Genomic DNA, 72,089 nt, shown 5'->3' with positions numbered 1-72,089 from the left:
TAGAAAAAGAAAGGTCATGACATTGGTAATTTGGAAAAAGGACATTTTTTACTTTGGTATAATCAGAAAGTTGAGCTTAACAAACATTTGTGTGTGCCTATGATATTTCAGAACAGTGCTGAGCATCAACAGTACTAATGTGCATATACATAGGCATTGGTATTAAGGACTTTATAACATTGAGAGGGTAGAAAGACAAAGTCTTTGATTTCATTTTGTTGTGCTAACTGTCGAGATGAATTGTAAGCTTCATGAAGGCAGGAGCCATGCCTAATGTTGTTCACTGTTATATTCTGATCACTTAGCACATTGTTTTCCCATGGTAAATACTCAATAAATGTTGAATAAATGAACAGAGTATTTGATGAGAACTGTGGGATCCAGAGAAAAGGGAAGATCACAGCCTATCATTTGGGGAAAGCTTCTTGGAAGGGATGATGGCTAAACTGAATCTTTTTATTTAAATTGAAGTATCATTGATATACACCTTTATATTGGTTTCAAGTATACAACACAGTGGTTCAACAGTTGCCCATATTATTAAACCCATGGAAAATATAGTCAATGATTCTGTAACATTAAATAAGTGAAATCATATGATATTTATCTTTCTTTGCTTGGCTTACTTCACGTAACATAATACCATCTTGGTCCATCCATGTTAATGCAAATGGCAGGTTTTTTTATGGCTGAATAATGTTCCATTGTGTTTATGTACCACATCTTCTTTACCCATTCATCTATTGATGGAAACTTGGGTTACTTCCATAACTTGGCTATTGTAAGTAAACATAGAGGTGCATATGTCTTTTTGAATCAGATATTTTGCTTTCTTTGGGTAAATTTCTAGAGGTGGAATTATTAGGTCATATGGTATTTCTATTTTTAGTTTTTTGAGGAAAGTCCATAGTGTTTTCAACAGTGGCTGTGCCAATTTACCTTCTCACCAACAGTGTAGAAGGGTTCCCTTATCTCTACATTCTCACAAACACTTGTTATTTCTTATCTTTTGGATAGTGGCCATTCTAACTTGTGTGAGGAGATATCTCATTGTGATTATGATTTGCATTTTCCTGATGATTAGCAATGTGGAGCTTTTCATGTGCCTGTTGGCCATTTGTATTTCTTCTTTGGAGAAATGTTTGTTCAGGTCCTCTGCCCATTTTTTAATTGAGTTTTTTACCTTTTTTGGTGTTGAAGTGTATGGGTTCTTTATATATTTTGGATGTTAACCCCTTATTGGATAAATCATTTACAAATACATTATCCCATACTGTAGTTGCTTTTTTCTTCTGCTGATGGTGTCCTTTGATGAACAGAAGCTTTTTAGTTTGTTGTTGTCCCACTTGTTCATTTTTTATTTTGTTTCCTTTGCCCAAAGAGATGTGTCCAGGAAACATTTGGTCATACTTATGTTCAAGAGATTTTTGCCCTAAGATTTTTGCAGTTTCATGTCCTACATTTAGGTCTTTAACTCATTTTGGGTTTACTCTAGTGTATGGAGTTAGACAGTAATCCACATTCATTGTCTTGCATGTAGTTTCCCAGTTTTCCCAACACCATTTATTGAAGAAGCTGTCTTTTCCCCATTGTATATTCATGGCTCCTTTATTGTATATTAATTGACCATATATACATGGGTTTATACCTGGGCTCTCTATTCTGTTTCATTGATCATGTCTCTGTTCTTGTGCCATTACCATATTGTTTTGATTACTGTGGCTTTGTAGTATAGCTTGAGTTAGAGAACACAACACTGCCAGCTTTATTCTTTCTTAGGTTTGCTTTTGCTATGCAGGGTCTCTTATGGTTCCATGGAAATTTTATGATTATTTGGTCTAGTTCATTGAAAAATACCATTGGTGTTTTGATAGGGTTTGAATTGAATCTGTAAATTGCTTTGGGTAGGATGACCATTTTTACAATATCAGTTCTTCCTATCCATGAGCATAGGATAGATTTCCATTTATTTGTGTCTTCTTGAGTTTCTCTCATGAATACCTTAAAATTTTCCTGAATCTTAAACATTAACAATTTAGCTATGTTAAAAAAAAAGTGGGAAGGCTCTAGGCAGAAAGAATAGTGTAAGAATACATAAGGAGGCATGAAATAGAATGTAGAATATGAAAAACTGTAAGAATTCTGGTAATACCAGAGTATAATATACCTATGTATTCTATTGTAAGAATTCTGGTAATACCAGAATATAATATATTATATAGTCATTATTTCGGAGAGTTTTGGGATTTTTTTAATGGAGAAAAAAAGAAGGCAATCTGTGTAATCTGCATGTATTGATCATGGTGAAGTATATCCATCTCTATTTCAAAATGTAAATTTTAGGCAAAATGATAAAATATTGCTTCAAAATTATGTTAAGACTGTATTCATATAAGGTTACATTCTTTCATACAAACTAACAGTTACAAGGCAATGAGAATAGTGTTATGAACAGAGGACTTTTTCTGGAAGCAAGGGTGAATTTACTTTTAGCACTAACTCCAGCTTTCCATCTCTAATGGTCTTAATAGTGATTTCAGAAGTTACATAAGGGAAAATATGCTTTCATAGAACCAGATGGACCCAAACATAGCCCAGAGTTTGGCCACAAAGCCAGAAATTTTATAATTATTTGTGCAATTATATTCTGCTTTCCAAAATTTGAAGGATATTATGCCTATGTAGTGGGTATAGTTTGCTTTCTGCTCAATCAGTTCCTCTTTGAAATGAGTTTCACTAATGGGTCAGATGTATGATAATTGAGATACTTCCTGAGATATGAATTCTGAAGACAGCTGCAGAATTTTTTTAGCATGAACACTTATTTTTGAAGTACCCAGATAACAGATGATCATTTTAGAAAATCAAGAAAAAAAATAAGCATAAAAAATTAAAATCATTCCAAATTCCACTAGTCAGAGTTAACTATTGCTACCATATTGATATGTATCTATCTAGAAATGTGTGTGTGTATGTAAAAGAGAGAGAGAGAATGATTTACTAATAAAAATGGAAACATGCTAGTGTTCAAATAAACTGTTTTTATACTTAACAATATGTTATGGCTATCTTCCACATTCAATAATTATAGGGCTATGTATTCATTTTTTATGGCTTTATAGTACTCCATCGATAGTATGTAATAATTTAGTGATTATTTTTTCCATGAAAATTTAGATTGTTTCCCTTTTTTCAGCAATATGAATAGTACTACCAAGAATACATTTGTGCAAATATCTTTGCATTCTTGTGCTAGAATCATATTAGGATAAAATCCTCAAAGTAATGTCTGTCAATAAGGGTAAAGCATCTGAGATTTTGCCTTATTTGCAAAACAACATGTTAGCCTGCTAAAGTTTCGTGAATGTTGGTAGAAGTCATGAGACTAATGGTTTGGAGATAGAGGACAGTAGCCAGAATATCAGCGACATTTTGGTGAGTATATGCCTATACCCTAAGTCTCAGTTATCATAGAGTGACTCCACAGAGGGCCATAAAACATCTTTACACATCGTGTGATGCATTATAGGAGAGAATTCATGAGTTTAGGGAACCTGAGCCTTTTAATGGGCCATAACTATGCCTGCCCTTTGTTTTGGATTCAGATTCTATCTCTATCTTCCAATGTGGTAAGAAAACTTGCCCCTTTACATTGGAGGGAGACATTGTGTCTATCTTCTACCATACAAACATCCATAGAAATGTAGTCCAGGATAAAGGACAGTCAGTATGTCACTGTCAAGATGTGTAGTAATGCAAGAGACCCAAGGACTGGATAATTCTCTTCCAACAGGATTATTGGGTCAGAGTGCATGTGCATTGTTAAGTATTGTCCAAAATGACTTAAAGTTTGTACTAATTTCCACTTCTAACAATGACTCCTGAGTGTTCTTATTTCTCTACATCCTTAGATACACCAAATTTTGTCAGTATTTTAATTTTTAGCTATTTTGTTTGGTGAAAATGGCATTTCATGTTCTCAAATCTTGAATTTCTTACTAGTGAGATTAACCATATTTTCATGATTATGTTTGCTTTGTAAAATGCCTCCATGTCCTTCATACATTTTTTTCTATTGATTTTTATCTTTTGCTTTTTGATTTGTAGGTGGCCTTAACATACTAAAATATGAACACAAAAATATCATGTGTTGCAAATGCATACTATACATACTCGTCTTCTGCTTCTTAAGTGTATTTTCTTAACTACAGAAGTTTAGCATGATTTTCAGTCATTAAACCTCTGTACTCTCTTCAGAAATTATACGTTTCTTTCTACAAATAATTCTGCATTAATAATATAGTTCAGTACCATTCTACAATTTGAAATGCATACAGTCCTCAAATAGTATGTGCTAAATTCATAGTCATTTTGAGTTCAAATATCTATACTTCCTTGAATGTATCAGCAGTGCTTTTGATTTTTCCGTGAAGGTTCAAGTTTATTGTGGTCAGATGTCTTGTCACATCAAGTAAGTACAATATTATGAACTATGAGGGTCCAAATGTTTGGCTCCTCAGAGCTCTTTTAATTCCAAAATAAACCCATGCTCAGTGAATTTCTTTAGCAAGTTTCATGACATAGCCATCTGACAGCTTTCAACAAAATTAAATATCTTATCTTCTTCAGCTTTTTCCAGATAGATCATAAACTGACCATGGTTAGCATCACAAACACAAAGAAAATTCAGTCTCTAGTACTTCTTTCACATGACTTTACCTTGTGAAGCATAACCTTCCTGATAAAAGATGGGGTGGAAACTGTGTACAGAATCTTTCCTTTTTCACTTGCATGAACTATTGAAATGCTCTCTTTTATGAAAGTGTCTCATCTATGGAAAGCGAATCCAGCTTTTATACATTTAGAACTAAGTTTTCAAATTGTCTACTGGCAGGTGGTTACATATTAGGTAAAGCATTCATAATGAAAACTGGTATTTGTCAGTGATGTTGGGGCTGATCTGTGAGGAAAAGATGAATTATTTAATACATAAAGGTAGAAAAAATAGTTAACCATATGGATAAAATAAAATTGATTCCCTACCTCAAACTATATACAAAAATGTGCTCCATGTGAATTAAGTGCCTTAATGTCAAAAGCAAACTTTAGCACTATTTGTATGTACTTTGTGATTATTAACATAGGGTACGTGAGTAATTTCTTAAAACAAAATGCTAACCATAAAATAAAACATTTATTGATTTGACTATATTAACAACTTATTTTAATTAAAATAAATATAATGAAATGCAGTGAAAAGACAACCCATAAATTGAGAGAAACCATTTGTAACACATATAATTGTCAAAGGGCTAATAACAGCAATTTGAACAAAACTATAAATAAATCAGTAGGGAAAGGACAGAACAAACAGAAAAACAGACAATAAGATATGAAATTATTTCACAGAAGATTAAAAAAATATACATGGCTGATAAACATACAGAAGGGCTTTACCTCATTAATAATATAATACATAATAAAATATAATAATGACAATATAATAACCTCAAAGAGATATCATATTATACTCATCTGAATGGAAAAAAACATTAAGAATTTTGACAATATCAGAAGATAGGCCTTACAAGATCTTTATATGTTGCTGGTGAAAATATGAATTGGTATGACCACTTTGTAAAGTTGAATACCCATGTAACCTCTGGTGTAGAATTCTACTCCAAGGCATATACCCCTCAAAATTTCTTGCATAAATGCAGAATTATTCATAGCAGCATTATTTGTAATAGCAGGGGTGGGAGGAAAGCAAAAAAGGAAAGTGAAACAATCACAGTAAGAAAGACAAAAGCCTAGAAACAACCAACCAAATCTATTATCAGAATAGATACAAGTTCACTGCAAAAAGCAAGACCCAAGAGACTGCATGGGATGATACACTTTTTTGAAATGCAAATACAACTAAAATTAAAGAATAAATATCTTTGGCACACATAACCATGGGATAAATCTTATTTTAAAATGCTAGAAAATGGTAAAGTAGAAATCCATGATACTGGTTATTTTAAGCAGAGGGAGGCAGGCCATGAAGTAGCAGAGAAGCACAAAGGTACATGTAAGTTATTGTTAATATTCTAGTTTCCAGGTGGGGTGCTGGTTCAATGAAGTTTACTATATAATTAGAAAATCAAACCACTTTGATGACATTTCTGTTGTTGCTAAAATTCTCAAGTATACCACACCCTGAGATATGGTGGGCCTCATTTGATGATGATGCAAGTGGCAGAATTCCTTTTGTCTAATTCAACTCACTTGACAGGTGAGAAAGTTGAGGCCTAGAGAAACAAGACAATTGTCTTACATGACAGAAACTACAGCAATAATAGTACCCAGTCCTTCTGGTGATTGGCCACAATGACTAGACAATGGATGAAAATGATTCCAACTGAGCCAATCAACATCTTTCCCAGTTATTTTTCTCAGTGTTGCTGGTGGTATGGCCCCTTTATTTCTCAGACTGAAAATCATGAGTATGGAATATATGAACTACTGTTGTCCATATCCTCCACTACATGGAAGAGCTTGTCTGTGAAAATGGCCAGTTATTTTGACATACTGAAAGAAGTAGAAAGTAGAGCTCAAAAAGAGTCCTAATGTTGTTTGAGTCCCTGATGCAGTCATATTAAATGTGAATTCCACTCCTAGACTTCTCAATTAAATTAGTCAATAAACTCTCCCCTATGTTCAAGTAAGATTCCTGGCACCTGCAATTAAACATTCTTCATCAACACATTCAGGGGATGCTAAAGAATAAGCAGCCAAGGTGTGTTGAAACAACACCCTTCTAACCAAATTTTCAGTCTTTTCTGCTGTGCTCATTGACTAAAAGGAGTTTATATATTATTTCAGACCTCAAATTGCCTACCCTTGGACTCAGTAGATTTCCTGATCAGTTGCATCCCTTGATATCTTATGATTCATAATCCTTTTTTCTCTGTCAGCACTAACTGAACACACAATAAGGACAGGGCCCTGATCTAGGCACTAACACCAAAGGAAGGAGAAGGCAAATCTAATGAATAAAGATGTAGTCATGACCTTACAAACCTGTGGTTTAAAGGGTAAAGAAAATATACAATTAAAGAAGACCTGGACATATGCAAAAATCCCCAAAAGCACTTACTCTTCTAATTTACAGAGCTGCTCATGTGGACTCAATTCAGAATTTTCACTCTGCTTTCTTTTGGATCTTAATGTCTCAGTTTTCAACAATGAATAATTTTCTATACTAATTCTCAAGGGAATGGTTTTTAGAGGTTTTTAAATATGTGCTTTGTTGGCTCTCAAAGTTCACTTTGGATGGAGAGGGCAGAGAATATCAGTGGAAAGAGAACACCAGTGGTTATTTCTCTGATAGTATTTATCCAGAAAGAATTCGTAAAATGATGGGAAGGCCCTCAGACACTGTATTAGTCAGGGTTCTCCAGAGAAATAGAAGCAATAGGCTGTGTGTGTGTGTTTCTCCACTTTCTCATAATGTATGTGGACAGATATATAGATAGACGGATAGATAGGTAGATAGATAGAGAGAGACTTATTAGAAGGAATTGGCTCACATGATTATGGAAGCTGACAAATCCCAAAATCTTCACGCAGTTGGCACACAGGAGAGCAGATGGTGTAGTTCCAGTCGGAGTCCAAAGTCAGGAAACAACTAATGTCCCAGTTCAAAGGCTGTTGGGCAGAGACAATTCTGTCTTACTCATGGAAGGGTCAGTCTCTTTGTTCTATTCAGGCCTTCAACTAATTGGATGTAGGCCATCTACATTAGGGAGAGCAATCTGCTTTACTCCATCTATTGGTTCAAATATTAATCCCATCCAGAACACCCCCACAGAATAATATTTCACCAAATATCTGGGCACCCCATGGCCTGGTCATGTTGCACATAAAATTAACCATCACAGACACTGTCTAGTTCAAACATCTTGATTTGCAATTTTAAAAATGAGATCTACTGAGATTAAATAATTAATTTAAGGTGACAGTGCTAGTTTGCACAAATATCTGGAACAAATATTTGCACAAATAGGTCTGCCCGATTTTAGTTTAGTGCTCTTTCCACTATATAACATTGGCTTCTCCCTTTCTCCACTCCAATGTTGATTAAACACTAATTAATTGTGCCCATGATTATTAAAAAGAAACCCCAAAGTATAATATAAATATCAATTATATATATACATATATACATGGTGAGGAAGGGGAGAAATGCACACACACACATCTTATTGTTTATATTTCTTTTGAGAACCCTAATAGGGTGTCTAAATCCTCTAAAAACGTCTAAATCAGGAAATTCAGTCAGTCCAAAGGTAGGCACTTGGAATAAATGAATGGCATTTGACTAACTTCAACTTTTTAATCTCTTGATTAATGTAGAGAGTCAGGAAAAGATTCTTGTCTTGGCTCTTCCAGTAGCTAATTGAATGACCTGGGAAGATCACTTACCCTGACAACATTTCATTTTCCTCTTCTGCAAAGGAGGGGCTACAATTTAGGTTCTAAAATGTTATTTGCAACTTTCTAATCCTGATGCCATCCAAAGAATCCTTTAAACTTTTTGGTATTTGAATATAACGGTGAGTTGCAGACTTCACAGCCCCCACAAGTCATTCTCCTGTTTCTGGTCCTGAATTTGCTGGTATCACAACTCTTTATTATCAAACTTTTGATTATTTTTAACTCTAATTGCTTTCAGCAGTGACCTTCTGGCCCAATCTCCTCTTACCAGCATCCCTTCTATAAATGATGTTGGCTGCAGTTTAAAAATGCTTATTTAACAAAAGCTTATATAATAGCGGAATAGCTCTTTTTCATATACCACCCCATGACGAGTTCTTCCAATTTTGAAAGGCTAACATGTTTATCAAGTTTCTTAATATTTATGCCATCAGTTCACCTAGTCCTTCCTTACGACACTGAAACTTGGGTTAGTAAGCTTCTCTCATCTTGGTTCTACCATCCTTTATAATATATAGCTAATGTTTTACAGTAACTTCCTCAAGCTAGCATATTTTTTCTATAAATTTTAGGCCTTAAACTTCCTAAAGTAACTACCCACTTCTCCATCCTCCTTCCATTCCGGGCTTTTCAGATATTTTGAACTGAAACTTTAAATACTGTTTTATATAATAGGCCTTTCATACCCTTCCTCTGGGATTTATGTGAAAGAAACAGAAAAATGAAGGCAAAAACTGAACTGAAAGTGACTGAGAAAAAGTTATTGTTGCACTATGCCAAGGCTATATCCAGTAAAAGCACACCTGAAAAAAATAAAGGTATAGAAGTCCACTCAGTGACAATAAAGTACAGTATAATTATATATTTAAATGTGTACTCACTAAAGACCTGGCAGTACCTCTAGGCCTATAGCTGTGAGGGTTACAAATCTCCTCATACCAGTCTCCATTGTTTAAATTATAATTGAAAAATGATTTAGAATGAGGTCAACTATGACTGTGCTGGAGCAAAGTATAAATATGAGCAAAACTTACCTATTTCTCTTTCTAGCTATTTATGTATAGATCATCAACCAGCTAGAATTGAAGGCCAACTAAGACAGTGAGAAAAATGAAGGCTTTTAAGATAAAAGTACACCTTCATGATGGTAAACATTTTTTATTCCACCTCACTAAGGAATGAGGAGGATGTCACAATAGAAAAAAAGTCTACATTTTGAAAAAAACTGTACAGTTTTCCAACTCTTAACTTTTCTCCTCAGAACCTGTTCTGGGTTGGTTCTTTGAGATAGATGGACAAGGCTCTAAATGTAGTCACTGAACTCACTGGATTTGTTAATATGTTTCAGAGAATAACAACTTGTCACTTGAGAAATAAAAAGGAAAAATTAAATGAATTCCAAATACACATTTTATGATCCTTGACAAAGGAATGAGATACATTGAGAATGAGAGTAAGAGTGGAGTAAGACGACAGAATTAACTGATGGAAAGAATTGTTAGTAAGATTATTAAGAGTTAACTAAAATACTGATATTAATGCTTAATGCCATTCATCAATTAATTCAGAATGTATTACAAGCATTAGGCTAAAGTCCAATGAAATCTCCCCTTAAACAGGTGATATCTAGTGACAAACATTTTCTCCAAAACACCTATGGGAAGTGTGGGTAGAAGCAGTGGGTAGGTAAGGTCACAATTTCTTTGTCTATGTCCTGTTTGTCAGTGCGTTGTTGAAATTTCAGTCCATAATTGTTAATTATTCATTTTGCTATGTTTAAGGCAATTAACAAAAGAGTTGTTTACTGTTCTTGATAATTAGATATAGTGACTAGAACATGTTTTATCTTTCACTGGAGTTTTCTTTTTAAATAACTCATGAACAGAGAATGCCAGCTGGATTTGATGATGTGGTTAGCATGGTAGTGTATGAAGGGAAGCAAGAGAGGTGCATTTTTTCTACATTTAAAGGGTCTCCTTGTAATATGCTTTGCAAGCTTAACATTACTTATGGAATTGTACAGCATATGTGTATCAAATAATTGTTATTTGCTGTGCACAATAATGACAGCTGTTTGTCAGCTTCGGTGCCTGACTTTTTCTACTAGACCATGTTAAGTAATCAGCTACCAGGGGCATGCCAGGATTGTGTTTCGTTTTGGGTCTCCAAATATGTGAAACAAGTAACTGTGTTACTTTAAATGTCTGGCTGGTCAAATCAGAAACAACTGAACGTGATGATCAATAATTACATTGAAATAATAATGATAAACTTCAGAAACAGACTAAAAATGAAAGAATCCTGCATGATGCAGATTTAGTAGTTCTTTCTTGATTGGAAATCTATATGGCCTTGATATTTACAGGTGAAAAGAGTTGTTCGCATAACTAAGGAGATGTTTTTGAATTATTCAGATGAAGACCATATTCTCCCACTTTCCCTTATACACACACACAAAAGATAAATAGAGGTTTAATTTTAATTATATTGACTGAATGTTTTACCCCATATCTTGGTGATAGTTCAGTATAAGAGTTGGATAGATTTGGAAATAAAACACCAATGTTTTGTAAAATATTTATGCATATGGTTTGTGAAATGCAAAGTGAAACCTACCAGAATGTATAATTTAGTAAGACACATACCTTGTTTTAGTTGGGAGAAGAAACAGTTTGTTTAAAAAAATGTAATGTCTAGCAAAGAGGCAAATAAGTCAAGATTAACTGACTACTTGAAATTAGATATTAGGCAGTAATAGTAACCAAATCAATATCATCACCTAATATTTATTTAACACTATTCTGGACATTTTGGCAGGTACATTATTCATTGTTTTCAGAACCATGCCACACTTTATCTCAAGAAATCCCCATACAACATTGTGAGGTAGGTGTGACCATTAATAGAATTTTACAGATAAGGAAACTGAGGCACAAAGAATATTGGGCTAAGTGACTTGTCTATGGTTGCAGTTATTAGGTGGTAGAGACATGAAAACAAGCCTGGAAATGGCAGTGTGGTTATTTCAGGAATTATAAATTAGAACAATGACAGAGAGCCAACTGATCTAGTTTCTTCCTAATGTGAGTCAGGCCACAGATGGTTTACCAATCTGTCTTTCTTGCAATTAACCATTGGCTATAATTTGTGATCAACTCCCCTTCCTAATTCCATGGGTGTCTCCAAGCAGCAGATTGGCTCAAACAAAAAGAAAGGTCAATTGTACATGACTTTTGACAATTTTGGGACATCTTATTAATAGCCTTATTTTTTCTAATAAAATAATTGCTAATAATAATAAGATAATTCCTCTGAGGTAGAGCAATTGTTTTGAAAAAATCTGAGCATTTGTCAAAACATAAGGCCAAATATTCAGGTAGTACCTGTTGATCATGGTTAAGGAATTAACGCTGAAAAGTAAATTAGCTTAGGAGAAGAAACAGTTTGAGTTATGAAGAGATTATTTGGGAAGAGAACAGTTTAAAAATTTAAATAACAAAGGATGAAAATGAAAGATCCATACTTGAAGTGTCAGAAGCAGAGCCTTCTACAAATTTCAAGCAATCACATGTTTGAAGGTAAGTTATTCTTTCTTCCTGCTGATTTTCTGTGGCTACCATTCTCATGATTTCTTCAACCTATTCTGTCACTGCTCAGTGGTAGAATAAGCCCTGTCTAATCTTTTTTCTTAAACCAAAATTAGTTTATACAGATATAATAATGAGTTGAAGGCTTATTCTGTTCTTGCATACAAAGTTTAACTCAGGTCATATATTATGTCACCTGGGCTCAAGAAATCTAATCAGGCCCTTGTTGTATTTTAGTAGAATGAGTAATAGAAACAAGAGGTGGCTCTGGTTTCAACTATATGCCAGAGTGGTTTTTATCAACAATTATACTCAATTCAACTTCCTTAATATGGACTATTTCAAATAAAGATTTTTCATCTGAAATCTCTTGATATTAATAACATTACTTCAATTCCTCCTTCTCTATTTCTTCCTCTTAATCTCAAGTAATTCTTTATAATCCACTTACCCTCAGAAGTCATATCAAAAAGGAAAATAAAATGGAGACAAGTTCATTGTGTATACAACATTGTTTCTTATACCAGTTGGATGCACCTTAAAATGTTCCAACATCTTTGTAAAGGTAAAAGAAGTCAGTCTTCTAAGAATTTCTAGATTGACTGTAACTTCCTTTACTCTTTTCAAGGCATCCTAGTGCAATTTCTACAAAGTGGGCTAGGTCAGTTCAATAATAATAAGAAGAATGTCAACAGCAGCAGCAAACTGTTAATAGAACTCACTACATGCCAGATACTCTTCAGAAATAATTCAGAAGACTTTTCCTTTGTAAGTAATTGGTTTTACTCCAACAGATACCACTTTGTAGCTAACTTTCCTTGGCTAAGTCCTTGTGGTTTGTGCCTTATTATGGGTTTAATGAGTACAGAAAACAAAACAAATTGTCCCAGCATTGTTCGTAAATTGTAGTCCAAAGAACTTCTCCAAAGATCATGACTTTTTCTCCATCACGACAGAACTTCTTTGACCCTAATATTGCTAGAACTTAAATTGTACAATCCCAGTTTTTCTCATTTGGAATATTTCCCTGCTCTAAATTTTAGGCATCGAATGAGGAAATGAGAAGGGTGTAGAAGATGACTCATTTCATCAGCATGTCCTTGAAAGGAAACACTTCCCAAGCGATCAATGTGAATCCTCCCCCTCATTCCTCTCCCCATTTGAGACAATATACCAACTAGAACCTATAATATTACTTACAGTGAAATTATGTAGATATAGAAACCATTTGGTGACTTTTAGAGATTAAAACCATTTTGTGTTCAAGAAAAATCACTGTTTGAGGCAAATAAAAAAATGGCACTAGCCTTTTTTTTCTCCATGGAACTCTTTAGTACCCTTGAAAAGATTCTGAGTCTGGAGGAAAGGCACTGGAAAAGACAGCAGAGTAGGAATGCAAGGCAGAAACCTCTTCCCATGTACACACCAAGGCAGCAACTACACCAAATACAACCAATCCTCAAAACACCTGAAGATTACAGAACAGGGTACACATTAAGAAGGGTAAAGTGGCACAACCATGATGGGACACAAACCCTTCTCTTCCTACCCAAAAATCTGGAGGGAGAACAAAGCAGGAAGGGGATAAGCACTAAAGATCCTGCACATCTAGCCCTAGAAATCAGCTCTGGGAACATAAGTCTACATCACATTGGGCTTTCGTAATTAATGGGGCTGGACACCAGGGAGAGTTGGAGCACTCTGGGAGGCTGAGACTCCCCAGTTTGGGGAGGGAAACAGATAACAAGGTCCTGGGATCTCAGAGAGCACCTAATGAAAGGACCCCAGGAAGACAACACTAAGACATATAGTAATTAAAATGCCAAAAAATAAACACAGAGAATGTTAAAAGCAGCAAGAAAGAGTCATAGTTACTTATAAGGGAAACTCCATAAGGCTATCAGCAGATTTCTCAGTGTAAACTTTACAGGCCATAAGGGCATGGTATGCAATATTTAATGTATTGCAAGAGAAGAACATACAACCAAGAATCCTCTACCCAGGAAGGTTATCATTCAGAATTGAAGGAGAGATTAAAAGTTTCCCAGATAAATGAAAGTTGAAAGAATTCACTACCACTAAACCAGCCTAAGGGGATATTTTAAAGGGACTTCTGTAGATAGAAATGCTGAACCTAAATATATTCTTTCAGTGAAAATAACCTTAGAGTAAAGGTAGTAGAACAATTACTAAGGAAATATGAAGTTTAAAAAAAGCAGTAAAGACAACAAACAAAACCAGTCAAGGGACAATAAAAGATGTATGTTGTGACATCTTATACATAAAGAGTGGAGGAGACAGAAGAGTAAAAAAGTAGTACTATAGTTATGTTCAAAATAGGATGACCATCAACTTAATATAATCTTGTATATTTAGGAAACTATGAATGTTATGATAACCACAAACCTAAGGCATATAATAGATACACAAAAAATAAAAACAAAGGAATCCAATCATAACACTAAAGAAAAGAATCAAATGACAAGAGAAGTGTATAAGTGAGGAAGAAAAGAACAGAGAGGAACTACAAAAACATAGAAAACAATCAATAAAATGACAATAAGAACAAACCTATCAATAATTACCTTAAATTAAAATGGAATAACTGCACCAATCAAAAAACATAGGGCAGCAGAATGAATAAACAAGACCCATCTATATGATGCCCATAAGAGACTCATTTCAGACCTAAAGATGTGCATAGACTGAAAATGAAGAGATGGGCAACACAGATTAAAGATGGTGGCATGAGAGGAGTAAAGAGGCTTCCTTCTAAAACTGCATATAATATAAAAATATGATTAATACAACTAATCCTGAAAGAGCAACAGGAAAGAGGACTGCACCAGACTGCCTACACCTGGACAAAAGAGCAGACCTCACAGAAAAGGTTAATGTACCAACACGGCCCAGCAGGACCCTAGCCCTTCTCCCACCCCAGCTCACTGTCTGGATGAAGAGAAATAGAGTGCGGGAAGGGAGGGGGTGGAGGCCTGGGACTGCTGAATACCTAACTCCGGAGATCATCTCTGGGAGCACAAACCTACATCTCATGGTGATTTCATGAGACTCTCATGATTAGGGGATTGGAAAGCTAACACAGGAAGAATTCCTTGAGAGACTAAAATTTCAGCCACTTGTGGAAAGCAGGGATCCACATCCAGCTGCTCTGGGACAAAAGCTTTTACCTGTGTGACTGGCTCACTGGTTCAGGCAGTGGAGGCAGGCATAGCAACTGGGAAGCAGAAAACAGATCTTTCCTCCCCCCAGGCATGAATACCGCTCCCCTGGGATCCCGGACATTGCTTCAGGGGCTGAGCAGCTCCAGAGAGTAGAGCTTCTTGACACTACAGGGCACCATACAAAAATATGAAACACCAAAGGAACCTGGTACAGGGTAAAATTAATATAACTCCTGAGAAAGATGACATTGACCTCATGACTCTTCCTGAAAGGGTGTTCAAAATAAAAATCATTAACATGCTAATGGAGGTATGGAAAGATATTCAAAAACTCAGGAATGAATTCCACTCGGAGATCCGATTGTTGAAGAGCACAATGGAGGGTATTAAAAGCAGACTGTATATGGTGGAGGGGATGATAAATGAAATAGAAACTAGAGAAGAGGAATACAAAGAAGCTGAGGCACAGAGAAAAAAAGGATCTCTAACAATGAAAGAAAATTGAGAGAATGTGTGACCAATCCAAATGGAACAATATTCACATTATAGGGATACCAGAAGAAGAAGAGAAACAGAAAGGGATAGAAAGTGTCTTTGAGGAGGTAATTGCTGAAAACTTCCCCAATCTGGGGAAAGAGATAGTCTCTCAGACCATGGAGATCCACAGATCTCCCACCACAAGGGACCCAAGGAAGACAACACCAAGACATATAGAAATTAAAATGGCAAAGATCAAGGATAAGGACAGACTATTAAAAGCAGTCAGAGAGAGAAATAAGATCACATATAAAGGAAAGCCCATCAGGCTAACATCAGACTTCTCAGCAGAAACCTTGCAGGCCAGAAGGGAGTGGCATGATGTATTTAATGCAATGAAGCAGAAGGGCTTCGAACCAAGATTACTTTATCTGGCAAGATTATCACTTATATTTGAAGGAGGCATTAAACAATTTCCAGATAAGCAAAAGCTGAGAGAATTTACCTCCCACAAACCAACTCTACAGTCTATTTCGGATGGACTTCTATAGATGGAAGTGTTCCTAAGGTTGAATAGCTGTCACCAGAGGAAATAAAACCACAGTAAAGAAAGTAGAACAGCTAATTACTAAGCAAATGCAAAATTAATTTAACTATCCACAAAGTCAATCAAGGGATAGACAAAGAGTACAGCATATGATACCTAATATATAAAAAATGGAGGATGAAGAAAAAGGAAGAGAAAAAGAAAAGAACCTTTAGATTGTGTTTGTAACAGCATATTAAGTGAGTTAAGTTAGACTCTTAGATAGTAAGGAAGTTAACCTTGAACCTTTGGTAACCACGAATCTAAAGTCTGCGATGGCAATAAGTACATACCTATTGATAATCACCCTAAATGTAAATGGACTGAATGCACCAATCAAAAGACATAGAGTCACTGAATGGATAAAAAAGCAAGTCTCATTTATATGCTGCCTACAAGAAACTCACTTTAAACCCAAAGACATACACAGACTAAAAGTGAAGGGATGGAAAAAGATATTTCATGCAACTAATAGAGGGAAAAAATCAGGTGTTGCAGTACTAGTATCAGACAAAATAGACTTCAAAACAAAGAAAGTCACAAGGGACAAAGAAGGACATTATATAATGATAAAGGGGTCAATCCAACAAAGATATAACCATTATAAATATCTATGCTCCCAACGCAGGAACACCCACATATGTGAAACAAATACTAACAGAATTAAAAGGGCAAATAGAATGCAATGCATTCATCCTAGGAGACTTCAACACTCCACTCACTCTGAAGGACAGATCAACCAGAGAGAAAATAAGTAAGGAGACAGAGGCACTGAACAACACATTAGAACAGATGGACCTAACAGACATCTACAGAAACCTGGACTCAAAAACAGAAGAATACACATTCTTCTCAAGTGCAGATGGAACATTTTCAAGAATAGATCATATACTAGGCCACAAAAGAGCCTCAGTAAATTCAAAAAGATTGAAATTGTTCCAACCAGTTTCTCAGACCACAAGGGTATGAAACTATAAATAAATTATGCAAAGGAAATGAAAAATCCTAGAAACACATGGAGGCTTCACAACATGCTCCTAAATAACCAGTGGATCAATGACCAAATAAAAACAGACATCAAGCAATATATGGAGATAAATGACAACAGTAATTCAACACCACAAAATCTGTGGGATGCAGCCAAGACCGTGCTAAGAGGAAAGTATATTGCAATACAGGCCTACCTCAGGAAAGAAGAACAATCCCATATAAGCAGTCTAAACTCACAATTAATGAAACTAGAAAAAGAAGAACAAATGAGGCACAAAGTCAGTAGAAGGATGGACATAATAAAGATTATAGCAGAAATAAATAAAATCGAGAAGAATAAAACAAGAGAAAGATCAAATGAAAACAAGAGGTGGTTCTTTGAGAAAATAAACAAAATAGATAAACCCCTAGCCAGACGTATCAAGAAAAAAAGAGAGTCTACACACATAAACAGAATGAGAAGCGAGATAGGAAAAATCACTACAGATACCACAGAAATACAAAAAATTATTAGAGAATACTATGAAAAATTATATGCTAACAAACTGGATAACCTAGAAGAAATGGACAGCTTTCTAGAAAAATACAACCTTCCAAGACTGACCCAGGGAGAAACAGAAAATGTGAACAGACCAATTACCAGCAACAAAATTGAACTGGTAATAAAAAAACTATCCAAGAACAAAACCCCTGGACCAGATGGCTTCTTGGATGAATTTTATCAAACATTTAGTGAAGACCTAATACCCATCCTCCTTAAAGTTTTCCAAAGAGTAGAAGAAGAGGGAATACTTCCAAACTCATTCTATGAGGCCAGCATCACTCTAATACCAAAACCAGACAAAAACACCACAAAAAATGAAAATTACAGACCAATATCCCTGACGAACATAGATGCAAAAATCCTCAACAAAATATTAGAAAACTGAATTAAAAAATACACCAAAAAGTTCATCCATCGTGATGAAGTAGTATTCATCCAAGGGATGCAAGGATGGTACAACATTCAAAAATCCATCAACATCATCCACCACATCAACAAAAAGAAGGACAAAAACCACATGATCATGTCCATAGATGCTGAAAAAGCATTTTAAAAAATTCAACATCCATTCATGATGAAAACTCTCAACAAATGGATATAGAGGGCAAGTACCTCAACATATTAAAGGCCGTATGTGACAAACCCACAGCCAACATTGTACTTAACAGCGAGAAGCTGTAAGCTTTTCCTTTAAGATCAGGAACAAGACAAGGATGCCCACTCTCCCCACTTCTATTCAAATAGTAATGGAGGTCGTAGCCACAGCAATCAGACAACACAAAGAAATAAAAGGCATCCAGATTGGCAAGGAAGAAGTTAAACTGTCCGTGTTTGCAGATGACATGTTATATATAAAAAACCCTAAAGAATCCACTCCAAAAGTACTAGATCTAATATCTGAAATTTGCAAACTTGCAGGATACAAAATTAATACACAGAAATCTGAGGCTTTCCTATACAGTATCAATAAACTAGCAGATAGAGAAATCAGGAAAACAATTCCATTCACAAGTGCATCAAAAAGAATAAAATACTTAGGAATCAACCTAACAAAGGAAGTGAAAGACTTATGCCCTGAACACTGCAAGGCACTATTAAGATAAATTAAAGAAGATAACAATAAATGGAAACACATCCCATGCTCATGGATAGGAAGAATTAATATTTTGAAAATGGCCATCCTGCCTAAAGCAATCTATAGATTCAATGCAATTCCTATCAAAATCCCAGCAGCATTCTTCAATGAACTAGAGAAAATCATTCTAAAATTCTTATGGAACCACAAAGACCTTGAATAGCCAAAGCAATCCTGAGAAGGAAGAATAAAGCTAGGGGGCATTATGCTCCCCAACTTCAAGCTCTACTATAAAGCCACAGTAATCAAGACAATTTGGTACTGGCACAAGAACAGACCCATAGACCAATGGAAGAGACTAGAGAGCTCTGACATAAACCCAACCATATATGGTCAATTAATACATGATAAAGGAGCCATGGATATACAATGGGGAAATGACAGCCTCTTCAACAGCTGTTGTTGGCAATACTGGACAGCTACATGCAAGAGAATGAAACTGGATTATTGTTTAACCCCATACACAAATGTAAACTCGAAATGGATCAAAGACCTGAATGTAAGTCATGAAACCATAAAACTCTTAGAAGACAACATAGGCAAACATCTCCTGAATGTAAGCACGAGCAACTTCTTCCTGAACGCATCTCCTCAAGAAAGGAAACAAAATCAAAAATGAACTCATGGAACTACATGAAACTAAAAAGTTTCTGTACAGCAAAGGACACCATCAACAGAACAAAAAGGCATCCTACAGTATGGGAGAATATTTTTGTAAATGACATATCCGACAAGGGGTTGACATCCAAAATATATGAAGAACTTACATGCCTCAACACCCAAAATCAAATAACCTGATTAACAAATGGGCAGAGGGTATGAAGAGACAGTTCTCCAAGAAGAAATTCAGATGGCCAACAGACACATGAAATGCTCCTCATCACTAATCATCAGGAAAATGCAAATTAAAACCACAATGAGATATCACCTCACACCAGTAAGGATGGACAGCATCGAAAAGAGTAAGAACAACAAATGCTGGTGAAGATGCAGAGAAAGGGGAACCCTCCTACACTGCTGGAGGGAATGTAAGCTAGTTCAACCATTGTGGAAAGCAATATGGAGGTCGCTCAAAAAACTAAAAATAGAAATACCATTTGACCCAGGAATCCCACTCCTTGGAATTTACCCAAAGAATACAAGTTCTGAGATTCAAAAAGACATATGCACCCCTATGTTTATCGCAGCACTTTTTACAGTAGCCAAGATATGGAAGCAACCTAAGTGTCCATCAGTAGATGAATGGATAAAGAAGATGTGGTATATATATACAATGGAATACTATTCGGCCATAAGAAAGAAACAAATCCTACAATTTGCAACAACATGGGTAGAGCTGTAGGACATTATGCTCAGTGAAATAAGCCAGGCAGAGAAAGACAAGTGCCAAATATTTCCCTCATTTGTTGAGTATAAAAATGAAGCAAAACTGAAGGAACAAAATAGCAGCAGACTCAGAGACTTCAAGAATGAACTAGTGGTTACCAAAGGAGAGAGGTGTGGAAGAGCAGATTGGGAGGGAGGGAGAAGGGGATTGAGGGGTATTATGTTTAGCACAAATGGTGTGTGGGATCACGGGGAGAACAGTGTAGCACAGAGAAGCACATACTGTATCTCTGGCATCTTACTGCACTGATGGTCAGTGACTGCATTGGGGTATGGTTGGGGACTTGGTCATATGGATAAATGTAGTAACCACATTGTTTTCTTATGTGAAACCTTCATAAGAGTGTATATCAATCATAACTTAATAAAAAATTTAAAAAATGCCAAAAAAAATGGCCAATGGCGAGATGGGAAAAGATATTTCATGTAAATAAAAGAAAGGAAAAAAAAACAGAAGCAGCAATACTTATATCACATAAAAGAGACTTCAGAATAAAGTAAGATGAGTAAGAGAAAGACACTGCATAAGGATGATGGGATCAGTAAAAGAAGAGGACATCACATTTGTGAATATCTATGCACTAAACATAGAAGCCCCTAATATACAAAAGAAATACTAATAAACCTAAAGGGAGAAACAGACAGCAACACAATCATACTAGGAGACTTTACCACCACTCTTATATCAATATACAGATCATCCAGGCAGAAAGTACAGAAACAGACATTCAGTAACACATTAGACCAGATGGACTTAACAGATATATACAAGTTTCCACCAAAAAGCAGCAGGACATACATTTCTCCCAAGTGCACATGAAATGTTTTCCAGAACAGATCAAACACTAGGATACAAAAAGTGCTTAAATAAATCCAAAAAGTCTGAAGTTGTATGATTAACAGATATATTCAAGTTTCCACCCAAAAGCAGCAGGACACACATTTCTCCCAAGTGCACATGAAATGTTTTCCAGAACAGATCAAACACTAGGACACAAAAAGTGCTTAAATAAATCCAAAAAGACTGAAATTGTATGAAGCATCTTTTCAGGTCACAATGGTATGAAACTAGAAATCAATTATATGAAGAAAAGAAACAAAAACACCAACACACAGAGGCCAAACAACATGCATCTAAATATTTAATGGATCAATGAACAAACCAAAAGGGAATCATATACATGGAGACAAATGAAATAAAACAAAACAAAAAACCAGTTCAAAATAAGTGGGATGCCGCAAAAGCAATTCTAAGAGAGAAGTATATAACAATTCAGACCTACCTCAAGATACAAGAACAATCCCAAAGAAACAATCTAAACTCACAACTAAAGAAACTAGAAAAAGAATAAATGAAACCCAAAGCTAGTATAAGGAGGGACATAATGAAGATCAGAGCAGAAATAAATAAAATACAGAAGGATAAAATAATAGAAAAAAATCAATGAAACCACGAGCTGGATCTCTCTGAGAAGATAACCAAAATAGACAGCCCCGTATGCAGACTTAACAAGAAAAAAGAGTGCACAAACAAAATTAGAAGTGAAAAATGAGAGATTAAAACTGACACCACAGAAATAAAAAATAATTATTAGAGAATTCTATGAATTATTAGAGAATTATTAGAGAATTATATGCCAGTAAGTTGAATAATGTAGAAAAAATGGACAAATTCCTAGAACAGCACAATCTTCCAAGACTGACCCAAGAAAAAACAGAAAATCTGAACAGACTGATTACTAGTAATAAAATTGAATTGGTAATCAAAAACTCAAAACAAAATTCCAGGAACAGATGGCTTCATGGCTGAATTCTACCAAGCATTTAAAAAAGAGCTTAAAGCCATCCTTCTTAAAGTATTCCAAAAAACAAGAGGAGGGCATATTTCCAAATTCATTCTGTGAGGCCAGCATCATTCTAAAACTAAAAGCAGAAAAAGACACAACAGAAAAGAAAAGTATAGGCCAATAGCCCTGATGAACATAGATACAAAAATCCTCAACAAAATAATAGCAAACTGAATTCAGAAATACATCGAAAGGATCACCCATCATAACCAAGTAGGATTTATTCTAGTGATGCAAGGATGGTACAATATTCATAAGTCAATCAATGTGATACACTACATTAACAAAAGGAAGGATAAAAACCATATTATCATCTCAATAGATGCATAAAAATCATTTGATAAAATTCAACATCAATTCATGATAAAAAACTCAACAAAGTGGGTATGGAGGAAGAACCTCAACATAATACAGTCCGTGTACAGCAAACCCACAGCTAATATCATACTCCATCATGAGAAGCTAAAAACTTTTCCTCTAAGATCAAGAACAAGACAAGGATGCCCACTCTCACCACTTTTATTCAACATAGTACTGGAAGTTCTAGGTATAGGAATCAGGCAAGGTAAAGAAATAAAAGGAATGCAAATAGGTAAGGAAGAGGTAAAACTGTCACTATTTGCAGATGACATATCATATATAGAAATCCCCAAAGATTCCACTAAAAAGCTATTAGAATAAATAACTGCATTCAGCAAAGTTGCAGGATTCAAAATCAACATACAAAAATCTGTTGCATTACTATATACTAACAACAAACTAGCAGAAAGAGAAATCAGGAAAACAATTCCATTTACAATTGCATCCACAATGATAAAGTACCTAGGAATAAACCTAACCAAGGACATAAAAGACCTATGCCATGAAAACTACAAGACACTCAAGAGAGAATTTAATGAAGAAAGCAATCAATGGAAATCTATCCCATGCTCATGGATAGGAAGAATATTGTCAAAATGACCATCCTGCCCAAAGCAATTTACAGATTCAATAAAATTCCTATCGAAATACCAATGACATTTTTCAATGATAAGGAGCAAATAATCCTAAATTCGTATAGAACCATGAAAGTTCCCAAATAGCCAAAGTGATCTTGAGAGAGTAGAAGAAACCTGGGGCATTAGCTCCCTGACTTCAAGTTCTACTACAAAGGTACAGTAATCAAAACAATTTGGTACTGGCACAGGAACAGACCAATAGTTCAATGAAACAGAATAGAGCATCCAGAAATGGATCAATACATATGTGTTCAATTAATATATGATAGAGGAGTCATAAATTTACAGTGCAGAAAAAACAGTCTTTTCAACAAATGGTGTTGGAAAACTGGACAGCTACATGCAAGAAAATTAAACTGGATTATTGTCTAATTCCTTACAAAAAAGTAAACTCGACATGTTTAAAGACCTAAATGTAAGACATGAAACCATACAAGTATTAGAAGAAAACAGGCAGCAATCTCTTGAATGTAAGCATGAGCAGTTTTTTACTGGACATATCTCTCTAGGCAAGGGAAACAAAAGCAATAATGAGCAAGTGGGAGTACATACAACTAAAAAGCTTATGTACAGCAAAATACACCATCAACAAAACAGAAAGACAATGTACAGTATAGGAGAATATATTCATAAATTGTTTATTCTATAGGAGTTAACATACATAATATATAAAGAACTCATGACTCAACACCAAAGAAAGAAAAAAAACAAATAACCTAATTAAAAAATGGATAGAGGACCTGAACAGGCATTTTTGCAAAGATGGCAAACAGGCACATGAAAAGATACTCCACATTGCTAATCATCAGGGAAATGAAAATCAAAGCCGCAATGAGATATTACCTCACACAAGTTAGAATGACCATTATCCAAAGACAAGAAATAACAAGTGCTGGCAAGGATGTGAAGAAAAGGGGAACCTCTTACACTGTTGGTGGAAATGTAAATTGGTGCAACCACTATGGAAATAAGTATGGATGTTTCTCAAAAAAAACTAAAAATAGAAATATCATACAGCCCAGTAACTCCCCAGATAGGAATTTACCTGAAGAAAACAAAATATCCTATTAGAAAAGATCTTGTGCCCCTATGTTTATTGCCATGCTTTTCACAATAGCCAAGATATGGAAGGAACCAACATGTCCATCACTAGATGAATGTATAAATAAGAAGTTACACAGAAGAGGAGAAAGAAAAAGGGATAGAAAAATCTCTTTAAAGAAATTGTTAAAAACTACCCCAATCTAGGGAAGGACATAGACACTCAGGTCATGGAAGCACAAAGATCCCCTAACAAAATGAACTCCAGCAAGACAACACCAATACATATAATTAAAACAGCAAAGATTAAAGATAAGGAGAGAGTGCTGAAAGCAGAGAGAGAGAGAGAAAAGGTTACTTAAAAATGAAGTCCCATCAGGCTATCAGCAGACTTCTCAACAGAACCCCTTCAGACCAGAAGGGAGTGGCACTGTATATTTAATGTACTGAAACAGAAGGACCTCCAACCAAGAATACTCTAACTGGTGAGATTATCATTTAAATTTAAAGGAGGGATTGAACAATTTCCAGATAAACAGAAGTTGAAGGAATGCACCACCACTAAGTCAGTCTTCAGTGATTTGTTAAAGGGATTGCTGTAGATGGAAATGACCCTAAGGCTCAATAGCTTTCACCAGTGAAAATAAACCCACAGGAAAGGTAATAGACCAACTAATTATCAAACAAATACAAAATTAAAATGAAACGAAAGAATTAAAATCAACTATACACAAAATCAGTCAAGGGATACCCAACAAGTGCATATTATGACAGTTATTATGAAAAAATTGAACAGGAAGAAGAAGAGAAAAAAAATTACCTTTAGATTATGTTTGAAATAGAACAACAGCAATTTAAGGTAGACTATTATATAGTAAAAAAATCAGTCTTGAAGCTTTGGTAACCACAAAACTAAAGCCTACAGGAAATACACACACACAAAAATGAATACATTTTAAAAAAGAGAGAGAAATCCAATTACAACACTAAAGAAAGCCATCAATATCAAAAGAAGAATATGAGAGGAAGAAAGGAACAGAGAGGAGGTATAAAAAACACAGAAAACAATAAACTGGGAATAAGTACATATCTATCAATAATCACCTTAAAGGTAAATGGACTGAATGCACCAATCAAAAGATACAGAGTGGCAGAATGGATAAGGAAAAAAAACCCATCTATATGCTGCCTACAAAAGACTCATTTCAGGCCCAAAGACCAAAAGGCTAAAAGTGAAAGGATGGAAAAAGATATTCCATGCCAATGATAGGGAGAAAAAATCAGGAGTAGCAGTACTTATATCAGACAAAACCGATTTCAAAACAAAGAGAGTAACAAGAGACAAAGAAGGACATTACATAACAATTAAGGTAACAGTCCAACAGAATGATATAACTACAATAAATATCTGTGCCCCCAAGATAGGAGCACCTAAACGTGTAAAGCAAACACTAACAGAATTAAATAAAGAGATTACAACGTAAACATTTTAGGGGACTTTAACACACCACTCACATCAATTAGATCACCTAGAAAATAAATAAGGAAATAGAGGCACTGAACAATACATTAGATCACATGGACTTAACATATCTACAAAACACTCTACCCCAAAATAGCAGGATACAGATTTTTCTCAAGTGTACATGGAATGTTCTCCAGAATAGATTACATACTAGGCCACAAGAAGAGCCTCAATAAATTCAAAGAGATTGAAATTGTATCAAGCAGCTTCTTAGACCACAATGGAATGAAACTAGAAAAAAATTATGCAAAGAAAACAAAAAGACTTACAAACATATGGAGGTTAAACAATGTGCTTCTAAATAATCAGTGGATCAAGAAACAAATTAAAACTGAAATCAAGTAATACATGGAGAAAAATGAAAATGAAAACACAACAGCCCAAAACCTGTGAGAGGAGGCAAAGGCAGTTCTAAGAGGAAAGTATATAGCAATGAAGGCTTAAATCAAGAAAAAAGAACAATCCCAAATAAAAAGTCTAAACTCATAATTAAAGAAACTAGAAAAAGAAGAAAAAGTAAAATGCAAAGTCAGTAGAAGAACGGACATAATAAATATCAGAGCAGAAATAAATAAAATAGAGAAGAATAGAAAATAGAAAAAAAATCAGTGAAACTGAGCTGATTTTTTGAGAAAATAAACAAATAGATAAACCCCTACCCAGATTTATCAAGAAAAAGAGAGAGTGTGCACACATAAACAGAATTAGGAAAAAAAAAGGAATAAACACAATGGATACCACAGAAATACAAACAATTATTAGAGAGTACTATGAAAAATTATATACCAAAAAATTGGAGAACTTAGAAGAAATGGTCAATGACCTAGAAAAATATGAAAGACTGACCAAGGAAGAAGCATAAAATGTGAACAGAACAATTACCATGACTGAAATCAAATTGGTAATCAAAAAACTCCCCGAAAACAAAATCTCAGGTATGGAAAGCTTCACAGCTGAATTCTACCAAACATTTAAAGAAGAGCTAGTATCCATCCTTCTTAATGCATTCCAAAAAGTAGAAGAGGAGGCAATACTTCCAAACTCATTCTATGAGGCCAGCATCACTCTAATACCAAAACCAGACAAAAACACCACAAAAAATGAAAATTACAGACCAATATCCCTGATGAACATAGATGCAAAAATCCTCAACAAAATATTAGAAAACTGAATTAAAAAATACACCAAAAATATCATCCACCATTAGCAAATGGGATTTATTCCAGGGAGGGATGCAAGGATGGTACAATATTCATAAATCCATCAATATCATATACTGCATTAAGAAAAAAGATAAAAACCACATGATCATCTCAATAGATGCTGAAAAAACATTTGACAAAATTTAACATCAATTCATGATAAAAATTTTAAACAAAATGGGTATAGAGGGTACACATCTCCACATATTAAAGGCCTATATGAAAAACACACAACCAACATCATATTTAATAGCAAAATGCCTTTCTTCTAAGATCAGGAACAAGACAAGAATGCCCACTCCCACCAATTCCATTCAACATAGTACTGGAAGTCCTAGCCATGACAATCAGGCAACACAAAGAAATAAAAGGCATCATAATAGGTAAGGAAGAAGTTAAACTCCCTTTTCAGATGACATGCTATTATACATAGAAAACCCTAAAGAATCCACCAAAAAACTAATATAACTAATAACTGATTTCAGCAAAGTTGCAGGATACAAAATTAATACACAGAAATCTGTTGCATTCCTATATACTAACAACAAACTAGCAGAAAGAGAATTCAGGAAAACAACTCCATTTATAATTGCATTGTAAATAATAAAATACCTAAGAATAAACCTAACCAAGGAGGTAAAAGACATATATACTCTGACTCTGAAAACTACAAGACACTCATGAGGAAAATTAAAGACACCAAAAAATGGAAATACATTCTATGGTCATGGATAGGAAGAATTATCATTGTCAAGATGGCCATCTTGCCTAAAGCAATCTACGGATTCAATGCAATCCCTATCAAAATGCCAACAGCATTCTTCACCAAACTAGAACTAATAGTTCTAAAATTTATATGGAATCACAAAAGACCCCAAATAGCCAAAGTAATCCTGAGAAAGAAGAACAAAGGTGGAGGGATTACACTTCCTAACTTCAAGCACTACTACAAAGCTACAGTAATCAAAACAGTTTGGTAGTGGCATAAGAACAGACCCATAGATCAATGGAACAGAATAGAGAACCCAGATATAAACCTATGCATCTATGGTCAATTAATATATGATAAAGGAGTCGTGAATATACAATGAGAAAAGACAGCCTCTTCAGCAACTGGTGTTGGGAAAACTGTACAGCTACATGTAAAAGAATTAAACTGGATTATTATCTAACTCCATACACAAAAGTCAACTCAAAATGGATTGAAGTCCTGAATGTAAGTCGTGAAACCATGAAACTCTTAGAAGAAAACATAGGCAAAAATCTCTTGAATATAAACATGAACATCTTTTTCCTGAACACATCTCCTTGGGCAAAGGAAACAAAATAAAAAATGAACAAGTGGGATTACATCAACTAAAAAGCTTCTGGTACAGCAAAAGACACCATAAGCAGAACAAAAAGGCATCCTACAGTATGGGAGAATATATCCATAAATGTTTCATCTAAGGGTTTAACATCCAAAATATATAAAGAACACACATGCCTCAACACACAAAAAACAACCCAACCAAAAAAATGGGTGGAGGACCTGAACAGACACCTCTCCAAAGAAGAAATACAAATTGCCAGAATGCACATGAAAAGATGCACCACATCTTTAATAATCAGGATAATGCAAATTATAACCACAATGAGGTATCACCTCACAGCACTTAGAATGGCCATTATCCAAAAGACAAAAAATAACAAATGCTGGCAAGGGTGTGGAGAAATAGGAACCTTCCTACACTGTTGGTGGTACTGTTAATTGGTGCAACTTCTGTGGAAAGCAGTATGGTGTTTCCTCAAAAAACTAAAAATAGAAATACCATTTGACCCAGTAATTCTACTTTTAGGAATATACTTGAAGAAAACAAAATCCCTGATCCAGAAAGATATATGCACCCCTATGTTTACCACTGCACTGTTTGCAATGACCAAGATATGTAAGCAACCTAAATGTCCATCAGTAAATGGCTGGATAAAGAAGATGTGGTACATATATGCAATGGAATTATTCAGCCATAAAAAGAAAGGAAATCCAGCCATTTGGAACAATATGGGTGGATCTAGTGGGTATTATGCTCAGTGAAATAAGCCAAGTGGAGGAAGACAAATACCATATGATTTCACTTATTTGCAGAATATAAAAACAAAGAAAAACAGAAGGAACAAACAGCATTAGCCTTCCAGACACTGAGAAGAGAATAGGGTTACCATGGGGGAGGTGAGTGGGAAGGAGGGGCTAGGGGGAGGGTGAATGTTAATCCACTGTGATGTATATTGATAAAATTTTAAAAATGTGTTTACAATGGTAAAAAAAAGTGGTACATATACACAATGGAATATTATTCAGTCATAAAAAAGAAAGAATATTGCCATTTGAGACAACATGGATGAACCTAGAGGGTGTTATTAAGTGAAATTAGCCAGGTGGAGTAAGACAAATACCATATGATTTCACTTATATGTGGAATATAAAAACAAAACAAACAAAATGAACAAACCAGCAGTAGACTCACAGACCCTGGAGTGCTGCAGTGGGTGGGTAGGGTGGTTACAGGGAATAAAGAGGCACAAATCTCAATCATAATCTATGTTGTTCACTGGGATGGAAGTGAAACATGGATAATATAGTCAAACGTTCTGTAACATCTTTTTATGTTGATAGATAATAACTGCACTAGTTGAGATGAGGATTTAATAATGTGTGTAACTGTTGAATCACTGTGTAGTATACTGGAAATCAATATAATATTATATATCAACTACAGTTTTAAAAAAGGGTTTTGTGTCTGTAGTCTGTTAAGCTAAGACTACTAGAACATTGTTTGGAATTATCATATCTGATAGCTACTTCTCTCTTAAGGTAGGAAAGAGTCTCTTCTTGCATGACATCTTTGTTCTGTAAGCCCCTTGAGTATGAGCACTGTGAACTACTAGACTCCTTACCCATATAGTATGTGTCAGTATCAGAAGATGCACATATAAAGGTGGGGAGAGAATTGGGCCAAGAGGAAAAGGTGAATTAAGGAGCAAAGAACTAGAATGACTAGGTTTAGCTTTATATGTTTCATGCTCAGAGTGCAGGATGTTGTTTTATGCTTATGAATGTTAACTATGTCTTAAGTGAACTTAAGTCAAGCATACAGATTCTTCGTGGGAAAATTCTTATTTTTCAGAAATTGAACCATTTTCTCAAAAAGAAAAGTTGAAGAATATGAGAGAAATACATATGATATGTTTTGGTAAAGGTGAGTGATCTAAAGCAGAACTTAGTTTTAAATAGATATATGATTGATATGACATATTTTTACTGAGGCAGATTTTAGAAGGAAAAGACTATGAAATATACAATGGATGAAAGAGCCATTACATAAAGTATGCTGATGAAAAGAAACTTGAAAGACAGTGATCCTGAAAACTCACCTTTAATAAGCAATAAAATAATAGTAGGTCATTATTTGTTGTCATTAAGTTCAGGAAATTCATAAACTGATATAGAGCCCCAAAAAAGAAATGAGCAGAAAGCACCATTTCTCTCTGTGGAGAGGAACTGAAGAGCTGTTATTACTGCACCTGAATGTGCAGTGGGGTAAATAATAAATTTAAAAAACGCTGACTCAGGAATGAGATCGCATCTTCCTATCAAGGAAAAGTTAATGGGTGACTGAAGGGAGGGGTGGTGCAATTTTATAAGAGAGCCCTGGGAATATAAAATTGAGGAACTCTATATGAACGGAGGTGACAGACTGCTATGCACAGCAATTAAATTATAACAGCAGCACAGAGCTTAAGGTTATTTTTAGTCAGATGTAGCAAAAGGCTACAGTACACCTGCACCATTTCTGGGAGAAAAATACCTGCCCATAACAAACCCACGTGTGCAAAGGCAGAGTTGGTAACCAGTGCAGCATATTATCATCTTATCTTAACAACTGCCCTTTTGTTTAGGGGACAAGCGAGCATTTTGAAAAGTTCTTTGAAACCTTTGGTCTATATTCCTCATGGGGCAAAACTAACATTCTTAAACTGTCTCAGTACTCTAGTCTGCAGCTTTTGCCGCCCCTCACCCCCTTAAGGGATTTGGATTTTATGCTCAGAGAAAGCCAAGGCAGATGGGAATTATCAGAATTTGAAAAAACAAGGAAGCTTCAATTAATGGGTTGCTGGCAGGCAACCTCTGCAGTGCACATTTTACTCCCACATACATTTTGTTCATGCATACACCCGCATGCATATGATTTCTTTTACCTTTTAAAGAGAGGATCACACTTTAGTGATGACAGAAAGTCTCTGAACAGAATTCAGTATGTATTATGTCTTAGCAGTTTAATTTAGACGTAACAAAGGGATACATATGCAAATCCATTTTCAGAAACAAAGATGTACTACTGATGTATTTGGTAAAGGCAAGTACAATTTGAAAACCAAACAGTCTTTCCCTCAATGTGTGGCAGACCTAATTAAACTTAAGTTTAATATCATGGAGGGCAGGAAAAGTGCTGTCTGTGCTTAATGTGTGTGTGGGGGTGGGTTGGGGCAGGTTGGAAATACATTTGGATCCACTGGGGGAATGGGGATACTGCATAGATTACATCAAAGGGAGTTGAAACTTTTGTTCCATTTCCTCTCCATGGGGGGATGACATTAGTTTTGGGTTCTTAGTCCGATTCAAGGGAACTACTGGATAAAGAATTATAGAATACATAATAATATGTTAGAATTATTAGATCTTTTCTAGAGAATTTTTTTATTGTTCCATTTTCTTATAGGAGCACAATGTGAAGGAGGTACAAATTTCCAGGAAAGAGACTTAGAAAAAAATTTCTGATAAGATAATCTATTTTATGAGGAAATTAATAAATTAACCATTTATGTTGTTAAAAACAATTTGGAAGGTTTGAGAGGTAAAGAGACCTCCTATTCAGTACTATATTGTTGTCTGTAGTGAAGTTGTATCACCTATTGCTCTGCTAGGCATGTCAGTTCTGTACTGGAGCCATCTCTACCATCTCTACATAGACAAAATTTTTCCTTAATTCCAAACAATACATAAAGTCATATTTAGAAGGCAAGATTATATGAATTACTAAGTGCATTTCCAGATATATGAAATTAATACTCCACAGTGTACCAGGTGAGAATGTGTAGGTCATAGCCTTCAAGAAGGCTGTTCTTATAATGATACAGTCTTTAATTTGAATCCTGACAGTAGCTGTATCTTTCAAAGATAAAAATGTTAGTAAATATTGAACAAGAAACTGGAGAAGATGGCAGAAGCAAAGGGCTGTCTTAGCAGGAAACAAAGTGATAAGCAGTAAGAAAATTCAATATTAAAAGAATAGAAAGAAATATTAAACTAGTGAAGCAAAAATCAATGGAAACAATAAGTTCTTTGTTTTGTTTTTGTATCAGTGCTTTTATTAAAAATGAAAAAAAAATACACCAAGAGCTGTCTATAAGCTAAAGAAAGAGATGTGACCTGGAGGAATGAAAATTTCCAAATCAATTAGCAGCACAACAGCAGGGCAAATTAACCCTCCTTTTGAAGACTATGAAACTTCTTGAAATTGAAAATGTCATGGCTTGGCGGCCATGTTCACTGAACAATATTTATTACTCATTTCTGGGCTTCTGACACTTCTTTTTAAGATGCTTCCATACTGAAGTGGCAACTCTGGACACTGATATTTTATTTTACATTAGTTGTTTCAGTCTTTGAAATCACACAGCTTTTTATGAGATAGGGAATGCTCCAAAAGGTAACTTGCAGGTTGATTGCTGTATAAAAGGACTGAGCTTGAAATAATGCCTACTAATGCTACTGATTTAGCAGGAATGTCTACTTTGCTCAGTGCATATTTGATTTTTTAATTCATTCCACTAGGAATTTTGTCTCTGGCTTTGGTGTTATAATCTTCTATTCTCTTATAGTCTGTTACCAGTTTGAGACTGAACATTGCTAACTTTCACAGAAAAGTCTGAAATTCAGGAGAAAGCTTGTCTTTTTGGCTATCTTAAAAGGATTGTGGTCTGCCAGTTAGTGGGAAGAATGATTATATTAGGAGAATGGGTGAATATTTTAACTGATTAAATCAATTATTGAAAGAAAATGAGATTTTACATAAATGAGAAATGTCTGAAGTTGATTGTTATTCTTGTTTAATTTCAGAAAGAACATTCACCATAGTTTCCTCTATTTTCTAATTTATTATAAATTTCTTCTCTCACTATCAGGGGCAAGAGAAGAGACACTAGTAGAAGTAGTTTTGATGATTTATCAACATTTCACATGCAAAAGCAGTCCACCAAATAAATTTCTACAGTTATGGAAAAATAGGCAATTGACTTTTTCTGTGATTAACTATTGAGCAACATTAAAAATTATAAACAGAAAACAGCTCTTTTTTTTCTCTCTGTATTGTCAGAGTTCTACTTACTAGCAATTATTCAAAGACAGAGAGAGTGAAACTCAAAAGCTTTAATAAGAAGAGAAACTGTGCAGGAACTCCATTGCTTTATTTACCAATACACAAAAGCCCACACACTGCCATGTTTCTTCAGGACCAATGTCTTGGAATGCTTCCAGTCATGATTAACTACTATCAAAAGTCAAGGCATCTGCCATCTATGTTCAGATCACAATCATGTTGAGTCCAGCAGAGTATAGAGATGGGAGAAGATAATCAGATGCTCATAAATAACAAGGTTTCTGTGAAAAGCTATAATACAAGAGCATTTCATTTTAGAGAAAAAAATCTCCAACTGAAGGTTTTGCAAATATTGTAAAAACATCACTTAATACTGTGCATAAATATCTAAATTCATTTAACTAGCAGATTGCTGTTTTCCATTAAAATAGCAAATATTTTAATGCATGTGTCAATTGCAATTAGAGCAGTGCTGTTTATTTGCTAGTACTAGGAAAATCATTTCCACTTCTTTTTTAATCTTGGTCTCAATAATGTAATAAAATATTTTTACATGTTTGACCTATTTTATTATTTAATATGTTTCTGAAATTTCAGTTTTGAAAAGATTGGAAATAAAACAGTTTCTCATGGCACTTTTAGGTTCAGGAACTTGTGAAAATTTTAGGAGAAATGTCTGATCTTGATAGGATTCCAGCTTACTTTTGAGAGTCATGAAAGAGCTCTTTAGTTTCAGGAAGTTTTATATTCTTAGTTAGCATCCATTCTCCAGAGTCCCAGACTAAATGGAGCCAACATTAACTCTTCAGAAGTTCTTTTTACCCCTCAACTTTCCTGATCAGTGAATTTGAATCAAAACAATTTAATATTATGCATTTATGCATGTGCAAATGTCAACATATTCCCTTCCTAAGCCCTGCCAAAAACTATTGCCAATAATGATTTCCTCACTTTCTGGACAGATCATATATTCTAATAACACATTGATTTAAATTATTTGTAAGTGTTTTTTTAAGGTAAATTTCAAAATTGCTTAATTGGGGGAATTTTAAAGAATTTAAGACATCTGAAATACATGTTGGAAGTAGAGAATGTTAGGAATTAAGTAACCCATATGTATTCTTGGAGACTAGCTCCCTGGGGCCTGCCCTCATCTTTACACGTGATGCCAGAAAGGCCCCAGGGACCATAAATGCTTTCCCAAGATGTCAGAGTATCAGCCAGGTATAGGCTAGGTAACAAAGATAGTGGCTTTTTCAGGGAAACCTTGAGTGGTGCTATTTTTCCTGTAAACCATCACATGTGTATTCTGATATATTTCACAATTTTGGTCATTTGCTGGCATTAATTTTGGTGAAGAGTCCAACATGCTCTGAATATTATAATTTTGTCTGGTCAGTTTTCTCTAAAATCCTGTGCCAGCTATCATCACACATGTTTAGTTCCTTTGAGGTAAAACTAGAGTTTTAAATACCAAGAACATCTACATGTATAAAGTAGTGCTATAAAGTTCCTTACTTTATCTTAATAAACTCTGTTTTAATGGGAGACACTGATCAGTAGACACTGAGATAACTTCAATGATGCTCTAGTGTCATAAACTACAGCTTTTTTTTAAAAAAAGTGTCCCAGGTCTATCATCATTATCATCTTCAAAATCACCATCATCATGAACTTATATTTTATATTTATTGAGTACCCACTGTGTGACTGATACTATACTAGAAGCTTGGAGAACACGTGTGGTGATATTCAAAATATGCATTTCTTCATATGAATTAGAGCTTCATGTATATTAGGAACTGAATCAGAAACACATGTCCTATGGGGAGGGGTTAGGGTGGGTGGCTGGGGTGGGTAAGAGGGATAAAGAGGCACAAAAATCTCAATCATATGTTTATAGTTCATGATGTGTGATCAAAACCGAAAGTTTCTGTGATATGACTGTCCTTGCACTGTTCACCATGTAAGAACTTATTCACTATGTAAGACCTTGTTCACCATGTAAGAACTTGTTTGTTATGCTTCAGAAGATTGGAGAGTGTTGAGATATAGGCTTGGGGTTGATTAATGACTGTGCATTGAGTCCCCTATACAGAATTTTATTGTTGTTAACAACCATTTGATCAATAAATATGAGAGATGCCCTCTCAAAAAAAAAAAATCTCAATCATAATATAAGTTGGTCATGGGGATGGAAGCCCAGCATGGAAGATATAGTCAGTGGTTTTATAACATATTTCTATGTTGACACATAGTAACTGTACTACAGTTGGGGTGAGGATTTAATAATGTGTGTAACTTGAACCACTGTGTTGTATATTTGAAACCAACATAATATTGTTTATCAACTATGCTTCAATTTAAAATGGAAGCACATATACCAAGCACTATTGAAGAGTGAAATACCAGTATATAATGAGAGAGTGTTGTGGATATATTGCTATAGTTTATATTTTCTCTCAAAACTTCCACCTTTATTTGGAGAGAAGTTTCTAGCAAATGTGCTGGGTCTGAGTAGGCAGATGAGGAAAGGAAAAGGAATACAGAATAAGAAAGTAAGCTATGGGAGAGGTAAAGGAAAAGTCATGTAAGAGAAGGGTAGATCTGCTTTGTGATTCAGGTTCCACCAAGACTTCCTTTTCCTTTTCCTGATAATTTATTGTTGACCCCGTTAGGCATAGACAGTCTCCCAGGTGTGGCTTCTGTGACTACTGCCTCTTATACCTATGCAACCATCAAATACTCTGTGGCATCAAAAGGGAGAACCAGATGGAGCTCGTACCCATGGCAGAATTCTATTTTTACTTGATATCAGATCTGGGTTAGTTCTGAGAAGCATTTCCTTTTCTTAAAATTTTGTAAACAATATTTGAGTCGATATTTTGGAAGCATAGCATAGTGGAAAAACAATAGGCTTTAGAGTGAAACTTTGGTTCAAATTCAGGTTATATAAATATGAATAAATTACATAAACTTGTCTCCATCAGTTTCTTTATTTAAAACAGGTTGATATAATAAAAAATAACACCTGCCTAAGAAAGTGATCATTAGGATTCATCATAATTACAATATACAATGCTAATCCTAGTGCATGGAATAGTGAAAACTAAGTAAATATTAGTTCTACTATGTGAATTTTAATATTTAAGACTATATGTAGTCTATGAATTATTCACTTAAATTTTTATACGTGCAATATGGTAATATCTACATTTTAGTTTCTAGTATGAATGACTATTTTACATTTTTTAAAAAAACAGAATACAAAGAGGATGATAGCTTTTTATTAATTCTGATTATCTTTTTTTTCCTGGGGACAAACCAGAGTGGCTGAGATCAAAAGATCATGAATATTTTGTACCACTAAAAGGATCAAGCAACTGAGAAAAATGAAGAGTACTGTATTAAAAGATCACACCCCATAATAGACTTACAGGCTTGCATTTCTATACTTCATGCTATACTGTAGGAATAAAGAATCTCTCCTCAAAGTGGAATTATGTCAAATCAAACATTACTCTAAATATGGCTTTGGAAATATTTGTGGGATAGACACAAAATGTACACATTTTTTGTACTAGGTCAATAATATGCTTATACTGTGGGTATTGACATATTTAGTTTCAAGTTCACATTGTGTTGCAAACATGATCTGATAAATTGTCCACATTTTTTGTTGCTTTGAACTGAGGAAGGTTGAAATAACTTGTCCAAAACCACATAGAAAATAACTAGTAATTCTGAAACATTTGCAATAAATACAAATAAACATCAACAAACGCTATCATAAGAGAACACAGTTCCAAGTCCAATAGACCAATCATTCTAAATTATATTTAATTCAAAAAAGTTCAGGATTACTCCCTGATAGGATGATGACTGGTTAGCCTGAACTTTTTTGAATTAAATATAATTTAGAATGATTAGTCTATTGGACTTGGAACTGTGTTCTCTTATGATAGCTTTTGTTGATGTTTATTTGTATTTATTGCAAATGTTTCAGAATTACTAGTTATTTTCTATGTGGTGTTGGACAAGTTATTTCAACCTTCCTAGACTTCACTTTCTTCTATGCCAATGAGTGGCAGGCTAAATAATTTTCCTTCTCTGTCATTTCATAATTTGATAACTCTAAGATATAATACTGCAGTTGCCTCAGAATAATACTTGTTCACGATGATAGACCAGACCAAAATAATTTCTTGAAAATAATTCAAATAGCAAAATGTATTTTTGAAAGCCTTTTGAAAATTATAAAAGAATATATAAACATAAAATATTATTAAACTTTAATCAGTTTAATTTGAAAAAGAAAAAAGAAAATAAAGAGATTAAACACAGGATGAAATTAAACGGCACCTTTTGGGCATACCAGCATTTGTTTTCCATACTTCTTACTCTCTACAAAGTATAACAGGCTGTAATAATAATAGTAGTAATATTTATTATAGTAGTAGTAGTACTTACTATTAATTGAACATCCTTGGGTGCCAGTCTGTGTAATATGCATCTATATATCTATATCTGCCTCTTTATATACATATAAGTCATAAATTTCCAGGTAGATATCACTGTCCCTAGCTTACTGATAGCAAGGAAACACAAGGGCATACAGATAGACACCTTGCTTAAATTTTAAGCCTAATCAATGTCAGATCTGAGAAACTGGTCCCAAACTGTATCAAGGCTTGCTTCTAAACACTCTGCCTTGAGGCCATTAAATTTCTCCTTTCCCTTTATTTATTACTTCCCCCCTTTCTCTCTTATTCCTGCAACTTCTTGTTTTTTATCCCTCCTTCAAATTTTTGTGAGTTTTTTCTTTTTTTCAATCCTTGGATTTAGTAACTACTGACTAAAAGCAAAGCTTGAGACTAAAAATCTCTACCAGGTGCTTTGCTCTGGTCAAATACTGAGTCATAAAAATATGGGTTGCAGCATATTCACAGATTATATTTTCTTATATATTTATAACACATGCTTCTCTTATTCTGGTACCCTTATATATTTTTTAAAGACTTAAAAATGCCTAATATACTTAGAAAAAATTGGCAAGTTATTGCTTCAGTAGGCATAATTTAAAAGTAGATATATTTCATTCCAAGTGAGGGTGCATACACACCTTCACATCTTTTCTCTTGCATCTGGGAAGGCCTAGATCAGATTCAATGATTGAAGGTTTATGTTTCCAGTTTATAAAATATTTAGCAAAGGCATAACAGGCTTTTTAGAGAGGCTGTATCAGGCTAGATGAGACATTGGTTCATGGCAGATAGCTACTGTCTATGAGAACTGTGAAAGTGGTCAGTGAGCTCTGTTTTCTGCCGAAAGTTTGAATTCTGATTTCAACTGAAAGAGTTAAATTTGAATTGTGGATTTTTAATCATATTAACATTGAAGTTGGTCTTTAAGACTAAAACATGAGGGAAGATTAGAGATTTTAATGGATTACTTAGAGTAAGTTAAAACAATAGAATTATTATAATTGGATAAAAACTAATATTTTTATAGTGGAATTATAATATTCCTTGAATACTCCAGGAATTGTTTATATACATTAAGATAAGGTAAACTCTCAGCTTTATAGCTTAAAAAGAGTATTATTTGGGAACTGGGGTAGTAAAAATACTGTGATGCTGTCCTAAAAGTATGAAGGTCCAAATGGCAGTTACCTTCTTTTGTGATGGCTTCTCTGTGTGCCAAACTCAACTGGGCTTTAATCTTTGCTTCTCTCCCCCTTTTTCCATCTCTTTGTATCATTGATTTCCTTTCCATTCTTCTCATCCATTCACTCAACAACCCTTTTCTTAGCACCTACTATGACTCAGTTACCAAGTTAATGTTAAGGATTCTGAAATGAAAATAAGATCAAACAAAAAAATCAGCCCTTAAGTAGTCCTCTGCATAATGCCACTACTTGTTTCATTCATTAGCAAATACGCTAATTATAAATGTGTCCACTTTACTAACAAATTCTTAGCCTCAAATGCATGCTAACCTAAGAATTCCAAAAAATGTCATATTGTGCTAAGTCAAAAACAAGCTATTCTTTTTCTATTAAAAATAATTTGTTCAAAATTGTACCAGCTGGTTTCTATACATTCATCTCCCTCTTCCCTTCACTAGTCCCTGGATCTCTGATTCTCGTTCCCTCCCTATCCTTACCTTGATTCACTAAAGCCTCAGAAGCATAGGAGGGCACTGTGATCATGTTACGAGATATAACTGGTGTTAAAAAATATGTATTTGTTTGAGGATAGATTTAATTTTCTTGTATTAGTTTCAGTCCTGACCATCTCTGTCTCTAATCTAAGGAGAGCAGCTGATATATTTCATTTGCTATTACAATAACAAACTTATTCTCATTTAGATGGAAAGCCTTGATTACAGGACTGTTTCCTTTCTAAAATAGTAATGACTCCCATGTTGGGTGTTAATAGATAAATATAGTTAAATCCATTAATTTGAAACAGAGGGGACTATAAAAGATGTAGTCTGAATTAAGTGGAATATCAGTTACTTTACATAAGAATAGTATATGTGGTTAGCTAGGAAATTATTATTGCTCAGATACTACTGACTGAAATTCAATGAGATTTTATTTTGTAATGAACTAACAATGCATAGAATTAAGACACTAAACACCTTTAGAATGTAACTATCAGTTGTGAACTATTTCTACAGAAATAAATAACCCTGGAATAAAGAAAGTTGATGGATATTTAAAAGCAATTCACTTTAAAATCCATGAACAGTGTCTATTCCTCCAGTATACACTTGAGGTAGTAGTAAGAAGGTAATGTGCTGTGCTGAAAAAATTGGGATCACTGCACTAATCCGAATTCACTTAACACAAATATGGGCACTGTATTTAGCAGTTCAGAAATGTAACTCAGGGAAAAGATCTTATGAAAGAATCTGTGGTCAGAAGGTTGCATATGTAGAAATTATGCCTATGGTTTAACAGTCCTCCAAATTCTTTCATTTCGGGTCTACCCTTTCAAGGTCAAGAGAAATGCCATACATGACAATTTTTTACGTGGCCACAGATGGTGCAGGTGAAAGACCTCAGAGGTGTGAGTGTGTTGTCCTGTATGGAAAACAGAGCTTAAAACAATTTTTAAGGGATAGCATATTTCCCTTTCTACTTAATTCAACCCATGAATACCACGATGTGTTATTTATTAGAGTATTTGTTGTTTAGGGGATTCAAACAAAAGCTGTTCATTGAAATTTAAAACATATTGAGTTCAGCTTTTTGAAGAGGCAAGACCTTTCTGTTTAACAGATGGCTCAGCAGTTGTAAGAAAATTATTCACAACCCAAAAGCAGCACAAACAATCACTTTAAAATATTGTTCTCAATTTTCATACTTTTAAAGGAGACAGTGATTTTGTATTCTCTCCCTTTCTTATTGAATGCCTTTGGAAGATGATGCATTTCTTTTTTTTTATTACTTAGGTATCATTGATACACTATCTTATGCTCAGGTATTACATGAGCAACATTGTGGTTACTACATTCCCCCCTATTAAGTCTCTACTACATACCCCATTACAGTCACTGTCCATTAGCATAGTAAGATGCTATTGAGTCACTACTTGACTTCTCTGTGCTACACAGCCTTTCCTGTGCCCCCCACCCCCATATTATGTGTGCTAATTGTAATGCCCCTTAATCACCTTATTTCTCCCTTCCCACTCATCCTCTCCAGTCTCTTTCCCTTTGGTAACTATTAGTCCATTCTTGGGTTCTGTGATTCTGCTGCTGTTTTGTTTCTTCAGTTTTTCCTTTCTTCTTATACTCCACATATGAGTGAAATCATTTAATACTTGTCTTCCTTTGCCTGGCTTATTTCACTGAGCATAATACCCTCTAGCTCCATCCATGTTGTTGCAAATGGTAGGATTTGTTTTCTTCTTATGGCTGAATAATATTCCATTGTGTGAATGTACCACCTCTTCTTTATCCATTCATCTACTGATGGATACTTCTGTTGCTTACATATCTTGGCTATTGTAAATAGTGCTGCGATAAACATAGGGGTACATATGTCTTTTTGATTCTGAGAAATTATATTCTTTGGATTCGTAGGAGTGGAATTCCTGGGTCAATTGGTATTTCTATTTTGAGTTTTTTGAGGATCCTCTATATTGCTTTCCACAATGGTCGAACTAATTTATATTCCTACCAGCAGTGTAGGAGGGTTCCCCTTTCTCCACATTCTCACCAGCATTTGTTGTTGCTTGTCTTTTGGATGTTGGCCATCCTAACTGGTTTAAGGTGATATCTCATTGTAGTTTTCACTTGCATTTCTTTGATGATTAGGGATGTGGATCATCTTTTCATGTGCCTGCTGGCTATCTGAGTTTCTTCTTTGGAGAACTGTCTGTTCGCATCTTCTGTCCATTTTATAATCGGGTTATTTGCTTTTTGTTTGTTGAGGTGGCTGAGCTCTTTTTTGGATGTCAACCCTTTATCAGATCTGTCATTTATGAATATATTCTCCCATACTGTAGGTTGCCTTTTTGTTCTATTGGTGGTGTCCTTTGTTGTACAGAAGCTTTTCAGCTTGATGTAGGCCCACTTGTTCATTTTTGCTTTTGTTTCCTTTGCCCAGGGAGATACGTTCATGAAGAAGTCGCTCATTTTTATGTCCAAGAGATTTTTGCCTATGTTTTTTTCTAAGAGTTTTATGGTTTCATGACTTACATTCAGGTCTTTGATCCATTTCAAATTTACTTTTGTATATGGGGTTCGACAATGATTCAGTTCCATTCTCTTACATGTAACTGTCCAGTTTTGCTGACACTAGCTGTTGAAGAGGCTGTCATTTCCCCATTGCATGTCCATGGCTCCTTTATCCTATATTAATTGACCATATATATTTGGGTTAATATCTGGACTCTCTATTCTGTTCCACGGGTCATGTGGGTCTGTTCTTGTGCCAGTCCCAAATTGTCTTAATTACTGTGGCTTTGTAGTAGAGCTTGAAGTTGGGAAGCAAGATCTCCCCTGCTTTATTCTTCCTTCTCAGGATTGCTTTGGCTATTCAGGGTCTTTTGTGGTTCCATATGACTTTTAGAACTATTTTCTCTATTACATTGAAGAATGCTGTTGGTATTTTGATAGGGATTGCATTGAATCTGTAGATTGCTTTAGGCAGGATGGCCATTTTAACAATATTAATTCTTCCTACCCAAGAGCATGGGATGAATTTCCATTTATTAGTATCCTCTTTAATTTCTTTCAAGAGTGTCTTGTAGTTTTCAGGGTATAGGTATTTCAATTCCTTTGTTAGTTTTATTCCTAGGTATTTTATTCTTTTTGATGCAATTGTGGATAAAATTTTTTTCCTAATTTCTCTTTCTGTTAGCTCATGTTAGTGTATAGGAATGCAACATATTTCTGTGTATTAATTTTATATCCTGCAACTTTGCTGAATTCAGATATTAGTTCTAGTAATTTTGGAGTGGATTCTTTAGGGTTTTTTATGTACAATATCATGTTATCTGCAAACAGGGACAGTTCAACTTCTTCCTTGCCAATCTGGATGCCTTTTATTTCTTTGTGTTGTCTGACTGCAGTGGCTAGGACCTCCAGTATTATGTTGAATAGAAGTGGGGAGAGTGGGCATCCTTGTCTTGTTCCCGATCTTAAAGGAAAAGCTTTCAGCTTCTCACTGTTAAGTATGATGTCAGCTGTGGGTTTGTCATATATGGCCTTTGTTATGTTGAGGTACTTGCCCTCTGTAACCATTTTGTTCAGAGTTTATATTATGAATGGATGTTAAATTTTGTCAAATGCTTTTTTGACAACTATGGATATGATCATGGGATTTTTGTCCTTTTTATTGATATAGTGGATGATGTTGATGGATTTTTGAATGTTGTACCATCCTTGCATCCCTGGGATGAATTCCACTTGATCATGATGTATGATCCTCTTGATGTATTTTGGAATTCAGTTTGCTGATATTTTGTTGAGTACTTTTGCATCTATGTTCATCAGGGATATTGGTCTCTACTTTTCATTTTTTGTGATGTCTTTGCCTGGTTTTTGTATTAGAGTGATGCTGGCTTCATAGAATGAGTTTGGAAGTATTCCCTCCTCTTCCAAGTTTTGGAAAACTTTAAGGAGAATGTGTATTATGTCTTCTCTAAATGTCTGATAAAATTCAGCAGTGAACCCATCTGGTCCGGAGTTTTGTTCTTGGGTAGTGTTTTGATTACTGATTCAATTTTGTTGCTGTTAATTTGTCTGTTCAGGTTTTCTGTTTCTTCATAGGTCAATCTTGGAAGGTTGCATTTTTCTATAAAGTTTTCCATTTCTTCTAGGTTATCCATTTTGTTGCCATATAATTTTTTATAGTGTTTTCTAATAATTCTTTGTATTTCTGTAGTGTCTGTAGTGATTTTTCCATTCTCATTTCTTTTTTTGTTTACATTTGTAGATTCTCTTTTTTTCTTTATAAGTCTTGCTAAGCATTTATCTATTTTGTTTATTTTCTCAAAGAACCAGCTCTTGGTTTCATTAATTTTTTCTATTGTTTTATTTATTTCTTCTCTGATCTTTATTATGTCCCTCCTTCTAGTGAATTTGGGCCTCATTTATTCTTTTTCTAGTTTCAATAATTGTGAATTTAGCCTGTTCATTTGGAATTTTTCTTCCTGCTTAAAATAGACTTGGAGTGCTGTATACTTTCTTCTTAGAACTACTTTTGCTGCATCCCACAGAAGTTGGAGTGTTGCAGTGTTGTTTTTATTAGTGTTCATATATTGCTTGATCTCTGTTTTAATTTGGACATTGATCCATTGATTACTTATGATCATGTTGTTAAGCGTCCATGTGTTTGTAACATTTTTTGTTTTCTTTGTACAATTTATTTCTAGTTTCATACCTTTATGATCTGAGAAGTTGGTTCATACAATTTCAATCTTTTTGAATTTACTGAGGCTCTTTTTGTGGGCTAGTATGTGGTCTATTCTGCAAAATATTCCATGTGCACTTGAGAAGAATGTGTATCCTGCTGCTTTTGGGTGGAGTGTTCTAGAGATGTGTGTTAGGTCCATCTGCTGTAATGTGTTGTTCAGTGCCTCTGTCTCCTTATTTATTTTCTGTCTTGATCTGTCCTTTGGAGTGAGTAGAGTGTTGAAGTCCCCCAAAATGAATGTATTGCATTCTATTTCCCCCTTTAATTCTGTTAATATTTGCTTCACATGTGTAGGTGTTCCTGTGTTGGGTGCATAGATATTTTTAATGGTTATATACTCTTGTTGAACTGACCCCTTTATCATTATGTAATGTCCTTCTTTGTGTCTTGTTACTTTCTTTGTTTTGAAGTCTATTTTGTCTGATACAAGTACTGCAATGCCTGTTTTTTTCATCCCTAGTAGTTGCATGAAATATCTTTTTCTACCCCTTCACTTGTATTCTTTGGGTTTGACGTGAGTCTCTTATTGGCAGCACATAGATGGATCTTACATTTTTATCCATTCTGTAACTAGGTCATTTGATTGGTGGATTCAGTCCATTTACATTTAGGGTGATTATCGATGGATATGTACTTATTGCCATTGCAGGCTTTGGATTCGTGTTTACCAAAGGTTCAAGGGCAGCATCTTTACTATCTCACCCTCTACCTTAACTCACTTATTACACTATTATAAATACAGTTTCTGATGATTCTTTATTTCTCTCCCTTCTTTTTCTTCCTCCTCCACTGTTTATATGTTAGGTGTGTTATTCTGTACTCTGTGTTTCCCTTGACTGACTTGCAATAGCTGATTTTATTTTGCATTTAGTTAGTATTTAGTTGGTCTACTTCCTTTGCTGTGATTTTATTTTCTCTGGTAACAGCTATTTAGCCTTATGCATACTTCCATCTATAGCAGTCCCTTTAAAATACACTGTAGAGATGGTTTTTGGGAAGTAAATCTCTCAACGTTTACTTATCTGGGAATTGTTTAATCCCTCTTTCAAATTTAAATGATAATCTAGCTGGATAGAGTATTCTTGGTTTGAGGCCCTTTTGTTTCAGTGCATTGAATTTATTGTGCCACTTCCTTCAGGCCTGAAAGGTTTTTGCTGAGAAGTCTGATGATAGCCTGATGTGTTTTCCTTTGTAGATGACCTTTTTTCTCTCTCTGGCTGCTTTTAATACTCTGTCATTATCCTTGATCTTTGCTATTTTAATTATTATGTGTCTTGTTGTTGTCCTCCTTGGGTCCTTTGTGTCGGGAGATCTGTGGACTTCCATGGTCTGAGAGACTATTTCCTACCCCCAGATAGCAGAAGTTTTCAGCAATTATTTCTTCAGACACTTTCTATCCCTTTTTCTCTCTCTTCTTCTTCTGGTACCCCTATAATGTGAATATTGTTCTATTTGGATTGGTCACACTGTTCTCTTAATATTCTTTCTTTCCTACACATCCTTTTTTCTCTCTTTGCCTCAGTTTCTCTGTATTCCTGTTCTCTGATTTCTATTCCACTCACTGCCTTCTCTACCTCACCTAATCTGCTTTCACATCCCTCCATTGTTTGTTTCGTTTCAGTTATCTCCCTCCTGAATTCATCTCTTAAATCTTGAATATTTTTCTAAAGCTTCATTAGCATGTTTATGACATTTATTTTGAATTTTTTTCAGGAAGTTTTGTGATTTCAGACTTACTGAGCCCTCTTTCTGGTGTTTGAGGGATTTTGCATTGAACAAAGTTCTTCTGCCTTTTCATAGTCCTGGAGTGATGTGATTGGCCACTGGGTAGTGGGATGGGTGTCAGCTGGGAGGACAATGACCCTTCCTGCTTGTTGGTCACCATGACTGTCTCTGCTGTCTGTGCAGGTTAAATACATACAGGGAGCTGCCTCTGAGTTAATCCCCTAAACTTCTGTGGGTGGGGTGGCTCTAAGGATGGCCTAGGGTGATGGTGGGGTTCACAGGTGAACGGTGCCGGTTCTGCCATAACAACAAAGCCCCTTTGTGGTTACTGGTCTCAGTACCTATCTCTGCTGTCTGTGCCAGTTAAACTGCCTGCAGCAATGAGCCTCTGGGCTTGGGCCAGTTAGCCACACCCATGTAGAAGCCTCTGAGTTAAGCTATGTATTTTCTATAGGTGGGGGTGCCCTCCAGCTTCTCTGCAGCAATGGCAGGTGCCAGTGGGGAGGCTGAAGCAGCAGGCTGCTTATCATGGTGAGGGCTTCAAGGCTGTGTTGTCAAGCAGGGGAATAGAGCACCTAAAACTCCTGTAAGTTCCCAGCCTGCTGGGCTGAGTGTGCCAGGATGATTTTGTCCACCTGTTCCTTCTACTAAACCTTTTCCCCTTTAGCAACCCTCTGACCATTGAGAGGTCCCTTAAAGCACCTGCTTTTCTTTTGTTCCAGGGCAGCCAGTTGTGGGAACATGTTTGCAGTCTTAGTCTCAGACTCTGCCTTTCAGCCCCTCTAATCGCCAGAGCATGATGCAATGTGGGTCTATGCTCCCAGGGTGGATTTCTAGGACTAGGTATTTAGCAGTCCTCTGCTTCCACTCCCTGCCTGTCTGATTCTCTTCCTCCCGCTGATGAGCTAGGTTGGGGGGAGTGCTTGGGTCCTGCTGGGTTACAGCTTTTTACCTTACCCTTTTCCATGAGATGTTGACTTCTCCCAGATGTAGACTGGCTGGTAAAATCTTATTTCTGGTCACTCTTTTAGGAATAATTGTATTTGCTGTATTTTCAAAATGTATGTGGTTTGGGGAGGAGATTTCTGCCACACTACTCATGCCACCATCTTTTTCTCTCTGACATTTACCATTTTAATTATTATATATCTTGGTGTTGTTTTCTTTGGGTCCCTTGTGTTGGGAGACCTGTGGACTTCCATGTCCTGAGAGATTGTTTCCTTCCCCAGATTTGGGAAATTTTCAGCAATTATATCTTCAAAGACACTTTCTATCCCTTTTTCTCTCTCCTCTTCTTCTGGTACCTCTATAATGTGAATATTGTTCCATTTGGATTGGTCACACAGTTCTCTTAATATTCTTTCATTCCTAGAGATCCTTCTTTCTCTCTTTGCCCTAGCGTCTTCGTATTCCTGTTCTCTAATTTCTATTCCATTTACCATCTTCTCTACCTCATCTACTCTGCTTTTAAGTCCCTCCATTGTATTTTTCATTTCAGCTACTGTATTTTTAAGGTGTCTATCTCCTTCCTGAATTCATCCCTTAGCTCTTAAATATACTTCTGTAGCTCCATTAGCATGTTTATGACTTTTATTTTGAATTCTTTTTCAGGTAGATTGGTGATTTTAGTCTCACTGAGCCCTCTTTCTGGTGTTTGAGGGATTTTGGAGGGAACAAGATTCTTCTGCCTTTTCATAAGTCTATTTGATAGTGTAAAATATTAGGTTTGTGTAGGCAGCACCCTCTAGTGCACAGAAGCACTGCTTTTCAGTGCTGTCAAGTACTTGGAGCAATGGCAGTGGTCACAGGTGAGCAGTGCTGGTGCCTACCCTAAAAGCGAGCCCCTTTTTGCTTTCCGGCCACAGTGCCTGTTTCCACTGTCAGTGCCCATGAGCTGCATGCAAGGAGTACCCTCTGCATTTAGGCCCTAAGATGCCATAGGCAGGGCTGCCCTCCAGCTAGTCTAGAGCTATGGCGGGGGTCACATGTGAGCAGTGCTGGTGCCTGCCAGGAGTACAAAACCCTTTCCTGCTTCCCAGTCACAATGCCTGCCTTTGCTGTCAGGGCCAGTGTGCCCCATGAAGGCAGTAGCCTCTGCATTAAACTGTGTAATTTTTGTTCATGGGGCAGCCCTTAGGTTGGTCTGGAGCAATGGAGGGGGCAGCAGGTTTGCACGCAGGTGCTGGTGGAGAGGAAGATACAGCAGGCTGCTTATTGTGGTAGAGGGCTTCTGGGCTGCCTTGCCAGCCAGGGGGTGGAGCACTTGTAGCTCCTGAAAGTTCCCAACCTGCTGGGCTGAGTGTTCCTGGACAATTTTGTCCACCTGTTCCTTCTCCTCAACCCTTCACCCTTTAGCAGCCCTCTCACTGTTGGGAAGTCTTTCGAAGCACCTTCCTTTCTTTTGTCCCAGGGCAGCTGATTGTGGGAACCTGTTCACAGTCTCAGTCTCTGAATTTTCTTTTCACACCCTCTAATCTCCAGAGCACCATGTTTTGTGGTTTTGTGCTTCTGGAGTACATTGCTAGTGCTGGGTATTTAGCAGTCCTGGGCTTCTACTCTCTCCCTGTATTGATTCCCTTCCTCCTGCTGGTGAGCTGGGGTGGGAGGAGTCCTTGGGTCCTGCTGGGTCACAGCTTTATTGCTTTACCCTTTTCCATGAGATGTTCTCTTCTCCCAGATGTAGACTGGCTGGTAAAATCTTATTTCTGGTCACTCTTTTGGGAATAATCGTATTTGCTGTATTTTCAAAATGTATGTGGTTTTGGGAGGAGGTTTCTGCCTCACTTCTCATGCCACCATCTATTTTCCAGGATTAGATGGTGCATTTCTGAATTGACAAAACACAAACCTTGCCTCTTGATGGATGCTGGATTGGTGCCACTCTTACTAGCTTTTTATGAATTATGAACCCATCAGCAAAGATAGTGGCTTCTGAAACAATGCTCAACTTTATCTATTGGTATTAACATACCAAATAGGATGATGGAAATTAGTTCAGTGGATAGCTATTCTATTCCTGAATTTTGTTGCCCATTTTATTTATCTCTAAAACTGTGAAGGAAAGGGCAGGCAACATCAGTTTTTCCAATTGACCAGTGGCAAAATTCTCTTAGATACAGTAGACCTCTCAGTTCCATTCAAGGGTTAAAATGGATGGGATTTAAGAGGCTTTCAGTGGAAATACCATTTTAAAATACATTGTTTCCTGTTTTGCATTAAAAGGGGGAAAATTTTGCTTCCTTTGTTTTCACTTTTTAACCCTAATGTCATTTGACAGTCTTGCTTTTCCTCACGTCAGTATAACCTCACAAGTTTCTATGTGCAGTTACCTGTTCTGAGCAGTAAGTCTCAAGGCTATTTATGACCTAGAAGTGGGTTTCCTTCTGTATCTTAGAATTTTGTGATTTTTTTATTTCTTCAAGTGATTCTTGTTCTGAAAGGAATTATCAATGGATGTGGAATAGCATTTTCTTGTATATGAAACACATTAGTAAATAGGGAAATGGATCCAATTACAATTTACTCTGTCCAAATAAAATCTTCTGTCTTTTTAATTTTGCATCTTTCAAAGCCATGTTTCTTATCACTTTGACCTGGTGGGTAGTCTCAATTATAAACCCAATATATAACATGTTTATGTTACATCAGGTAGAATGATAGAAATGGATTCATAGAATTGGAATATATCTTGAAAGGAAATTTTATACAAAGCATTGTTTTCAACCAAGATCATGCTCACATTATCTCACATATAGAAATGGAATCCAGAAAAAATTTCAATAAAGTATTCTAAGCTTCTAAACCCTCAAATTTTCTTAGTACTATTTTTAAAGGACCAGAAATGTATAGAATTTGTCAACTTGTATACTTACTTCCATCTGACATCAATTTCTGTTTGGAGGAGGTATCCAAAAGGTCTTAGCAATAAATATGCAGAAAATCTCTTTTCAGATGTTTGAAAGGGAATATATAGACACCTGGTAGGAATCTATCTTCTTTTGGTCAAAGCATACTTTCGTTCTATTTGAGCTTATGCTTCTTCTTAAGTGTGGACAGTTAGCTCCATTGAAACATCAATTCAGGTGATACCCAAAGGTTTGTTTTCTTCACTATAATTAGCTTTATTTTGTTCCCTGGCTATAGACTTCACCTGTAATCTCAATCAACTTTTTAAAAAATGTATTATATTTTTCAGGGGGATCTGAGAGGCAATGTGGATCAATTAGAACATGCCTCTCTCATATTTGAAGAAACATCTGCAGTACTGATAGTTTCAGTTATATGATTTCCTTATAAAGGATAGCCCATGCAATTGTAGCAGTAGCAGTGGAGATCGTCTGTTGTAATGCATATATTTATTTGATATGTGTTTCTTGTATCTTTACTATATTTGATAAGAAAATTATGGATACCAAAAAGTCCCCTTTCTTTTAGTTATCATATAGAGTCATATTATATATTTAATTCACTTTCTACCCATCGATATCCTCAAAACATCTCCGAAGATAGACACTCATGCTAATTCCCATGATGACTTTGCAATTGCTATTTATGTCAGCAGTATACCTAAGCTGGCCATACTCAACAACAGGAAGGCCTACTTTTCTGCCAAGTCAAGGCCAGGCATTGTGTTTTACATCTCCCCAAAACTTGTACTTGGGGAGAAGAATTATAGTTGCCGTCAATCATTAGCAGCAGCCACCAATCACTACATTGATTCTGATAGTTAAAACTACCTTACTAATTGCAGACCTGTGAACATTGTGATTTCCAAAGTGTTCAAAGTTTAGATATTTTCATACCTCTATTCCCAGTCTAAGATGCTACAACACCCTATTGATTCAACCTATGTTCTTTTGCTAGGATATTTCCTGTACTTTCATTAATTGGCACATTGGTTGTCAATCATAAATCACTCCAAAGGTAAAGGAGTAGTACTATACCTACTCATGCAAGAACTTGAAACCTACATAATTTCCCTCTGGTACCATTAAAGGAAAAAAGCTCTATTCTTTTGTTGGCTTCCTTCTTTTTTTTTAAGTTTAAAATTGAAAGACAGTATTGATATAGTAGAAAAAACAAACCTTACCTACAAAATTTTAAGGCTTAGATTTTTATTCTGCCTTGATTGGTAAGTAGATGAATGACCTTAAAATGCAGGAGAGTCACATAACTTCTCAGAGTCTCAGGTTTCTCCTTTTCAGATAATAGCACAATCATGAAAGTGCTTTGAAATAGCAACACATTGTATTAAATAAAAGGCAACATTACTAACATCACATTGAAAGCCCTCAGCATGATTTTTTTCCCAAAAAGTTTAGTAAATCTTGCCTTCATTTTCCCTTCTATTTCTTTTTTTTATATTATGAAGGGAACTAATAATATATCTTGAATTGTGTTAATTCTTCTTCCAAAGTTATAATTCTATAAACTTTGCATTTTGGAGTTCATAATTATGCTTAGACTTGAAATACAGATATTTTCTAAACTTGGTAAAGCTACTCCTGTCTTATCAAACATATCTTATAAAATAAAGCATTAGGAGGGGCTATGTTCATTGTATAGGATGGAATACAATTTTCTGAAAAAATAGGAGTATTTTTCTTTTGCTACTTCTACTCCACTCAGACTGGTGAGTACCTGTGGGGCACAGCATTTCAGACTCTGCTTATGCTCCAGTGCTTGTCTTGCTCCATGTCTCCAATTGGAAAAGTCTCAGGAGACTTTTGCAGTGTAAGCAGTTGTGTCATTGTCTTCCATTTGGTGGAACTGAGCTTCCACCTTGTTCAAACCCTTTGCTTAATCGACATGCTGAGTAGTATCTCAGATTGTTCTTATTGATGACTTCAACCAAATTACATCCAGAAAGTTGGAGAAGTGTGAAATCGGTTGGTGAAGAAATTGTTAGACTGAAGAGTTTTCACTTCTTCATTCATTTTCTAGACTGATTTAACTTAAAATAACATGCATTGTATCATGTGGCATAGCCAGAGAGGAGTAAGACTTTTTAATGCATTTTTTATATATGATTTTGCTTTCCTGTTTATTCCATTCTGAGCACAAGTTTCCTGACTATACTTGTCTTTTGGGATTCAACTAGTCTGGACGCCATTTTCTTAGGAATCATTTGGTTGTAAGGAACAGACATCTATTTACATCTTTTCAGATATAAAGGCAATTTGTTGAAAGAATACTATAGGTAGTTTGGTAAACATCCACCTCCCAGTTTATCATGCCAGAAATAGCAAGGCAATCTTTGGTTCTTCCCTTTGTCTCATACCCTACATCTGATTTGTGAGCAAATAATTCTGATTTAAAGTTGACCACTTCTCATGATGTCCAGTACCATAACTCTAACCCAAGCCATGATGATTTCTCACTTGGGTTTTTGCTATAGCCTCTAACTTGTCTCTGTGCTTCACCCTTGGCCCTATAGTCTATTTTCAACACAGCAGCTATTGTCATTTTTAAGAAATTAAATTATACCATGCTGCTCCTTTGATCAACACTATCCAATAATTCTGCATTTCACTAGAGTTCAAGCCAAGGTCCTAACAATCATCTGTAAGGCCCTACATAATCTTTACCACTATCATGCCATGTCTCTAACTTCGTATCCTACTATCCTATTCTCTTCACTTGACTTTAGCCATATTTGCATGCTTGTCTGGTTGTTTCATCTCTATGAAAGCCTCTTTCACTGCCCCCCTCATATATCTACAAGGCCAAATGCTTCACTACCCTCATGTATTTATTGAAATGTCACCATACTCACAAAACCATCTTCTCCATCTGCATTCCACATTGTCAGTCTCCTTTATACTTACTTTTTATTCTTTCTCCATAGTACTTATTACCTCTGTCACTTGTGTAATTTACTTTTAATATTCATTGTTCTCTATCTCCCACCACTAGAATGTAATCATCATGACAGCAAGGACCATTTTTTAACTGACCAATACATTACTGCTCCAAAGAATAATTATTGGTATATGGTAGTCATTCAAATAAGATTTGTTGCACAAATAAAAAAAATAATTGGAAAGAAGAATGGATGATTCGAAGGATAGGACAATGAAGAGAACAGGACTAGGCTCTGGAATATAGGGGAACTGCAGGAACTTTCTTATCTCTCATTAGGCATTACGATCTTTTCCTTGTTTCTCTGTGTATATTAGTCCCATAATCTATTTGATATTATTTTTTACCTTTCAATACACAAATCTTGTACTTCTTTTGTTAAACTTATTCCTAAGTTTTTTATCATTTTGATTCTATTATAAATGCAATTATTTGCTTAATTTCATTTTCATACTGCTCATTGTTATTATAAAGGGCTACAATTGATTTTTTTATTCATCTTGTATCCTGCAAACTTGCTGAACTTATTTATTCACACTAAATATTTTCTATAGAATCCTTAGGATTTCTATATACAAAATCATGTCCACTGCAAATAGAGATAGGTTTACTTCTTTCCAATCCCAGTGCCTTCATTTTATTGCTTAATTGTCCTGGCTAGAACCTGTTGTACAAGGTTGAGTATCATGGTGAAAGGGGATGTCTTTGTCTTGTTCTTGATTCTTAATCATAGCAGGGAAGCTTTCAGTCTGTCAGTATGATGTTAGCTGTGGGTTTTTCATAGATTTCTTGCATTACATTGAAGAAGTTCCTTTCTATTCCTAGTTTGTTGAATGTTTTATTATGAAAGAGAGTTGGATTATGTCAAACACTTTTATGCATCTAGGGAGATGATTGTGTAGTTTTTGCCTTTCATTCTATTAATAAGGTATATTACATTGATTTTCAAAAGTATCAGTTTTGCTTTCCTAGGACGAATGCCACTTGTTCATGTTGCATAATCATGTATAATCCTTTTTAGATGCTGCTGGCTTTGGTTTGCTGGCATTTTGTTGAGGATTTTTTTGTCTATATTTATAAGAGATATTTTCCTCTAATTTTATTTTCTTGTCTTTGTTTGGTTTTGTTATCAGGCTATTACTGGCCTCATAGAAATAGTTGAGAAGTGTACACTCTTCTTCACATTTTTCTAAAGCCTGAGAAGGTTTGGTGCTAATTCTTTAAACATTTAGAGAATTTACCAGTGAACTCATCTGTGCCTAGTGTTTCTTCATTGATATTTGTTTGATTACTAATTGATTCTTTTTACTTATTATAAGTCTATTCAAATCTACTTCTTCTTGGGTCAGTTTTGGTAGTTTGTGTATTTCTAGGAATTTGACCATTATCTAAGTTAAATAATTCATTGATATATAATTGCTCATTGTATTCTTTCATATGCCTTCATTTTATAAGGTTGATAGTAATATCTTCTCTTTCATTTCTGATTCTAGTAATTTGAGTCTTCTATCATTTTTTATTGGTCAGCACAGATAAAAATTTATTATTTTTCTAAGGCTTTCCAAAGTACATCTTCTATTTTCACTGATTTTATCTATCTTTTTAAATTTACTATTTCATTTATTTCCATTCTAATCTATTATTTTCTATCCTTGTGCTTTGATTTTAGTTTATGCTCCTTTTTGGAACTTCTTAAGATGACAAATTAAGTAATTGATTTGAGACCTTTCTTGGATGATTTTTTGGTGTCTCATGATATAAGGCTGTCACAGGAAAGTACATTCTTTAAGATGTTAAAGTAATAACTGGCATTTCTGTCTATTTCATCTACTAATCTACCTAGAATGGTTTTTAATGCAATATTTATAAAGTAAAAGAATAATTTGAAAATGATTAAAACCACAATATAGCATTAGCATGTTATATAATTTACTGAATTAAAGTTAAGTATGAGTGTTCACATGCATGTACAACACATATATGTGAAAATCTATAAACATTACTGAATGTTATTTTAGTACAGATTCCTCCTTATTAGGGGCTGGAGCAACTCTCAGCCATGTGAGGACAAAAGAAGTGTTTATGTCTTGGACCAATTTTAGACCTTTTATTTTATAATCCTTGAGTATTTTACTTCAGTACTTCTCAGTTTGTGTTCCTTTCCACGATTCTTGGAGTAGCCTATTATAACTAGATATTTGATATGAATCACAGAGAATTCTTTCCCTCTGTCCTCAATTGTGTAAGTACTCCTCTTAAATGTAGTGTGTTCATTAATCCTGTTTTTAAGGAGTTTGCTTTCCTTCAAGGCTCACTAAATTTTCAGATGTAGTTGCTCAATACCAGAACAATAGTTTTTCTGTTTCTTTGCTGTGATTTTTATGGTTGCCTGATATAGTCACTGACTTTAATGTTGCATATCTTCTTTTCTGCCCTATGTATATCTCAGCTGCCTTTAGATAGGAGAAGAACTTTACGTTACTCTGATTTTTTATGGAGAGAACAGTGCCAGGATAAACCTGACCTAAGACATCTCCCACATTTCACAGGGTTATGGGCACTTTCATATTTGTGCCATAACACTATTAAAGAGTGCCCTAGTGGTAACAGTGCAGTGGTTTGCTTTCAGTCTTTTCATATACATTATGTGAAGCTGCATGTACCATTCATTTAAAGTGGAATTTTTTCCTCAAAAATTAAAAATAGAAATACCATGTGATCTAGCAATTCCTCTTCCGGAAATTTACCTGTAGAAAACAAAATCACTAATTTCAAAAGGTATATACACACCTGTATTTATTGCAGCATTATTTACAATAGCAAAGATATGGAAGCAACCCAAGCAGCCATCAATAGATGAATGGATAAAGATGTAGTGCATATACACACAGCTATAAAAAAGAAGGATATCTTATCATTTGCAACAACATGGGTAGACCTAGAGGGTATCATGCTAAGTAAACCAGAGAAAGGTGAAACCATATGGTTCCACTTATATGTGGAATCTACAAAACAAACAAAAAAGAAATAGTCCCACAAATATAGACAGCAGACTGTTGGTTACCATAGGGAAGGGGGTGGGGGATGGTTGAAGCAGGTGAAGGGGATAAAAAGGTACAAACTGAGGCGGAGCCAACATGGCAGCGTGAGTAGGACAGTGGGAATCTCCTCCCAAAAACATATATACTTTTGAAAATACAACAAACACAACTAGCCCTAAAAGAGAGACCAGAAGACGCAGGACAGTGGCCAGACTGCAGCTACACCAGCGAGAACCCAGCGACTGGTGAAAGGGGGTAAGAAATGGCCTCTCAGACCACAGAGGTACGCAGAACTCCCATGACAAGGGATCCAAGGAGGGCAACACCAAGACACATAATAATTAAAATGGCAAAGATCAAAGACAAGGACAAAGTATTACAAGCAGCCAGAGAGAAAAAAAGGTTACCTACAAAGGAAAACCCATCAGGCTATCATCAGACTTCTCAACAGAAACCCTACAGGCCAGAAGAGAATGGCATGACATACTTAATGCAATGAAACAGAAGGGCCTCGAACCAAGACTACTGTATCCAGCACGAATATCATTTAAATATGAAGGAGGGATTAAACAATTCCCAGACAAGCAAAAGTTGAGGGAATTTGCCTCCCACAAACCACCTCTACAGGGCATCCTACAGGGACTGCTCTAGATGGGAGCACTCCTAAAAAGAGCACACAACAAAACACCCAACATATGAAGAAGGGAGGAGGAGGAATAAGAAGGGAGAGAAATAAAGAATCATCAGACTGTGTTTATAATAGCTCAACAAGCGAGTTAAGTTAGACAGTAAGACAGTAAAGAAGCTAACCCTAAACCTTTGGTAACCACAAACTTAAAGCCTGCAATGGCAATAAATTCATACCTTTCAATAATCACCCTAAATGTAAATGGACTGAATGCACCAATCAAAAGACACAGAGTAATAGAATGGATAAAAAAGCAAGATCCATCCATATGCTGCTTACAAGAGACTCACCTCAAACCCAAAGACGCGCACAGACTTAAAGTCAAGGGATGGAAAAAGATATTTCAAGCAAACAACAGAGAGAAGAAAGCAGGTGTTGCAATTCTGGTATCAGACAAAACAGACTTCAAAATAAAGAAAGTAACAAAAGACAAAGAAGGACATTACATAATGATAAAGGGCTCAGTCCATCAAGAGGATATAACCATTATAAATATATATGTACCCAATACAGGAGCACCAACATACCTGAAACAAATATTAATAGAACTAAAGGAGGAAATAGAATGCAATGCATTCATTCTAGGAGACTTCAACACACCACTCACTCCAAAGGACAGATCCACCAGACAGAAAATAAGTAAGGACACAGAGGCACTGAACAACACATTAGAACAGATGGACCTAATAGACATCTACAGAACTCTACATCCAAAAGCAAAAGGATACACGTTCTTCTCAAGTGCACATGGAACATTCTCCAGAATAGACCACATACTAGGACACAAAAAGAGCCTCAGTAAATTCCAAAAGATTGAAATCCTACCAACCAACTTTTCAGACCACAAAGGCATTAAACTAGAAATAAACTGTTCAAAGAAAGCAAAAAGGCTCACAAACACATGGAGGCTTAACAACACGCTCCTAAATAATCAATGGATCAATGACCAAATCAAAATGGAGATCCAACAATATATGGAAACAAATGACAACAACAACACTAAGCCCCAACTTCTGTGGGACACAGCAAAAGCAGTCTTAAGAGGAAAGTATATAGCAATCCAAGCATATTTAAAAAAGGAAGAGCAATCCCAAATGAACGGTATAATGTCACAACTATCGAAATTGGAAAAAGAAGAACAAATGAGGCCTAAGGTCAGCAGAAGGAGGGACATAATAAAGATCAGAGAAGAAATAAATAAAATTGAGAAGAATAAAACAATAGCAAAAATCAATGAAACCAGGAGCTGGTTCTTCGAGAAAATAAACAAAATAGATAAGCCTCTAGCCAGACTTATTAAGAGGAAAAGAGAGTCAACACAAATCAACAGTATCAGAAATGAGAAAGGAAAAATCACGACGGATCCCGCAGAAATACAAAGAATTATTAGAGACTACTATGAAAACCTATATGCTAACAAGCTGGGAAACCTAGGAGAAATGGACAACTTCCTAGAAAAATACAACCTTCCAAGACTGACCCAAAAAGAAACAGAAAATCTAAACAGACCAATTACCAGCAATGAAATTGAAGCGGTAATCAAAAAACTACCAAAGAACAAAACCCCCGGGCCAGATGGATTTACCTCGGAATTTTATCAGACATACAGGGAAGACATAATACCCATTCTCCTTAAAGTTTTCCAAGAAATAGAAGAGGAGGGGATACTCCCAAACTCATTCTATGAAGCTAACATCACCCTAATACCAAAACCAGGCAAAGACACCACCAAAAAAGAAAACTACAGACCAATATCCCTGATGAATGTAGACGCAAAAATACTCAACAAAATTTTAGCAAACCGAATTCAAAAATACATCAAAACCATCGTACACCATGACCAAGTGGGATTCATCCCAGGGATGCAAGGATGGCACAACACTCGAAAGTCCATCAATATCATCCACCACATCAACAAAAAGAAAGACAAAAACCACATGATCATCTCCATAGATGCTGAAAAAGCATTTGACAAAGTTCAACATCCATTCATGATAAAAACTCTCAGCAAAATGGGAATAGAGGGCAAGTACCTCAACATAATAAAGGCCATCTATGAAAAACCCACAGCCAACATTATATTGAATAGCGAGAAGCTGAAAGCATTTCCGCTGAGATCGGGAACTAGACAGGGATGCCCACTCTCCCCACTGTTATTTAACATTGTACTGGAGGTCCTAGCCACGGCAATCAGACAAAACAAAAAAATACAAGGAATCCAGATTGGTAAAGAAGAAGTCAAACTGTCACTATTTGCAGATGACATGATACTGTACATAAAAAACCCTAAAGACTCCACCCCAGAATTACTAGAACTGATATCGGAATACAGCAAAGTTGCAGGATACAAAATCAACAAACAGAAATCTGTGGCTTTCCTATATACCAACAATGAACCAACAGAAAGAGAAATCAGGAAAACAACTCCATTCACAATTGCATCAAAAAAAATAAAATACCTAGGAATAAACCTAACCAAAGAAGTGAAAGACTTATATTCTGAAAACTACAAGTCACTCTTAAAAGAAATTAAAGGGGACACTAACAGATGGAAACGCATCCCATGCTCATGGCTAGGAAGAATTAATATCGTCAAAATGGCCATCCTGCCCAAAGCAATATACAGATTTGATGCAATCCCTATGAAACTACCAGCAACATTCTTCAATGAACTGGAACAAATAATTCAAAAATTCATATGGAAACACAAAAGACCCCGAATAGCCAAAGCAATCCTGAGAAAGAAGAATAAAGTAGGGGGGATCTCACTCCCCAACTTCAAGCTCTATTATAAAGCCATAGTAATCAAGACAATTTGGTACTGGCACAAGAACAGAGCCACAGACCAATGGAACAGACTAGACAATCCAGACATTAACTCAGACATATATGGTCAATTAATATTTGATAAAGGAGCCATGGACATACAATGGCGAAATGACAGTCTCTTCAACAGATGGTGCTGGCAAAACTGGACAGCTACATGTAGGAGAATGAAACTGGACCATCGTCTAACCCCATATACAAAAGTAAACTCAAAATGGATCAAAGACCTGAATGTAAGTCATGAAACCATTAAACTCTTGGAAGAAAACATAGGCACAAACCTCTTAGACATAAACATGAGTGATCTCTTCTTGAACATATCTCCCCAGGCAAGGAAAACAACAGCAAAAATGAACAAGTGGGACTATATTAAGCTGAAAAGCTTCTGTACAGCAAAAGAAACCATCAATAGAACAAAAAGGAACCCTACAGTATGGGAGAATATCTTTGAAAATGACACATCCGATAAAGGCTTGTCATCCAGAATATATAAAGAGCTCACACGCCTCAACAAACAAAAAACAAATAACCCAATTAAAAAATGGGCAAAGGAACTGAACAGACGGTTCTCCAAAAAAGAAATACAGATGGCCAACAGACACATGAAAAGATGCTCCACATCGCTAATTATCAGAGAAATGCAAATTAAAACTACAATGAGGTATCACCTCACACCAGTAAGGATGGCTGCCATCCAAAAGACAAACAACAACAAATGTTGGCGAGGCTGTGGAGAAAGGGGAACCCTCCTACACTGCTGGTGGGAATGTAAACTTGTTCAACCATTGTGGAAAGCAGTATGGAGGTACATCAAAATGCTCAAAACAGACATACCATTTGACCCAAGAATTGCACTCCTAGGAATTTACCCTAAGAATGCAGCAATCAAGTATGAGAAAGACCAATGTACCCCTATGTTTATCGCAGCACTATTTACAATAGCCAAGAATTGGAAGCAACCTAAATGTCCATCGATAGATGAATGGATAAAGAAGATGTGGTACATATACACAATGGAATACTACTCAGCCATAAGAAAAGGGCAAATCCTACATTTGCAGCAACATGGATGGAGCTGGAGGGTATTTTGCTCAGTGAAACAAGCCAAACAGAGAAAGAGAAATACCAAATGATTTCACTCATCTGTGGAATATAAGAACAAAGGAAAAACTGAAGGAACAAAACAGCAGCAGAATCACAGAACTCAAGAATGGACTAACAGGTACCAAAGGGAAAGGGACTGGGGAGGATGGGTGGGTAGGGAGGGATAAGGGGGGGAGAAGTACGGGGGTATTAAGATTAGCATCCATAGCGGGGTGGGAGAAAGGGGAGGGCTGTACAACACAGAGAAGACAAGTAGTGATTCTACAACAGGTTGCTACGCTGATGGACAGTGACTGTAAAGGAGTATATAGGGGGGACCTGGTATAGGGGAGAGCCTAGTAAACAAAGTATTCATCATGTAAGTGTAGATTAATGATTAAAAAAAAAATGCATTTCCTATGTGGTGACCTCTAATGAGTTCTACACAATGATATAAAGGACATATAAAAGTGTAGGCAAAGGGTCTGTTTGTGTTTATACAGAGGATCAAAGCCTAATTTGGCTACCCCGAAAATGAACTAAGATACGATATGAAAAAGAACTTCCAACATCAGCACTCTCGGGAAGACTCATGACAGAAGATGATCAGAAAAAAAAAAAAAAAAAAAAAAAAAAAAACTTCAACAAAGATCCACGCACTGTCACAGGTGTAGATGCACTCATCCCACCAGTTCCTGGACCTGCCATGGGAAAGATGAAGGAGATATCTAAGCTGGCCTGTGCATACAGTAAAACAAAAATTGGACTGGATCTATACTGTTGGAACTCAACCAAGAATTAGGAGAAGTGCAAATTGTAACACTCCAAAATCTTACAACCACAGACTATTTATCGTTAAAAGAACATATGGGATATGAACAGTCCCCAGGAATGGGGTGTTCTAGTTTATCTGAATTCTCTCAGACTGTTTAAGTTCAGTCGGACAATATCCACCATATCATAGATAAGTTTTCACAAATGCCTAAGGTGCCTAACTGGTTTTCTTGGTTTCACTGGAGATGGCTGGTAATTACAGGTATGCTTTGGTTAGGTAACTATATTCCTATTATGTTAATGTGTGTGCACAATTTAATTAGTCGTTTAAAACCTATCCATGCTGAAGTTACTCTACAAGAAGATATGTCAAAGAAATAATCAATCTTCCCAGGTTTTCTTCTGCCTGCTACTTCTATAGCTTTTCTTCTTCCTACCTAATCACAACCTTTAAGTAGAACTCGTGCCACATGTCGAATTTACCGAGTATCATAATTCTTCCAAGCGGTAAAGACACCTCAAGACAAATGCTGGGCATAGAAGCCACAGGGCATAAATATGCAAAGAAGTAAAAAGCCAACCTTTTCAAACAATAAGGCTTCTCTCTCACTTACCAACTTAACATTTCCCTGTATGGCCCCGGAAGATGACTGGTTAGCCAGAGACGGGTAAGATTCCTCAAGGGAGGAACAACCTAAGACAGGCACAGTCGCAGGGGGCCATCTGGTGAGAAATTGGGGATCAACAGAGGTGAGGCTTAGAACCTCCCCCCTCATGTTCTGAGAGAAATCTTTGGCATACATGGATGTTTATTGCCCTCATCTAGCTCGGATTAACACATAGTCTACAGGCACACACCTGATCATCTACATTTGCTCTCTTACAACACTAAACTCTGTTTTCTACCTTTATCTTGTATCTACCTACCACTTCAGCATTTTATTAAAAATAATAATAATAGAGAAATGTGGTATCCACATATAAATCAAGTTTAAAAATCAAATGAATATTCATATTTGAACTGACTGTGTATAGTTCATAAGGCATGAACAAAACTGAAAGCTTCTGTGATGACTGCCCTTGTAATGTTCACCATGTAACTTATTCACTATGTAAGAATTTGTACTCCATGTAAGAATTTGTTCATTATGCATCAGAAGATTGGAGACTGATGAAAATTAGGCTTGGGGTGGATTAATGATTGTGCATTGAGTATTGACCCCCCTATACAGAAATTTATTGTGGTTAACAACTATTTGATCAATAAATACGAGAGATGCCCTCACAAAAAAAAAAAAATATATATATATATATATATATAAACACACTTCCAATTGTAAAATAAATAAGTAACCGGGATGTAATGTATAGCATAAGGAATATAGTCAAAATATTGTAACAACTTGGTATGGTGATACCTGGTACCTAGAATTATCATGTATATAAATGTTGAATCACTGTGTTGTACACCTGAAACTAATGTAATGCAATGCTGTTGTCAACTACCCTTCAATAAAAAAAAAAAAAAAAAAGAAACCATTGGTAAACCCAAAAAAAAAAAAAAGAACACCTCATTTCTTTCAATGTTTAAGTTATTAGATTTTGTCTTAGTAAAATGATTTCTCTAAAAAAAAAAAAAGGTACAAACTGCAAATCATAAAATAAGTTAGGTATAGGAATAAAACTACAACATAGAGAATTTAACCAATAATATTGTAATATTTTGGTATGATAACGGGGTAATTATACCTATTGTGGCAAGCATCTTGAATGCATACAATTATCCAGTAACTATGTTGTACATCTGAAACCAACATAATATTGTATATCAACTTTATTGCAATAAAAAATTAGAAAATGCAATTTTTACCTAATCCAATGATTAATTATTTGGGGGCAAACAAAGGGGTTTTTGTTATCTATGCATTTCTCCTATGTATTATTTTATTCTACATTTAAATATTTTAATAAAATATATCATATGACAACATATGTACTTACACATTGTCCATATATGTATAGTTTAAAGAATAGTGATAAAGTAAAAAACACTCACTCAGACTATTAGCTTTAATAAGTCTCCTATGTATTTATGCTTAATCACATCTCTCTTTTTCAAATCCAGGGGATACACTATCACAAATTTTATGCTTATAGTTTCTTCCTTTTCTACATAGTTTTGCAACATTTACATGTGTCCCTAAACAATATCTTATATAGTTTGCCTGCTTTTAAACCTTATATAAGTGGAAATATGAAGTTTATTTTATTTTAGGTCTAGCTTCTTTTGCTATATTTTATAGCATTCATCCATGTAGTTAGTGTTTCTTCTTCTCTGAAAAATCTGTTCATGTCTGTTTTCCAATTTTCTGTTTTGTTGCTTGTCTTATCCTTATTGACTTGCAGGATTACTATATAATACATATAAGTCATATAATAAACAATATATAAATACATATAAATCATGATTACATGTAAGTCATATACAAAAGTACTGTGAATGATGCATGATTTTATTTGTACAATGAAATAATATAATTCTAATAATTATTAATCATATGATTTACAAATAAATTCTTCCAATTTGTAGATACCTTATCCCTTCTTTTTGTTATCTTTTGATGAATAAAAGTCTTAATTGTAATGAAAATTATTAATCTTTTTTTATAGATTTTGTGATTTTTATTGTTTTAAATTCTCCTTTAGTTCATTCTAAAGTTCAATAGTTTTGACTTTACATTTATTGGAGTTAATTTTGTACATGATATAAAATACATATCTATTTTTGTTTATATTTCCAATATGAATTATCATTTGTCTCAAGAAACGTGTTTAAAATCCAGTGATTTCCATATTTTTTCACAAGGGATCATATTGAGTAGTGCATTTGGTATTGTGATCCAACTGATCCACATTTATACAAATGTAAGAAGAAATCATTATTTTCATTAAATATCTCTTGCCCTTAATTAGGTGTAATGAACACTACTATTTTATCTTATATTTTTAATTAAAATTTTTCTTGACATAATGGCAGATTCCCATGCATTTGTAAGAAATAACATGCAGAGAGATTTCATGTATACTTTACCTTAATTTCAGCCAAAGGTAACTACTTAATGTTCTATTTGTTTATGACTGAAAAAAATTATTTCTTGTGATTGAGTGGTGACTCAAACTTCAAAAATGTTTTTTTCCACGAATCTGTAATGTCAGATCTATCATTTAAAACTCCCATATATGTATGTATACATATGTTTTGAGCAGTATACCATTTCCAATTATGTTTTGAACTATCACTGCACACCCTAAATTATTGTAGATTTATAGTGATATATTATAGGACTTGTCACCTAACCTATTTCTTCTTTAAAATTGTCCTAGCTATCCTGGGCCCTATGCTCTTCCACATAAATTTTAGGATCACTGTAAAGTTGAATACACCCCATTTAATCCATGAATCAATTTTGGGAGACTTTACATCTTTATTACATTGAGTTTTCCTATGTATGAATGTATGTCTCCATTTATTAATACTGTAAATAACTTTCAATAAATATTAGTAATTTCCACATGAGTTTTTATATAATTTTATTACATTTATTTCCAAGTACTATTGTTATGTTATCAATTTTATGATTGCAGTGATAGCTTTAAAAATAACATTTTCTAACTGTTGATAGTACATATTTATTTATATATTATAATTAATAATTCTTATTAATTTTTACAGTTTGTCGATTTTCTTGTTTTTCATGTAAGCAATCAAATATTATCCAAATAATGAGAATTTGATTTCTTCCTTTCAATCTGTACACTTTAATTTCATTTAGTGCATTGGCTAGGACTTACAGTAAAATGCTCAATAGAAGTGTTGATATTAGGACTTCTTTTGATCCTAATTGTAAAGGGAATAATGTTTCACTGTTAAATTAGTTCTAGATTTGCTTGTTATAGATATTTTTATCAGTTAAAGATGTTCTCTTCTATTCCTACCTTGTGAATATTGTGAGGGATTGAATTTTATAATTTTTTAGTTCATGTATTGGGATATTCATATTTTATCCTTTAATCTTATAATAGGGCATATTAATAACTTGATATCTTAATTACTAGATTTTCTAATATTCAAGTTTGCATTCTGTGAGTAAATCTAACATGGTCACAATATGTTACCTTTTATTACACTGTTGTTTTTTTTCCTAATATTTTAAGGTGTTTTCCTCTATGTGAATGAATGAACTGAGCTTTCCATATTCTCTTTTCCTTTGCTATGAAGCTTCTTTTAGATTATAGAATTGGTTGTGGAATATTCCCTCATTCCATTTTGGGAGAACTTATCTAATATTATAACTACCTTTTGCTTTAATGTTTGGTAGAACTTAACCATGAAGACATCTGACCCCAGAGACTTTACTGTGGGGAGGCCGTGAACTTATATTCCTTTGTAACTGACTGTAAGGCTATGCTGGTTTTCTATTTATTTACACAAGGAGGGATTTTAAGGCTGTCTGGTCTATCATAATATGGGAAAAACAAGTTGCTTCCTCTCCATTGAGAATCACTCATCCATGGCATATCATTCATATACTTATAAATAAGTTCCATCCTTACCCTTATATTGAGGAATCTGAAATTTATAAATCTAAGTTAACTTATGCGTGGTTATGTAGAAGGAGCAGGAATAGAGCACATGTTTATTTTCAATCTACTATTTTATGACCAAGTGATTCCTTATTTAAAGCAGTGCTTTTTGATAAAGACCATTTCTCATTAGCTATCTTATCACAGAATGTAAAGGGGTCATGCAGATTGGAAGGAAATTTTAGTTTAGATTGTAAAGTAATCCTTCCTTTCATTTACTGTTGTTAGGTATGGATCCTTTCATTACTTCATGTTTCCTTCCTAGTGGAGAAAACTACACTTATCTTTGCCCTCACTTACTCTTTTTCAGAGTAGGATAAGTAACTTAATATTATTAAGTTTGAATAAACAGAATATTAACATTCCTGGCATTTTCTCTATTCTTCCCTTAGGAGTGAGCATGCTACACAGAGCAGGTTTTCTACTCTCCCCCTCCATAAATTGTAAGGGGGTCTGCTTCTGTGAAGGAAGTATATGGTGTTCTGGCACTGTCAAGCCTGAGTAGGTGGTATGGCAGTGCCAAGACTAAACATATGAGTTTGTTCAATTCAGGAATGTAATACTAGGAAGTCAGCTTGACCATAGATATAAGTCACACTTTCCAGTATCAGCTATGGCAGTAAAAAAGTAATGTTTTGAATGCCATTTGTTTTATAACCATTTCTCTTCTACTGTATTCAGAACTTGGACAGAGGAATAGGAAATAAGGCTCTCTCAAATTCCAGTGCTGGTATATGTTAGACTGAGATCCTTGAAAAAATTTTGGTGTACAGAATTGTGAACCAAAACAGCAGAAGGGGGCGGAAGATGGCGGCGTGAGTAGAGCAGCGGAAATCTCCTCCCAAAACAACATATATCTATGAAAATATAACAAAGACAACCCTTCCTAGAATAAAGACCAGAGGACACAGGACAATATCCAGACCACATCCACACCTGAGAGAACCCAGCGCCTCGCGAAGGGGGTAAGATACAGGCCCCGGCCCCGCGGGAGCCGAGCGCCCCTCCCCCCAGCTCCCGGCGGGAGAAGAGCAGGCAGAGCGGGAGGGAGACGGAGCCCAGGGCTGCCGAACACCCAGCCCCAGCCATCCGGGCCAGAGTGCAGGGCCCTCGATACTGGGAAAACAGGGCAGCAAGAACAGTGAGCAGGCACTGGAGGCTGGGCGACAGAGGACATAAGAAAAGCGCGCGACCATTTTTTTTTTTTGCTTTTTTGCTGCTTTGTTTTGGCGAGCGCTTTTTGGAAGTCTTAAAGGGACAGGGACCCCAATATTAGGGAAACAGGGCAGAAAGACCGGTGAGCAGAGGCCTGAGGCTGGCACCGGAGAATAAAGAAAAACGAACGACCACCTTTTTTTTTTTTTAAATTTTTTTTTTTTTTAATTAAAAAAATTTTTTTTTCTTGTTTTTTTTTGTGGTCGTTGTTTTGTTTTGGCGGGTGCTTTTTGGAAGTCTTAAAGGGGCAGGGCGGGCCACTTAATCCAGAGGTAGGGAATCCGGGATCTCTGGGCACCCTAACCCCTGGGCTGCAGGGAGCAGGGAGGCCCCTTACGGAGATAAATAGCCTCCCAGCAGCTCCTGCTCCAACGCGACTCCACCATTTTGGAGTAGCTGCCCGAGCCAGGCCACGCCCACAGCAACAGCGGAGATTAACTCCATAGCAGCCGGGCAGGAAGCAGAAACCCTGTCTGCGCGCAGCTGCGCAGCACAAGCCACTAGAGGCCGCTGTTCTCCCAGGAGAGGAGGGCCACAAACCAACAAGAAAGGAAGTCCTTCCAGCCGTCACTCGTCCCAGTTCTGCAGACTATTCCTATCACCATGAAAAGGCAAAGCTACAGGCAGACAAAGATCACAGAGACAACACCAGAGAAGGAGACAGACCTAACCAGTCTTCCTGACAAAGAATTCAAAATAAGAATCATAAACATGCTGACAGAGATGCAGAGAAATACGCAAGAAAAATGGGATGAAGTCCGGAAAGAGATCACAGATGCCAGAAAGGAGATCGCAGAAATGAAACAAACTCTGGAAGGGTTTATAAGCAGAATGGATAGAATGCAAGAGGCCATTGATGGAATTGAAATCAGAGAACAGGAACGCATAGAAGCTGACATAGAGAGAGACAAAAGGATCTCCAGGAATGAAACAATATTAAGAGAACTGTGTGACCAATCTAAAAGGAGCAATATCCGTATTATAGGGGTCCCAGAAGAAGAAGAGAGAGGCAAAGAGATGGAAAGTATCTTAGAAGAAATAATTGCTGAAAACTTCCCCACACTGGGGGAGGAAGTAATCAAACAGACCACGGAAATACACAGAACCCCCAACAGAAAGGATCCAAGAAGGGCAACACCAAGACACATAATAATTAAAATGGCAAAGATCAAGGACAAGGAAAGAGTGTTAAAGGCAGCTAGAGAGAAAAAGGTCACCTATAAAGGGAAACCCATCAGGCTAACGTCAGATTTCTCAACAGAAACCCTACAGGCCAGAAGAGAATGGCATGATATATTTAATACAATGAAACAGAAGGGCCTTGAACCAAGGATACTGTATCCAGCACGACTATCATTCAAATATGATGGCGGGATTAAACAATTCCCAGACAAACAAAAGCTGAGGGAATTTGCTTTCCACAAACCACCTCTACAGAACATCTTACAGGGACTGCTCTAGATGGGAGCACTCCTAGAAAGAGGACAGCACAAAACACCCAACATATGAAGAATCGAGGAGGAGGAACAAGAAGGGAGAGAAGAAAAGAATCTCCAGACAGTGTATATAACAGCTCAATAAGCGAGCTAAGTTAGGCAGTAAGATACTAAAGAGGCTAACCTTGAACCTTTGGTAACCACGAATTTAAAGCCTGCAATGGCAATAAGTACATATCTTTCAATAGTCACCCTAAATGTTAATGGGTTGAATGCACCAATCAAAAGACACAGAGTAACAGAATGGATAAAAAAGCAAGACCCATCTATATGCTGCTTACAAGAAACTCACCTCAAACCCAAAGACATGTACAGACTAAAAGTCAAGGGATGGAAAAACATATTTCAAGCAAACAACAGTGAGAAGAAAGCAGGGGTTGCAGTACTAATATCAGACAAAATAGACTTCAAAACAAAGAAAGTAACAAGAGATAAAGAAGGACACTACATAATGATAAAGGGCTCAGTCAAACAAGAGGATATAACCATTCTAAATATATATGCACCCAACACAGGAGCACCAGCATATGTGAAACAAATACTAACAGAACTAAAGGGGGATATAGACTGCAATGCATTCATTCTAGGAGACTTCAACACACCACTCACCCCAAAGGATAGATCCACTGGGCAGAAAATAAGTAAGGACACGGAAGCACTGAACAACACAGTAGAGCAGATGGACCTAATAGACATCTATAGAACTCTACATCCAAAAGCAGCGGGATATACATTCTTCTCAAGTGCACATGGAACATTCTCCAGAATAGACCACATACTAGGCCACAAAAAGAGCCTCAGAAAATTCCAAAAGATTGAAATCCTACCAACCAACTTTTCAGACCACAAAGGCATAAAACTAGAAATAAACTGTACAAACCAAAACAAAAAACTTAGTGACTGTTTAGGGTCTAAGGTGCATAGCTTTGGCTTTGGACTTTAGTGTGTGTACTGGACATTTTACTTTGGCAGTTTATATAGGCTTTTACTAGGCCATGTGGCTGGTTTTTATCATTGTACACTTGGATTTTAAATGATGTAACCTGGATAGCCCATTTTAGAACCTAAATGCCAGGCAAGTGGTATTTTCACTTTGGTAAGCATGGTAGGCAGCTTTCAAAGATCACCCTCAGTGATCCCCACCTCCTAATAGTCACACTTTTGTGTATTTCCTACATGTGCCCTGAGTTTGAGCTGAACTCAGTGATTTGCTTCTAACAAATAGAATATGAGAAAAGTGATGGTCTTTCATTTTGTGATTAGGTTACAAAAGTATGTGGCTTCCATCTTGATAGCATTTTATTTATTGCTTTTTGTCTTGCATGCTTGGATGAAGCAAGCTGGGGAGGTCCACATGACAAGAAAACTGAAGACAGCCTTCATCCAGCAGCCAATGAAGAACTCAAGCCCTCATTACAATAGCTGATGGAGAACTGAACGATGCCAACAACGATGTGAGTGAGCTTGGAAGTAGATCTTTCCCCAGCGGAGACTACAGATGAGACCACAGCTTCAGCTAATACCTTGTTTGCATCCCTGTGGGAGACCAGGAGTCAATCTGTGCTCACATTTCAGACAAGCAGAAACTGTATGATAACAAATGTGTCTAATTTATTCCACTAATTTTGGGATAATTTGTTATTCAAAAATATATAGCTAATACAATGCTTAACCACAGGTTAAGTGGCTTTATCAGAGGCAAGTTATACTTTTTATATATAAGGATATATTGAATGAAAATCAAATGAATCTTGCCACCTTAAGGAAAACTGAGCACCTCAGCAAAGTGTGGAGATGGCAGCAAAATGAGGCCAACCACAGGACTGAGCAAGGAAGCATACCAAGGTATGACATGAGATATCCCAGATGGTCTTGGTCAATGGTGGGGCTTTATAGTTAAGGTTGTGTGTCTGTTTGACTTTGAAAAATATAAACACTGCTGAAGCATACGTTTGGGGCTTCATGTGGTCTTCAGCAGATGCCTAAGTATTTACAGAGGCCTTACTAAGCAGAGGCAGCTGAATCAGGATTTAACTAATGGTTAAAAAATTCCTTCCAGATATAATCCTTTTAGACAAAGATTATTGGCTTCTCTTTTCACATTTTTCAGCTAAGTCTATATAACCAAGTACATTAAATGCATGTGTGCTTCAGATCAGTAGTGTGTCTTGTTCTACTTAAAAATGTTAGTGCCAAACTCATGAAGGCTAGAGTACCACACTTGCTTTTACAAATTATTTTCTATATTCAGGGATAGGAAGAAAACTTATTGTTGTAACTTTGAATTCATGTGGTTGGCCCATAGACTCAATTGTCATCTAGTCACCAAGTAGTCTTAAGATGAGTATATACTTACTAATTTCTTAGATTGATTATGACTTTAGATTACAGAGGCCCAGATTGTGCCTTTACCTGTAGAAATGTTGTAGATTTTATTAGAAAACCGATATATGGATTATAAAATGAATATATCATATTAGGTTGAGGCAGAGAAATAAGTTGATGAAATGACTGTAAATACAAAAGTAAGAAGGCAATTTAGAAAGTCTATCCCTGCATTTTTGTCTATATGAGTCAGAAGTATTTAGATGATGCCAGGGTTCTTGTTCACGAAGCCAAAGAATGAGCTTCACAAACACTCAAGGTAGGAGAGCAAGGTACAGGCTTTTATTTAGAGATAAAGTGAGAGAATAGAGCTCCTGGCTCATGCCAGGAGGGGACAAGAGAGCCCGTAGTGGTGCATTGTCTACGGGGTTTTATAGGCAGTTGAGGATTTTTTGAGAACATGAAAAATACTTAGGGGTATGGACTTGTTAAGTGGTCCCTGAATATTTAGAATTAACTTAACATAAGCAACTTCCTGATGTGATGATTTCTCCCTGAGATACCAGCATCTTGGTCTGAGGGCATATGAAACAAGGCCACCTGCTCAGCCCCCAAGGTGGGCTGAGGTATTGTTTGCTAAACAGTAAGTTAAGAATTTCTAACGTCTTAACTTCTTGGGTATTTAAATGCAATCTTATGTTTAAGATGGAATCTTTCTTGCCTTTTACTGTGTTGTTTATGCCTGGGTTTACTTGCTAAATTAATTGCCCAGTTTGCAAAATCACCTCATCAGATCTGAAGGAAGAAAGACAGCACATAGGCCTGGGCCTTTAGCATGCTAAGGTGAATCTTACACATGATTATAAATTAGTAGCATAATAAAAACGTGCTACTCTTCTTTTTCGGGGGAATATTAACTGATCTCACTGAAGAATGACTCTAGAGCTGAATGTTTAACACACAGTTTTTGTAGGGGGTTTCCTTGCATGTAGTTACATTGCTCTGACTGCAAATATCCTGCTTTGCTTTTTCCGGAGGCACCCACGGCCCCTGTCTCATATACTTACTAATTTCTTAGATA

Source organism: Manis pentadactyla, chromosome X (assembly GCF_030020395.1).
Source record: "Manis pentadactyla isolate mManPen7 chromosome X, mManPen7.hap1, whole genome shotgun sequence".
NCBI classification, from domain to species: Eukaryota; Metazoa; Chordata; class Mammalia; order Pholidota; family Manidae; genus Manis; species Manis pentadactyla.
Note: the sequence above shows the minus strand (reverse complement) of the source record.